We start from the raw sequence: 72089 nt of genomic DNA, 5'->3' as shown, positions 1-72089 counted from the left end.
TACTTTTAGTGGGATTGTTTGGAGGGTAGCAGTACTCCAGCTAAACATTATATTTTTTCAGTTTCTTGGGAAGTTAAATTCTGCTTGGAAATTGAGCTTTCTCTTTCAATAATGTAGATGAAGCATCTTCTTGACATTTCAGACGAGAATTTAAACTTTGAGCAAGAGGAGAAGTTTGGAGTTTAATTTCACGTGGCAATCCAGTAGTCAAAATTGCTGCTTAATTAGATTCTTCAATTACCTTGTGAAAAAAAGGTTTGATACATGAAGTGGATACATTTTGACTAAATTAATTTGAATTATATCTGGGTTTTGCAAGTTACTTTTCAGCATTTGATGTTATTGATTCTCTACAGTTGTGGGGGAGTAAAGTGATGGAGTGGGGTGCTTACTGTGCAGAGAATTCTGAAGAGAAGAAGCAAATAAAAGCACAAGCCAGTTTTCAACTGCTTTAATTGATTTGACTAGTGGTTAGATATAAAAATAAACACTTCCAGGTAAGGTTTTAAAAACAATTTTGCCTGGTTTGACTCTTCCAGTGTGTGTGTGTGTGTACATCCTTTACTTGGGGATTATGGGATAATTTGTACTAACAATTAGACAACTAGGCATTGGGGATTTTATTTTCCTCTTGGACTCCAAAAACATAGTTGTATGCATGACACTTTTGGGTCCTCAGAACTAGGCAGCTCTTGTGTCTTGATTTACTTCTAATTTTCCCCCTTTTAACCCCAATGCCCACTCCACCAGCAGACAGCCACTCTAATAGCCAGTCTTAATTTGTGTAATTATGTCATTTGATATGTACATATCTTTGAAAACTGTATTAATATGTCCACTGCTTTGGTCACCTAACACAATTTTTAAAAATCTATCCAGTTGCTGTATGTACATCTAGTGTATTTGCTTCTAACTACTGTATGGAATTCCAAATAATATGCATCTGCTACATTTTATTTATACATTTCCTATTGATTGGATCTAGGTTGCCTCTAAGTCACTTTTACACATACCACCTCACATGAATATCCTCATATGTGACTATTTATGGTCTGCGAAAATATTTTCTGGGGTATAAGCTCAGGAGTGTGACTGATAGGTCACCAAATAGAGAAAATATATGTATATAATTTGTATGCTTATATACATATGCATGTATATGTGTACAAATACATAGTTTTTTCTAACGTAAGTAATGACAGATTAGTCTCCCAAATGGCTATTCCTGTTTCCATCCCTACTAGCAGCACTCTAGGATTCCCGTTTCCTCCCAGATTTCACCAACACTTGGTATCATCCCATCTAATTTGTACCTCTCCCATCATGGTACAATGGTAAACATTTGTACAAAAAGTAAAACATGATACAATTTGTTTCTCCACCCACTCCCCACCACCCTAATTACTAGCGAGGTTAACATCTCTTCACATACCCATTAACTATTTGGATTTTCCATTTCATGCATCACTTCTGTAGCCATGTTTTTTTTTTCTCTGTGTTTTCATTTTTGTAATTTCTAGGAAGTCTTTGTTTATTCCAGTTTTGGGACTAGCTAATATTTTCTTCCAATGACCTCTCTGTTAACCTTGTGTATAGTGCCCTTCAATGAAGATAAACTCTTCAATTTTACATAGTTATAGCCATCAGTTTGGGTCAGTATTGTTTGTGCTTCTTTGATTCAAGAAGTTGTTCCTCAAGATTAAATTAGAAAATAGTCTTTTAAATTTTATTTTATTAGCTTTTTAGTTTTGCCTTGTACTTTTTCATCTTTAATTCATTTGGAGTTCACCTTTTACATATGATGTAAAGTCACTTTATTTTTCCCTATATAGTAAACCAGCTTAGCCGGCATCATATGTTAAACATCTATTTTTATCCACCAATTTGTGATACTTTGCAATCATACACCAGGTTTCATATGTACAGGAGTCTGTTTACAAACACTCTGTCCAATTATACTGGTCTATTTGTCTATCTTTGTGCAAATACCATGGTGTCTCTCTTACTAAGAGGCAATGGTGTGTCCAAGTCTAAGACTAATCAACCTGCTTTGCTCTTCTTTTTTTAAAATTGTCCTAGCAATTTGGGAACTTTTATTCTTCTACTTACATCTTGTATTAAGTTGGTTAAATTTCTAAAAACCTCCTGCTAGAATCTTATTAACATTTTCAAATCAATAGTAGGAGAAGAAATGTTACATTGTCATGTAACAAACATTTCATCTTTCTAGTTACTCAGATTTTTTTCTTCTTTTTTAATGGAGTGTTAAAATTTTCCATGAAGATTTGTGCATTATACACAAGTTACCTCCTAGGCACCATAGTTTTGTTGTTACTATAAATGGTGTCTTCTTTCTATTAATGTTTTTTGCTAATTATTGGTGGTTGAATTTCTTAAACTGATTTTGTTTGGCAAACTTGCTAAACTCTCTTAATCCTTCTACTATTTTGTCTGCTAATCCCTTTGAGTTTTTCATGTAGATATAAGAAATGGGAGTTGTTTGGTTCTTCCTAACCCCACATCTCTTATTTTGTTTTTTAATATTGTTTGGCTAGGACTTTTGATATTATATCAAACAATGGTGACTATAGCAGCCAACCTTCAAAGTTTCTTTATTAAGTATAATGCTGACTACAAATTTTTAACAGATAGGCTTCACCTAGGGTAAAGAGTTTGTTTCAATTAACAGATCTTTTTAGTAGTTTTTTTTATGAAATTCTTTTTCCATAGCTATTTGAATAATATAGACCTTTACTCCTTTTAGTCTCTTAATACATAGATTTTTTCATGTTAAATCATCTTTGCATTCCCAAGATTATGCTTGATTATGATATTGTTTTTTAATATACAATGTTTGATTCCATTAGCTAATAGTTTTGTTTATAATTTTCTCATCTACGCTCATAAGTGAAATAGACCTACCTTTTTCTTTTCTTGCACTGTTTCCATCTGGATTTGAAATCAAGGTTTTACTGGCTTTACAAAATTACTTAGGCAGCTTTTCCTCTTTTTCTATTTTCTGGAATAACTCATATAAAATTTAACAGTTCTGTAATAGTTTGGTAAAACTCAACTCCAAAGTTGTAAAAATGCTTTGATTATCATAAAAAATTTAATTGCATTGGTCCATTAAACTTTTCTATTTCTTCTTGTGCCAATTATACATTTTATGTTTTTTCTCAAAATTTATATATTTTACCTAGGTTTTATCGTTGTTACTCTCTATTTCATTAGGTTTTTTTTTCTCTTTCTCCACTATTTTTCTCCCTTTTTCTTTCAGTTTATTCTCTTGCCCCTTTTCTAGCTTTCTCAGTTGAATTCTTAGCTCACTTGCTTTCAGACTTTTCTGGTGTTTATAATACATGTATTTAAATCTTTTAAATTTCCTCTATATTCCACATTAACTATACTTTGATGGCCTCCTACTCATCTTGTTGGTGAGGGAAAGATTCCTCTGCCCTAAGTAGTGTGAGATAGCTAAACACAGGATGAGTGACACTGGAGAGATGAGATTGACAGCAGTACGTCAGTCACATGTCATCACAGCCTGGGAGAGCACAGCACACATCATGCTGAGCCACAGAGAGTTACACTAGGGGACAGAGTGAACAAGCAGGGAAGTGGGAGGAAGGCTTTGTAGCAGCAAGAGGGTGAAGTGACCCACAGGAGGGTGTCATTGGTTTGTTTGACTAACTTCATGGGCTGGTAGGGGAGTGAAACCCATTTGGTTAAAGACTAGGTGGAGTCCAGGATCTATCTGCTGGTCTAGCTGACTGATGAACTGGCTAGATGGGGAGTCTTTCCACTGGGTTGTACAGCATATCTGGTGAGAGCAGGAAAGCTCATGGTTAGGCTTTTGAGGTCCTGTCGTTTCAAATGTCAAGGCAGCATATAGTATTGAATATTAATTTCAGGCCTCACACCATAAGTTGTATCCCAGAAATTTTGATATGTGGTGCTGTCTATGTATTTTATGAATTCTGTTATGATTAAATCTTTAACCTAAGAGTTAGTTATAAATGTATGTATGTAGATATATATGCATTTATGTATGTATGTAATATATGTATGTATTGTTATATATATGCATGTATGTATGTATGTAGTTATTTATTACATATATGTTTGGTTTTCACACATAAGTCATTGCTAGAGTGATTGTTTTGCATTTTTTAGCACTTAAATTCATTTCATTATGGGCAGCAAATGTAGTCTGTGTGATGTTGAATTTTTGAAATTTGTTGAGGAATTTGCTTCCTTTGTGGCATAATCAATTTTTGTGAGTGTTCCATTTTTACTTTAAAAGAATATGAATTTCTGTTTGTTTGATGGGTATACAATTCTACAAATATTAGTTCAAGTTTATTATGTTGCTTAACTCTTTTAAATCATTGCTTACTTCAGACTCTTTGTGGGTCAATTACTGAGAATCATCTTAGAAACTCCAGCTTCTTACTATGCAGCCATAAAAAAAGATGAGTTTGTGTCCTTTGTAGGGACATGGATGCAGCTGGAAACCATCATTCTTAGCAAACTATCACAAGAACAGAAAACCAAACACCGCATGTTCTCACTCATAGGTGGGAACTGAACAATGAGATCACTTGGACTCGGGAAGGGGAACATCACACACCGGGACCTATCATGGGGAGCGGGGAGAGGGGAGGGATTGCATTGGGAGTTATACCTGATGTAAATGACGAGTTGTTGGGTGCTGACAAGTTGATGGGTGCAGCACACCAACATGGCACAAGTATACATATGTAACAAACCTGCACGTTATGCACATGTACCCTAGAACTTAAAAGTATAATAATAATAAAAAAAGAGAAACTCCAGCTTCCTCACCCAACTTTCAATGCTTTCCTATTTGCCTGATACATCCTTTCTTTTATTTTTAATTTTTTTGAATCTTTTTATTTTAAATATATCTTTTTAAAAGACACATTGCTCAATTGTGTTCTGTTACCCAGTCTGAATATTTATGTCTTTTGATTTGTGAATATTTCTTGTAATTATTATTCTGTTAGGACATATTTCTACTATATAATTTTATATGTTCTCTTATCATTCTTTCCTCATTTTCTTTCTTCTTTCTTCTCTATTGTATCTGCTATCTCTTGTGCAGGATCTTCCATCCTCTTACTCCAGGCCTTCCTGCAGTGATCTACTTTTCATTGGTATAACCTGACAGCACTGCCTCACCTGCATCTTTCAGCTCTTGTTTCTTGCTTTTTATCCAATATGCTTCCCTTTATCCAACCCTTGGGAAGAAAATTGTGGGAAATATTTTCCACAGTTCCTTAATGCATCCTTGTGTTACGTTTTTCCTCCTTTCCTTCCCTGTTTCATTTACTCTGTTCTCCACTCCAGTTCACTGGGATCGCTTTCCAAAATAAACCATCTATATAAAATCCCTTGTCTCATATTCTGCTTTTAAAGAGATTTCCAGGCTAAGACTCCCAAGTTCCTCAGAAATACAAGATTTTCTTCAGCTGGCTTGAAAGTTATATAGTTTATTTTTCATTAACAATTTATTGAAACTGATGCTTTTGTCATCAATGTGTATATCTAAAACTGCCACTCTCTCCCTTCCAAAAAAATAGGATAGGTGACTTAATATGTCCTCACTATTCTCTGGTCACCTTGTTTCTGACCATTTTAATATCACATAGAATTTTAGTTTGGAATTATATTAATTAGATGTATCCTCTTTCTCTTCCTGATCCTTGAATTTTAGTAGGAAATCAAACTTTACTCCTTAGCATCCTCCAAGAGCGATTTCTCTTTCTGCTGAAAATATTTGTCCAAGGGTGTCTTAAAGATAATCTTATGTTATAGATTGTCTCAGCCATGTATCACTGAGAACATAAAACACTAACTTCAAAGACCTTTTCCTTTAACACTTTGTGTTAACCAGTAATACAAATACTACTCTATCGCCTTCTTCCATCTAGGGTTGCTGTTGAGAAGTTTGATAATAATAGTTAACACTTAACAGAATGCTTAGTATATACAAGGGAGTGTTCTAATAATTTACATATATTAAGTCATTTAATGTCCATGATGGTAATTTCATTCTTCTTCCCTTGTAGTTAGAATCCCCTATTCTGTTGTCCCTGCACCCCCATTTTGAAAGCTTGTAGATTTTTCTTTCCTCCCTGATGGTCTCATATGTTAGTATATTGAGCATAGGTGTGACTTCATTTTTTTATCTATTCTATTTTACCAGTTCCTGAGTCTTTTTACTCTAAGGGTTTTTTTTATATTTAAATCTGAAAAATTATTGTTCCTTTATGCATTCCTCCCTCTTACTATCACTATCTTGTTCACTATCTCCTGAAATATTTCTTTTCCTCTATTTATTCATTCCTTCTTCTCAAGACTCTTACACAAATCCCAGCTTTTTAAAAACTTCTATCCTCTGTATCTCTTACCTTTCCTTTTGCATTTTCCTGCCTACTGCTTCCCGACAGAGTTCCCTAACTGATTCGTTAGTTCACTAATTCATCTTCAGATATAATCAGTTTTTATTTCAATTCTCATATTTTATGCCTAGTGTTTTTCACTGATTCATTCTTATAATGAATTGTGTCTCTTTCTTGTTCCCAATAACCTTCCCTATTTCCTTGAGAAGTTTTATTATGATTAAACCTGTTTGTTCTATCTGATATAATAACAGTGCTTCATTTAGTACAGATTGTTCAGTTTATCTTCCTTCATGGTGCTTGTACCTCAAAGAATTGCTGCGTCGGCTGGTAACATTTCCAAGTGGAAGCAGCAAACACCTAGACCCTATCTGTACCCATCAGAGTATATTTGGCCTTGGGGAGAAAACGCTCTTCAAATAATATCTCTAGTATTATAATTCATATGCTATCACTCACTGCTTGTTCTCCCAGCCACCAATTAGAGAGCCTGATACAAAATCTGACAATAGCCTGGCCAACGAAATTGCTCTTTGTCAAAAGCTACCTCTCTGAATTGTAATCACCTATCCCATGGAGTATTGAAAAGAGAAAGGGAGAAGGAGGAAAGAAGTCTTGAGGGCTGGTCTTGCACGTGTGTTTCTATTGCTCTCCACCCAAGCTAATAAGCTCTTCCCAGGTGGCTCTGATGCAGCACAGGAGGGCCCTTTGCTCTGGGCCGCACTCTCACTTCCAGCCTAACCCCCTCTGTCACCCCAGGAGCTTCTCACAGTTTTCATGTCAGGTTCTCACATTCTTCAACCTTTCCCCCTCCCTTTTGGCATTTTTGGGAGCTGATTAGGGTGAAGTCAGGATCTAGAGCTAGTTCTTGACAGGACCAGTGATGTACTTTCTGGGAACTCCTAAAAATGCACCCCAGTCCTCACTTATAAAATGTGCCTAAGAAAACATGTTTGCCCAGAAACGTGCTCAGGATGAGTGTTTCATCCGGAAAGTTTAGTCCTATAATAGTAGAAGACAGTATTTTACAATGTTAACGTGGCAGTTTTGTGCCAAGATATGTAGCTTTTAGAAGGAGGATAGCTAGGGCAAAACAGCCTGATGGGCCTTGACCAATTTATATACCTCAGACATATTTGTGGGCCTATGGTAACCCTATAAAGAATTTTTCATTCATTCCTTCTTTCTTTCCTTCTTTTCTTCTCTCTCTCCTTGACTCTCTCACTCTCTGCATGTAAAATAATCAGAAGCTGTTTGCTCACAGCACTGTGAATCCACACAGTGGGGTGCAAGCGAAAGCAGCTTTGCAGCAGGAAGTTTGGTGGAAGGGCAAAGAGAAACACTTTCCTACATGGTCAGAGGATTATATCCAAACAAGGATGACTGATTTGACTCCGAAATTAAAATGTTGCAATGCAAATTTTTCCAACAACAAAAGGTGATTCTTACAAGCAAAGCACTCTATGGTTCGGTTCTTCTTTGCTCTTCTAATTATAATGCCCCCTCCAATTTCTATCAGTAGTGTGCCTCTTGCCAGAAGCAAGCCAAATAATTGAGTAAAGACACTCGGATTAGTTACTACAAATTATCTCTAGTCTACAGAAGAAAAAAATTACCAGAAATCTACAGTCAATTTTTATTTTCTTCCTAAGTGAAAATGTACAGGGAACTATTCAGAAAATGTTATTTTATTTGCGTTCTGCATTTATGTAAATCCACAAGAATAAATGGTTTTCAATGACATCATCCTCCCTCCTTTGTAAGTAGATAATAACTGACGGTACACTTTCCAAAAGGAGGATTTCACCAAATAAGGGGCTTTGTGAATGCAAATGCACAAAGCAGCATGCACAATGAATAGAAAAATAAATTTACCCCAAAAGGGAAAGAGTATATCTAAGTAAGTGCTTCTTAGAAATAATACTGTTATTCATTTACTTCAAATTTTCTTGTTCAGATATTCCCAATGTATTCAATAAAGAAAATGGTTTTCAACCTCTGGTCCAACTAATACATTTAAAATGGGAAGAAAGAGGGGCCGATAATGCTGGTTTCTGATAAGACCCCTGCCTGATATCACTCTGCACTCTCAATCTAGATTCTTCCATGGTCAGCAGGGAAAATAGAATCGTCCATCTACAACACATAATGTGACTCTCTCTGTGCTTCAAAATGTACCAAATAGCAGCTCCAGCTCCAGGAGGCAGACAGTAGATCAAGGAATTGTCTGTCAAGATGGAATAAACACTAGGAATTGTTAATGCTAATGGGAGCGATTTTTCCTAGAGTTACCCAGAATTCGAATCCAAAGATTTATGAGCAGTTTGGCAATAACAATATATTGATCGATCTTTCTTTTTTGCCATGATATATACCTATGTCTTCCCCTTCTTCACAAAACAACCTTACCCCACATTTAGTTAACTCAGTTATCCCTTCCAGCTTTTATTCCACTGCATTTTTATTAGAATGCAGCCTCATTTCTAAACTCTAACTGGTGCACTTACATCACTGTCATTTCTATTTTGCCTACAACCTCTTTATTTTCTGCAAACTAGTTTCCTTTCCTCCTCCTTTCCCACACCTTCACCTTCACATACATGGGCAAACTTAAGCCCACAGTACTGAAACAATCAAAGGTCACTAAAGATTCCTCTGTGACAGAACCTAATGGCAAGTACGTCATCCTCTTTTACACTTATCTATCTGTAATATTTGATATTACTGACCACACACTGTACTTCCTGAAATAATACCTGCCATTTAGTAAGAGTTCACTATAGTTAATACTGTGTCATGCACAATATTAAGCACTTTACATGCATTAATCTTTGTATTTTTCAAATGCCCACCTAAGGTAAGGACCATTATTATCTCCATTTAAAAAATAAAGTAGTGGGGTCTAGAGGGGTTAAGTAGTTACTTAAGGTTTCCAAGTAGTAGAGGAAGATTCAATCCTAGCTCCTACTGACTCTAAGCCTCTGCTCTGCTTAGCACACTGATACCACTTCCCACAATGTGCTTTTACCCCTTTACATTTATAACCCCATTTTCCTCCAGATCCTCTTCCCTGACCCCCTTACTTTTAGGCATTTTTCTGGCCCCATCCTTAGCTTTCTACTCTTCTTCCTCTCTACTGTGCTTTAGGCTTTCCCTAGAGTGCTATTAGTCATCTCAAGCTGCCACAACAAAATACTATAGACTAGGTGGTATAACCAACATATGATTATTTTCTCACAGCTCTGAAGTTTGGAAGTCTGAAATCAGGGTGCTAGCAGGGTCGAGGAGAGGCCTTCCTGGCTTGCAAACCACCACCTCACTGTGTCCTCACATGGCCTTTTCCTCAGGGTGTGTGTGTGTGGAGAGAGTGCGCACTCTGGTGTCTCTTTCTCGTCTTAGAAGGCCACCAACCCTGTCGGATTAAGACCCCACCCTTGTGACCCCATTTAACTTTACCTCCTAAATTCTATTTCCAAATACAGTCACATTGAAGGTTAGAACCTCAACATATGAATTTGGGAGAAACACAATTCAATCCATAACAAATCACAACTTAAAACATCTTCTTCTGTCCTCTAATTCATGTTCCCTCTCCTTGGCTCTAATTTCCTACTATGCCTTTCCCTTCGAATCTTCCACCAGCACTTCAAATTTAGCAAGTCCAAAACTCAGTTTTTCATTTTCACTGTCATGGAAACGTTACCACCCTTCGCTCACTTCAGTGTTAAAAACTTGGAACTAAATTGTGAACTACCTCTCTCTTTCAACCTCAGTCTGTTATTACCAAAGAACTGTGAATTTGTCCTTCAAACAAAGTCTCAGATTCATTCTTTTGTTTCTATGCCAGGATCATATCCTTATCCCCTGTATGAGCTACTATTGCTGTATAATAAAACACCCAAAACTCAATCTTAAAACAATGATTTAGTATTAATCATGTGTTTGTGGCTGGCTGGGGGTTAGCTGATCTAGGTTGGGCTTAGCTGGTGCTCATCTGCTCCTCAGTTCTCTTTGCAGGCTAGCCAGGACACATTCTCTTCTTGGTGATCACAGAAGCAAGCTCAATCACACAAGTGCTTCTCAAGTTTTGCTCACATTATGTCCACTAACATTCTAATAGCCAAAGCAAGTCACATGGTCAAGTTCAGAGCCAAGATGTGGAAGGCACAGGGTGAGAGAAAAAGGGAGTGGATATTTGGAACAGTAATTTAACCTATCACATCCTCTTATTCATATATTACAGCACAACAATATTTTAGCTGCTTGTGATGACTGTAATAGCATCCTTGTCCAATGTTTCCTGCATACAATTCCCAGATTAATCTTCCTTAAACACCACTTTTATCATGTCACACGTCTGTTCTAAAATCATGTATGGGTTGCTACTTCTAACTATACTATATCTAAAGTATTTTTTCTGTCTTTTAAAACCCTTCATCATTTGATCTTTCTCCATTTCTTAAACATACATCCTCCATTCTAATCAAGCCAGACTCTTCAGTGTTCCATGGACATTCTTTATCAATTCTCATCTTGGTAGTGTTGTTCAGACAGTTCCTATTGCCCCAGATACTCCCTTCTCTCCCCAGCCTAATTACATCTCCTCCACAAAATTTCCCCGGGTAATTTTTCCTAGCTTATATCCATTTTATGCTAGTGAATCAACATGTTACTTCTCCCAGAGAAGACTTGTTGTTTGTTTATTCATTCAACAAAGTTTGATTTAGTACTTACTAGGTGCCAGCATTGTACTAAATGTTGGAGGTAACACAATGAAAAGGACCCCAGTCTGTGACCACGTGCTAGCTGACAATCTCTTGGGGGAAATTATGGCATGATCATGCTGCATAGGGATGAACATAGAGTACACAGGAATTGTTTAATCCTTAGTGAACTATGAAAAGATATTTGAAGAATAAGCTGTCTATGGCAAAACCTGTGTGATGAAAAAAGCTAATCAGGTGAGAAGGGATTAGTAAGAACCATTCAGGTAGAAGGAACTAAGGCAAGAAAGAAAGAGGCAGCATGTTTGGAGAGCTGCCCATAATTCAGAATGGCTGGAGAATTCAGTGTGAGACAGAGACAGGGAGATAAGGCTGGAGAAGAAAGCCATTTCTAAGGAATCTGAAACTCACATTGAGGGCCGGAGAGTAGTAAATTAGTATGTTTAAGCATGAGCATGACATGATCTGACAGTGTTTTAAAATATCACTTGTAAACAATGGATTGAAGGGAGTCAAGAGGAGAAGCAAGAAGACCAGTTCAGAAGGCTGTTGTAATAGTCCAGGAGAAATATAAGTGTGGATCATACTAGGGTAGTGGAGAAAAGTAGATTTAAGAGGCATTGGAAGTGGCTTTAACATGACTTGGCTATTAAATGAAATAAGGTTATGAGAGAGAAAAGTGTCAGGATTTTGCCAAGTTTCTGGTAGAGGCAAAATGTGGTGCAACTAATTCAGTGAGCCTAAAGGAAGGTGGCGAGAAGTGGAGAGGAGGGCAGGACTGGATGAACAGGTAGATGATGGGAGATGGGGGCGTGTCACACGTTAACACTCATTAAAGAATGAGACTGCTTTCTGATATCACCAAGCAGGCAAGTAAGGAGGATCTTCTGGCACCCCTGAAATCACACTACATTGGTGGCCACCTATCCTGCTCATGAGTGGAAGTAGGTTCAAATCAGGATGGGCCTAGGAGGAGTGCTATGGTCCAGTGTTGTCTGAGATTCAGATCAGCCAGGTTATATATAGTTCTTATAGGTGGGGCACAAAGTCACTGAAGATAAGACTATGGGTCTCTGAACTCCCTTTACTGGATTTAGAATAGTGATGGTTGCAACAATTCCTCATTCCACCACATCCATTGGTGGGATTCCTGAGAGATGCAGCTCATTCCTACTCATTTGATGATGCCAAAATAGTAATGCCTTTACTAAGCGAGAAATAAGAGACAAGTCCAACAAAGTTGCAGCTGGTTTTGCATTTGAACAAATTTTATATTCCTTTTGAGGAAACTGAAATTAAATATTTATTTTTTATATCTCGAGAAATAAAATTTTCTTTGCTGAGAAAACAATCTGAATATATATTGGATCTTGAAAATGAAAGCAGACTTACGGGTTTTTATATTAGTATCAGTGATATGGGAAGTTTGCCCCCAAAGAAAGCAGTTCCCAGAGAAATAAGAGCTACATTCTCAAGCGAGAGAACTGTGTACTTGATGGTTTGCAATGTATTCAATTACTAGGTAGTTCAGTGATCAAGGCCCTTAGCAGTGCAAAAGGCTATTAGATTACCTACCGCTACCCCAACCAGGGTAGAATTCTTCTTTCTAGTATGTTCATAAGGACTCTGTTTGGTCTAGTTTTAAAGGTCTTAAGCTTGGAGGCTTTAATCACCTCCTTTAGAAGACTCTTCCCTAGTATCATAGGAAGTATGTCCTTAGGGGAAATTCACTGACACTTAACCCACATTTTACCTGTTACAATTTCTTATTACTCTAATTAATACCTTCTCTGAGCCTTTCCTTGTGACTCATCCACCACGCATCACCTCTTCCTCTGCGGCGTTTTTGCCATTCAGATTCTTTGCATGTGGACAGTTAACCTGTGTCTCTAGTCAGTCCTAACAGTTAGGAAATGTTTAAGCCTGCAGTACTAATAAATCAGCTCAACGTATAATTAGAGCTTAACTCTGTGAAGAGAAGATGTAACCCATTTGTTAATAATATCACTTAGACCTTTTGAAAACATTCTTGCCTAAAATAACTGAGTTGAATTGGGAACTAGCCTTAATAGTGAAAATAATTTCCTTCTATGACATTGTGAGCCCAGTTCCTTCACCAAAAGTGCAGAGGTAAGAATGCTCTGTAGTTTTCTGTCAGATATTCCAGAGGCAAGTAGACTACTAGCTTCCACAAAGTTAATTAAAATTCAGATTTATAGTTGGGAATGTGGTGTGAGTCTGTAGACCTAGCTACTCAGGAGGCTAAGGTGGGAGGATCTCTTGAGCTCAGGAGTTTGAGGCTGCAGTGAGCTGTGATTGCACCACTGCACTCAGTCTGAGTGACAGAGTGAGACCCTGTCTCAAAAAAAAAAAAAAAAAATCAGATTTAACTAAAATCACCAATATGCTAGATGCTTTCATTTAATCTGCCGCATTATAGTCATTTTATAGATGGCTACACCAAAGCAAAGAGAAGTTAGAAACATGCTCAGCACCACGCAGCAGAAAGTGACAGATGCAGTATATGCACCTGGGTCTTCTGACTTCTAATCCTGAGCTCTTGAAATGTCACTCACCTGACTGGAGACAGTAAGATGGTTACTTTTGGGGCTTGAGTATCTTTACCACACCACAAGACCCTAGGAGAATATCTGTTTTGTATTTTCTTTTGTACTGTAAAGAATATGGGCATGATGTTCCTGCTAATTCCTCTCACTGGACAAGCAATTTTGTGGGCATTTTGATTGGGAAAATTGTTGGGCATCCACCTAAAAGCCTTGATTTGGTTCATTTTGGCTTCTTTTTGTTTTCTAATTTTTAACAAATCTTTAAATGGGGCCTTTTTATCCTTAGTTAATAATGTAAAAAATATTGTATTCACATAGATCCATTTCCAGGACTCTCAGTATTTAAGATTGGACTGAATGACCAGTGTCAACATTTACAATGGTGTCTTGAAATTGATGGCCTTTTGGGGCATTGTTTTAAGATTGGAGGTTAAGGGGAAGTTGAGGGAGCCAAGTCAGGATTCTAGGGTGGATGCCTGATGATTTCCCATCAAATTGGTCACAAAATTTATTGTTTCATAAAATAAATGAGCAGAAACAAGGCCTTTTCAAATGGATGGAGCTTATGTTGAGAAACAAATTTTTCATTAAAAAAAAAGAACATGGGTATGAGAACAAGTGTGCTCATGGATGTAAAAAAGCCATGGGATTCCTGACTCTTATGAATGGGAAGTAGCCCATGCCTCCCCACTCAGTTTACTTCATATTGCCCTTTGAATGCTGTTGTACATGTGGCCTTTTCCTCCTCTGGTCTTATCACAAACATCTAACTGGGTATCCCATTTATGTACTAGCCTGGGACAAGAAGATATGAATTAAGACAAGGTAGGAATGAGCTCTGAGTTTTTTCTACATCGTCATTTCTGGGTTCAGCCTTTCATGGGGTCAAGAAGAGGGAGAACACAACCACTTATTCATGCAGGGCAGAAGAGAATAATTCTTCTCTACCCATCCCACATGACTTCCAGATAATTATCTATCGTTCTCAGATTCCAGGTAGAGAGAAGATCTGTTCACATCAGTCTTCCTCACATTAATGCAGGAGGAAAAGAAAGGTAGGGGGCCAGGCGCTGTAGCTCATGCCTGTAATCCCAGCACTTTGGGAGGCCAAGGTGGGTGGATCACCTGATGTCAGGAGTTCAAGACCAGCCTGACCAAGGTGGCGAAACCCCGTCTCTACTAAAAATAAAAAAATTAGCCGGACATGGTGGCAAACGCCTGTAGTCCCGGCTGTGGAGGTTGCAGTGAGCCAAGATTGTGCCACTGCACTCCAGTGTGAGCGATAGAGTGAGACTCAGTCTCAAAAAAAAGAAAAAGAGAGAGAGAGAGGACCCGAGAGCTCTCTTGGAGCTCATTTTGGGTCTGAGGTGGAGGCTCAGAATCGGGATGGTGCTGCTACCTCCCCCTTAGCTTTGTCAGTAAAGCGCTTAGCACCAGATCTAGGGGTGCACAAGTCTAATGCACGAAGCTGTGTGCCCCATGACAAGTGGGGAGGGAATGGAGCAGGTCCAACCAGGGCAAATCAGTTTTTGCTGCCTGGGTACCTGTAACCAAATGGGCTACAGGGTCTGCCTCTATTCAGCTAGATATTTTCTTATGGAACAACACCTCCCCTGAAAAATCATATTATGAATAATTTTGTATTCAAATGTAAATTAGTTTAAGAAATAATGGCGTTATATAGGGACTAGTTTCTAAGGTAAAAAGTACAATTACAGTAGTGACCTCTTATTCGCAGTTTTTGCTTTTCATGGCTTCGATTACCTGCAGTCAATCTCATGCCAAACATATTAAATGGAATATCCCAGAAATAAGCAATTCTTATGCTTTAAATTACACATTGTTTTGAGTAGTTTGATGAAATCTCTGTCCCTCCTGCTCCATCCCATCTGGATTTATCCACGCTGTCTACACTACCTACATGTCAGTCGCTTAGTAACAATCCTGGTGATGAGATTGACTGTGGTGGTATCACAGCGCTTGTGCTTAGTTTACTTTTGTTACAGTCTGTTGTTAAAATTGTTCTATCTTACTATTATTGTTGTTAATCTCTTACTCTGCCTAATTTATAAATTAAACTTTATCATAGACATGTATACACAGGAGAAGTCATAGTAATCTAGGGTTCAGTACTATTTGTGGTTTCAGGCATCTACTGGGGGTCTTGGAACATATTCCCATGGATAAGAGGGGACTACTGTAGTCAAAATTGGCCATTAAGATATTAATACCTTCAGGGACCCCACACTGGAGATCAACAGTTCCAACACAGACTTTTCCTTCATCTTTGAATCCTATTTCAATTTCTTCAGTAGCCAGATGGAGTTGGCATACATCTAGGGACCTTGTTATGTGAAAAATTCATACCTTTAAAAACTAGAATCACACTAGGTGTGCCAAGACTCCAGAATTATGAGAGGTATAAAAGAAATGAGTCACCCTAAGGGAAGAATGTGTTCATGGTTCCATCTCATGTTTACTCTAAGGCTCACACTCAGTGAAGAGAATGACAGATGCAACTCCTCTTTCTCCATCCATTTCGCTTGGTATATTTACTTTTGTCCTGAGTATGTAAAGTTGCCTTATTTTCAGTTGCCTTTTTATCAGTTATATATACACATGATGCAACTGCTCTACATATAAGTTCACATTATCGTGGATCATCAAGATACCACATTAGGGTAATCCCAACAACGTGACAATGTTAACAATGAATATTCAAATACTGTGATTGAAGCCTTATCATTTCATTTTTTTACTATTCTTAAGGAACTGAGAAACTGTAAGTAGAACATGAGAGATCTAGAATTATGATTAAAAGTACTACTGGAAATCATGGTTCTCAGGACTATGGTGCTGGGATTCTGTTGACATCTGGGTAGCAACTATGTTAGTCCACTCCCATAAGATTTCCATAGCATTAGTCTGAAGCTGTTTTACATTTGCTGAAATTTACATGATTAATTAAAATTGATGGTCAGTTTTAATACTAATATGCATCCTTATAATGTCCAGATCCTGAAGTGTTTATTTATAAGTTTAGAGATTTGGAAAAGGGGAAGTGAGGATGAGAAAGAAGGGAGAGAAATGGAACAAAGATTTATTGAATGTCTCGTATGTATCTGAGATGCTTGGTTGAAACAGTCTATGTATTCTTTTCCTATAAGGTTTGTATTATTATGCCTATTTTATAGACTAGGTGCTCCCAGAAATTTTTTCCAAGGGTGATTCAGATAGAAAGTGGGGCTAAGCTCAAAACCAAACACAAGTATCTCTAACTACACAGCCTGCCACTGAAAGTAAAGGAAGGCAGCTATGCTTTGCTTCTTCATAGGGATGTTGAAAAAAAAAATAACTAGAGTGATATTGCAACATGTTTTGCAAAGTAAAATATGCTAAGGAAGAGCTTATAGTATTAACCTTCTCCATGGGACTTGTACAGATGATGAACTTTAAGACTCACGAAACCAGTTTTCCTGGTGTGCAATTCCTTCTCCTGCCACAGTCTAAATATGCAATGTCATCTCCTATGTATTGTAACCTGTGCAATTGATAGCTAGTTCTAATGCTGCTAGTGCTTGGCTAAATGATATTTAAAATTAAACTTAATAAATCTTTTAATGAAGAGATCATTCTATCTAATTAAATAAAATTTCAAAAGAGCATATAACTGACAAACTACTGCAATCAGATGATCAAGGTCAACATCAAAAGTAATAAGTCACGTTGACAGTACCCTTAATATAATGTGATGAAAATGGCACTTTACCTCAGTAGTCCTACTCCCCAAACACATAAACCCGGTATGATTATAAGAAAAACATCAGAAAAATATCAATAGAGGGACATTCTGCAAAATCCAAGTATTCCTCAAAACCATCAAAGTGATCAAAAACCAAGAGAATCTGAGAAATTGCCATAGTCAAGGGAAGCCTAAGGAGACATAATGACTAAATGTGATGTGCTATGCTGGATGGGAAGCTGGAACAGAAAAAGGTAAAAATGTTAGGTAAAAATTAAGAAAATTTGAATAAAGTATTAACTTTAATAATAGTGTATATCATAATACTGCTTCATTAATTGTGGAAGACTAGGTATGTAGTATATGGAAGTCTCCACACTATCTTCATAATTTTTATAAAAATCTAAAACTGCTCTAAGTAAGAAAGTTTAAGAATAAAACAAAAGAGTACATAGATAGGATATTACTTCAAAAAAATTCTAAAATATGTATTCTCTTTTCTGTGTCCTCATGTTTCTTCAAAGATATGAAGGACAGAGCAAGACAGCATTTTTAAAAGTTCACATGAGGCCAGGCGTGGTGGCTCATGTCTGTAATCCCAGCACTTTAGGAGGCCGAGGCAGGTGGATCACCTGAGGTTAGGAGTTTGAGACCAGCCCAGTAAACAGGGTGAAACCCCGTCTGTACTAAAAATACAAAAATTAGCTGGGCATGGTGACAGGCGCCTATAATCCTAGCTACTCAAGAGGCTGAGGCACAAGAATTGGTTGAACCCGGGAGGCGGAGGTTGCAGTGAGCCAAAATTATGTCACTTACTGCACTCCAGCCTGGGCGACAGAGTGAGACTTTGTCTCAGAAAGAAAAAAAAAAAAAAAAGAAAGAAAGAAAAGAAAAAATCACACGAAATGTGTTTATCAGGGAAAAGTGTAGCAAATTAGCCTTGTCCCATCTTGCCCTCATAAATAAAGATTAAGAAACTCCGGGCTGTTTATCTTTAGCATTGTTATTGATTAATTATTGTATTTTTAAAGTCGGATTACATCTGTAAAACAGATAAAACCCTACCTTGTGGGAGGCTTATAAAGTTTAATGAAATGAAACAGATAAATAGTACATAAAAAGGATTACTTTTGGGCTAACATTCTAATAACAGAGCTTTTTAAAATAATCAATTTTAAGTCATTTCAAATGCTGAGCAGATTTGACTTTCCTGTCAATACAGAGGCCTATAATGATTGTATTCCTTTGTTGGATTTTCCTTCACACAAATGAGCACACACTTAAACTTCACTTAAATGCCAGGACATGCTGACACAAGTTGGGGGCAGAATTGCATAGACAGCCCACACCCTGGCTCTTGGCTAGTTTATGTAATCCAGGACACACTGTGACCCACCTGTGCAAGTCACTGTTTCATGAATCAGCCCCCTCCATGCAAGGGAAAATGTGCTTGGCAACCTGGCCATACTATTCTAAGGTGAGAGAAGTGATTACCTGGGAAGAAGACGTAAAGGCCACCACACGTACAGACGTGCTTTGCCCAGGACATGGGGAGTTTCAGTTTGTTTGGAATTAGCCCCAGAATTCAGAATTAAGCTAACTACAGATTGCTTTTCTAATATCCTAAAAATGCCTGCTTTTTTAAGAACCTAGGTGGTGGCTTTCCTATTTGTGCATGCTTTGTCTCTGCTCACCATCCCTGAGCCCTTAGCATTAACACAGCATTGCTTGCTCTCTTCAGGTGATGTGAGGTAGAGTTTAGTCAGTCAGAGGTGTATGTGCAGAAGCTACCCCACATACAATCAGAAGGAGGCACAAGACAGTGAGGGTGACTGCAGGTTCTGAAAGGAGAGCTGGTGGGGTCTCTGCCAGAAACTAGGCAGGCTGGGTGCAGTATGGTCATCATGTCTGTAATGTTGTTTTTCTTTTGGTTTCTGCTATTGGTGCTTAATTCAAGAGAACCTCACCCAATGAGAGCAACAAGACACAGGCAGGCTATTCTTCTATGGAACCTGCTGGGTCCAGTCTCTGGCCCAAGGTAATTTATAAGGGCTTTTGTTCTTCCTTCATGTAGGCCCCAGGAACTCATGGTGATGAAGACTTAGGATTCGTAATTACTAATAAGAATTTTACGAAACATAGTATCACTGGGCTCTGTGGCCTAATTTCTAATACTATGTGACTTGAAAGTTGTAAGACAAATTCCATAGTCTGCATTTCTTTTCTCTTCAAGACTGCCCCTACACCATATATCTCTAAAGATTTCTTTATCTCTTCATCTCCAAGACTTGATTTGAGTGGAGAATGTACCCTCTAATTTCTTGCTAACTATATTGACATGCACACCATTTCTGCTTTAGCAGTTTAGACTAAGTAGTATAAGAATGCTGACACCAGAAAAGGATATAAGCAGCATGGGGAGAATTGTAAAAGCCTACTAAATTATGTAAAATAAAACTCCTTAGTCCCTAGCCTAACAAGGGATGACATCCTTTGGCTTTTTCATAAGAGTGAAGTTCAGAATAAATAAACAGATGAGATATTGAGTTCCTATTTGTGAATAATATTTGTGTTTCAGGAACTTTCAGGTATGTGTTACCAAATTTGGTGGGCATTTTCACAATACACAAGTCAGTCACCATAAACATATTGTTGGAATAATTATATCCCTATCCAGAATTATCTGAGTATCAAGGAGTTCTTCAATCAATATACTGAAAAAGGAGGATCTGATTTCACATTTTCATTCTATCATTTGACTCATCAGAATAACCAGAATTTCATTGAATATAAATGTGAGTCTGCAACACATTTACAAGGTCCTGTGGCTTGGTTTCTAATGTCATTATCACTTTACTCAGCAATGTTGCTTGGACTCAACCCTAGTCCAGGATTTCCTTCCTCACTCAGTCCTCAGATCCAGAAGCTCATCTAACTGAATTTAGGCCTACGTTCCATAAAGTCACCGGAAAGGTTTATTAATTTACAATGCAAAGTATTTACACAGAGAGAGTTAATTTTTTTTTCTCTAGATATCTACTTCAGAAATGAGCTAAGGACAGCAGTGGGTTAAATGACAATGGAGCCAGGAAATAAAGGAAAGAGAATATTGTTAGGTTGAGACAGCTTGCTGAAATTTCCTTTTATAAAATTATGGCACCGCAGAGTTATACCTAACCAGGAACCGAAATATTCCTGTCACAACTCTAGGCACTACTAGTTTTGGGAAATACCAAAAAAAACTTACTTTATCCTTCTCATTTTTCTGGATGCCATATGCACTGATACCTTTCAGATTCTACATTTACACCTCCCATTGCAACCCTCTCACAATATTTGGACAGCATCTGCATTGTGTTTTACATTCCATTTATTTGACTTCCTACGAAAAGGAAGCATCCGTGTATATAATGTACTAATTGCTATCAGTCCCAATTAAGTAGAACTTGCCTCTTTTCCCCCATTTTTGTTTATTTTCTAGCATTCATCTGATTTTGGTCTGCTCTCTATATTCAATTACTATAACAGTATATGGAAATAACTCACCACATTTCAAATTTGTATTTATAACATTAGTTGAATGAGTGTTATAGGCATAAACAACAGTAAAATAGTATTACAAAAATCATAAAGGAACATTATACAGGATAAGCATTCCTTTGCTTCTCATCCTATATGTGTGAATGAAAGAATTAATATAGGATGACATAATAACGGTAAGACTCTTGGTACTTGGTATTATATAACACTGAATGATGGGGTGCAATTGAACAAGCCTACTTTGTGGTCAATCATTACTAGCTTGGGGGGTTTTAATTCCGAGGACATTCATTTTGTTCTAATTACAGTGCTCACAAAGCTTTGACACCAGAGCAGGCAAGCACCTGGAGAGGAAAAAAATATTATAATTAATATTAATAAAAATATTATAATTAATGCACACTATAAAATATTCTTAAGTTATAAAAGGAACCTGTGGTCAACAAATAGTGCTGAGATAAGTGGATAGCCACATGAAAAAGAATGGAGTTGGATTCATATCTCACACCACACAGAAAGATTAATTCAAAACAGATCACAGACTTAGATGTAAGATTATGATATCACAGAAGAAAGCATAGGAGTAAATCATCATGACCTTGGATTAGTCAGTGGTTTCTAGATATGACCCAAGAGCACAAGTCATAAAAGAAAAATTAGATAAATTGGACTTCATAAACATTAAAAGCATTTTGCCTCAATGGACACCATCAAGACAGCAAAAAGGCAACCCACAGAATATGAGAAATGATTTGTAAATCATACATCTGGTAAAGAACTTGTATGAAGAATATATAAAGAACTCTTATAACTCAACAATAAAAAGATAACCCAGTTTAAAAATGAAGCTAGGTGTGGTAGTTCACACCTGTAATCCCAGCACTTTGGGAGGCCAAAGTGGGAGGATCCCTTGAGGCCAGGAGCTTGAGACCATTCTGGGAAATACAGCAAGACCCAGTCTCTACAAAAAATTTTAAAATTAGCATATGATGGCACATCCTTGTAGTCCCAGCCACTCAGCTGAGGCTGGAGGATGGCTTGAGCCCATATCAAGACTGCAGTGAGCCGTGATTGTGCCACTGCACTCCAGCCTGGGTGACTGAGTGAGATCTTGTCTCTTGAAAATAAAAAAGAGCAAAGACTTTCAATAGACATCTTTTCAAACAAGATATACAAATGTTCAATAAGCACATAAAATGATGCACAATTAGAAATTAGAAAAATGCAAATCAAAACCACAGTAAAATACTACTTCACACCCACTAGGATAGCTATGATACAAAGATGAGCAATGGCAAATATTGCTAAGCTTGTGGAAAAACTGGAACTCTCATACATTTCTGATGGGGATATACAATGAAGCAGCACTTTGATAATGGTTTGGCAGTTCCTCAAAAAGTTAAACATAGTTACCATAAAAGCCAGCATTTCCACTCCTACTGGACCCTATCATACATATAACCTATATTTGTTCATACAAATTCATAATAGCCAAAAAATGTACACTACCCAAAATGTGCACCAACTGATAAGATATGCCCATGCAAGTGTACATTATTCAGTCAGAAAACGAAGTATTGACATACACTACAGTATGGACGAACCTTGAACACATGATGCTAGGAAAAGAAGTCAGACACAAAAAGTCACATGTTATATGACTCCATCTACATCAAATGTCCAAAATAGGCAAATCCATAGAGAAAGAAAATAGATTAGTTGTTTCCTGGATTGGGGGAGACAGGAATCAGGAGTGATTGCTAATGGGTATTGAGTTTCTTTTTGGAGTTACGGAAATGTTCTGGAATTAATGATGGTAGTTGCAGAACTGTGAAGATAGTAAAAAAACACTGAGTTGTACACCTTAAAATGGTGAATTTTATAGCATATGAAGTAAATATAAGAACTACAGTTATGATTCAGAAAGGCTGAGGACTTTATTAAGATTGGAGAGGGGCAGGGTAGTGCACTGATTAGGCCAACAGTTCTCAAAATGTGGTACTCGAGTCAGCAGCATCAACATCACCTGTTTTCTGTTCCTGTGTTGGTGTGCTGAGAATGATGGTTTCCAGCTTCATCCATGTCTCTGCAAAGAACATGAACTCATTCTTTTTTATAGCTGCATAGTATTCCATGGTGTATATGTGCCACATTTTCTTTATCCAGTTTATCATCACTGGTCATTAGCGAAATGCAAATCAAAACCACAGTGAGATATTGTCTCACACCAGTTAGAATGGCGATCATTTAAAAGTCAGGAAACAATAGATGCTGAAGAGGATGTGGAGAAATACGAATGTTTTTACACTGTTGGTGGGAGTGTAAATTAGTTCAACCATTGTGGAAGACAGTGTGGCGATTCCTCAAGGATCTAGAACTACAAATACCATTTGACCCAGCAATCGCATTACTGGGTACATATCCAAAGGATTATAAATCATTCTACTATAAAGACACATGCAGACGTATGCTTACTGCAGCACTATTCACAATAGCAAAGACTTAGAGCCAACCCAGTACTCTCTTGCCATTCTAAAGTTCCTGAACATTCAGAGATGTAGTCTCTGCCTAAGGATTTCCAAAGAGTAGATCACCAGATGGGGACAGGTCATGAAGCATCATGTCCCATGATCCTAGCCATGTCCCATCCTAACAGGTGATGCTGGCTTGCAGACGAGTCTCCCATTGCAGGAGCAGACAAGTCTACCCACCTCCCCAGCTACATATTGTTATAACAGAACTGGTAAACTGCCTGAAGAGAATCTTCATAGAGGAATGTATTAGATTTCAGGCTCTTCTGTGTTGCTCACTGTTGTATCCATAGGGTCTAGAAAATGTGCCTGGCACATAGCAGGTATTTAACACACTTTTTTTTCAAATCATGAATAAACATTAACAGTGTTTTTCTAACTTAGCCTTTAGTTTTTGAATATTTTCAAATATCCAAAAACATCAAAAAATTCCTTTAATATTGTTATTCCTTCTCACAAGCAGATCCATTTTTGTCTTCTATCTTTAAGCTCCTAATTAACTTTAAATATTTATCAAGCCCTTAGTAAAGATCAGGTTTCATAGACTATGAACCCACAATACAATTGCTGATATTTAGGGGTTTATTTTCTGTGACAGAGTACATATTTCATATATGTGCAAACATCATACAAAGATCATAAGTATAATTTTTAAAAATATTTTATTGCTGGTCTAAGAAAAAAATGAAAGCAAACATCCAGAGTTAGAAGATTTACGATTTTCCCTGCATTCTCAGTAGCAGTACCTACAGGACATATTTTTACGTTAAAGGCCCATGCTGCTGGAAGATGCTGACATTCTTATAACTCACCACCTGAACAATCTGAAGGAGCACAAAGAAACACCACTGATGTATGGGTGAATGGTTTCCCAAGGAGGCTGGCACCTCAATTGCATTAATTTCTTCACTGAGGTCCTAAGATTCTCACAGCAAGGTGTGAGTAGTTTGCTCAGAATAAAAGCCAAGGCCTTAGTAAAGGCCTACAAGGTCTCTCTGACTTCATCCCATCAGAGGGGAGTGGGTGTGGGAAAGAATATTCCTTCATATTCCTCAAACACACCAGGTTTGCTCCACCATTCCTGCTGTGCTCTGTAAGTTCTCACTGCCTGGGATGTTCTTTCCCCAGTACCCACTTGGCTAACTACTCTCACTGCCTTTGTCTTGCTCAAATGTCTCTCCTTCTCCAGGAGTTCTACCCTGATAGCATTATTGAACGCAGCCATCTGCCCCCATTGTGCCATAGTCCCACCCCTACCCCCCATATATTTTAGCCTACTATCTACTCCTCTTAGCACTTGCCACCTATTGAAGATATGGCATATCATGTTATTTACTGTTCCTCACACTAGAACGTAAACTCCACAAGGGCAGACCTCTTCACTGTTTGGTTCATTGAGGTACCCTACCCTAGAATAGTAGCTGGTAGATCGTAGGCACTCCATAATAACTCCTTGAAGAATGAATACAGGAATTAATTCACTCATAGACCAAGCTCTTTAATATATCACTTTTCCCTTTCAGTTTTAGTCTGCTCTGATATTAATATCTGCTGGGAGGTTTTGCGTGTCTGAGAAGTTGAACTCTCCCAACCTGTTGGTTGGGCTTACTCAGTGAAGGATCTCGTCTTTGGAATTTATTCTTCTGGGCAGGCTGCCAGAAACTGAATTTGTTGTCTTTGGGGTATGATGCAAGATTTAGGGTTTTTTTGTTATTCTGAGGGGTGTGTTTCAATTTTGGCTGACTTTATTGTTTTGTCTGGGACTTTATTCTTTTATTGAGTTTTATTTGTCTGGGTTGATCAAGCAATTTAGCAACTATTCTTCACGGAGATATGGAATACTAGAAATTAGAGCTGAAAAACACCTCATGGTAGGTCCAGACCATCCCCCTGCCATTAAGTATTTTTGCTCACCACAATACACTGTCCATAGCTTTGTTCAATGAAGTTTTAAATGTCCTTAGAGATTCTTTTGGGCACCCACTCAACTAACCTAATACTTCTGACAATTAACAAGAATTCCCAATGTTTTGTCTAAACTTTCCCTTTCTTATTTTCATTTTATTTCTCCTATTTACAGTTCAAGGTCAACCTTTTTTCTTTTGGAATTTTATACCTTTCAGAGAGGTGTGGACTTACCTTTCCGCTCTATTAGTTCTTTAACCAGACTATGTGTTCCTACCTTAATCTTTCTTCATTCTCTTTGTTTAATTTTGGTTTTGGTTATTGAATTTCTTCCAACTCATCACCCTGGTTTGCAGTATGTATAGTTTCACTGTTCACCCATTGAACAACTATCACAATGCTTTTCCTTCAGAAACCTTAAGACAAAGCACTGCTATCTGCCATATATAATTATAAATATATCCAATTTGATGCCATAATCAACCTAGGGTGTTTTTATTTTACTCATCAGAATATTTAAAAAGTTCTGTACAATGCTGTTGACTTAACTTGATTTTAAATTCTGATGTTAATTGTGTAACATCAAGACACCTCACGTAAGCCCTTTGTACTTTTGTTTTTATATCTGCAAAAGGAGAGAACAACATCAGCTTCAGCCTCCTTTGCTGTAATCTTATGAAAATAAATATGTTATCCTAGGGCTAGAAAGAGATCTTTCAGAGAGAAAAACACCTCACTTCCCAGCTTTCAGACAGAATCACACAGGATAAATAATTCTCAATATATGAAGTTCAAATGACACTCTTTTCTGCTTACAGTAATTTATGCTAAATCAATCCATCTCCATTTGTATTAAAGGACAAATTTTTTAAATTCAAAAATGCCATGGGCTGATTTTTATAAAATACTAAATCACAGGGTTGGATGAAGTGGCAGTGTCAAACTGCTCTAAGAGTTTCTAAGTGTTTATGCTCACTTTCTGTAGTTGTCTTTTATAGGCACTGGTCCAGGGACCCCATTTTGACTAGCTCTGTGCTAGACAATTATATTCCTCACCTTCCGATTCAGATACTTTTCAAGATAACTCTTTCTCTTCTAACGATTAACATTATACTTGATTTTACTTTTCAGTTTTTGTACTTCAATTCAAAATCAACTTTAAAAAATAGAATAGCAAATCAATTAATCATTCCTCTCAAAACATTTGATTACATATTTCTCATTTATTTATCATTACCTTTTTTCTTTTTTTTTTTTTTTTTTTTTTGTTGAGACGGAGTTTCGCTCTGTTGCCCAGGCTGGAGTGCAGTGGCCGGATCTCAGCTCACTGCAAGCTCCGCCTCCCGGGTTTACGCCATTCTCCTGCCTCAGCCTCCCGAGTAGCTGGGACTACAGGCGCCCGCCACCTCGCCCGGCTAGTTTTCTGTATTTTTTTTTAGTAGAGACGGGGTTTCACCGTGTTAGCCAGGGTGGTCTTGATCTCCTGACCTCGTGATCCGCCCGTCTCGGCCTCCCAAAGTGCTGGGATTACAGGCTTGAGCCACCGCGCCCGGCCTCATTACCTTTTTTCAAAGTGTGGCAATCCTTAATTCATATCATAAAATCAAATCTGAATGAAAAATATTTTTAAGAAAGAAGAAAAAAATAATTCCATGGAGCTTACACCAGACCCCTGAGTTACAGAATGATCTCTTAGTCACAGCGATGCTAGCAGCTCCACTTCTCAAACTGTCAGTAGTCTCTGACAGCCTACCGTCAGGGATAGGCTGACAGTAAGCAAACACATTCCAATCAAAAGGAAGGCAAAATCACCCAGTGCTAATTCTACCCCACCTGGCAGTCTGCCATCAACTTTTACTCTTTAGATTTAAGACACAGATCATGTATTAGAAATAACTGGAGTAGCTATTACATAAGCTGGTTATGGGATGCCGTGTGCTTTCAACTAGTGTCTTTTATAGTTTGGGTACAAGAAAAATTTTGAGTTTTAGCACTCTTTTCTGGAATAAGCTTCTCTTATTTTTAGTGGGTTTTAATTATGTTGAGAAGGAACTAAATAACAATATATTGACATTTTATTTTTCCAGGGAATTAAAAAAAATAAAGTTAATTGGAAAACATGAAATGTGAAGGAATATTAAATACAGTAAACTGAACAAATGTAATCCATAAGTTACATGTTGAGCTTTTTATGATCTAAACATTTCTTCCAGAAAAAGAAAAATTGAAATTCAAAGACTAACGAGCTTGTTTCAAAAAATAGTAAAAATAAGTTCCAACTGGTGTAAGAACATGAATAAAGTCCCAACTCATGGTCAAAGTACAACATGGTACCAGGGTATATAATAGCACAGGATGAGTGAGGTATTAGCAGAGAAGAAACTTTAAATGCAGAACATTTTATACTACTTCAAAGGATTTTTATACAACTAGGAAAACATATATATATACATACACACACACACATATGTATAAATAGCAGAGAAAGTGTATTAAAACAATATATCAGATGAAGTTTTTCTTTAGATAATTTTCTAAGAGCAAGCACATGGCCAATGTGAATTAATCATTAATGAATTTAATAAAGTGAACAGATTATTGGCTCCTAAAGCTAGTTATTTTGTTTTTCAAATGTTTCAAATGTGCCAGATGTTTCATAAAAATAGTTTTTATTTAAAATGATTTATGAAGCTAGAATGCCCAACTTTTATTTCTGTGTTAAAATCTAGGTGTTAAAAACCGTTAACAGACAAACAGAATTTACAGTTCAGTTAGCAGTTACTGAATGTGAAAAGAGTTCTTAAAATGCTCCTCTTCAGAGCCATTCTCGTTCCCATAGAAACCAATGTGAGATCCTGGAAAACAAGGTAAGTTCTAAAATAATCACCATTATAAATACCCATTATATAAATGTAAATACAGGCAATTGAAATGATTTAGATGATTTTGAAATTGCATATCATTTCCCAAATCATAATGATTCCTTCAGAGTGGTTCTTGTCTGTCATATAAATACAGCATTTACAAAATTTTTAAAATTCTTATGATTTACCTGTGAGACCATAATCGCCTTTTCAAAAAAGTCTTGGGCATGCAAATACTGACTTTTGAACAGGTAGTTTGGTCCAAGATGGGGTATTTTTGGGCTAGGCTCTTATGTTGTGGTAGATTAAGTACTTCTCATTATTAGCATTTAGATTTTAAATAACTGTATCTTTATTCATTACTAATTGTCCTACAATGAGATCTAAATAATTTAGAGAGTTATTTTACAATTATAATTTTTCACATTTTCATTTGTCCAAGCATTTTGTTATGACAAAAGAGCCAAAAAAGCTCCTTCTGTTTGGGATTATAATTCTTCCGAAAGTCCAGAATCAATCACTGGGTACAGAGTACTGATAATACTAATAAAGATGTGAGTGTGAGTTGTTCCCAGGTATACGTACACCTTCCAAGAAGAGCTAAGCCCCTCCCCCATAAACCAAGCCATTAAACATATCACACACAAAAATCAACTCAAAGTGGATTAAAGGCTAAAATATAAGACCAGACACTGTAAAACTCCTAAAAGAAAATGGGGGAAAGCTTCCTGATATTGGTCTAAAAATGATTTTTTGAATATCCCAAAAGGAAAAATAGACAAGTGGGACTACATCAAACTCAAAAGCTTCTGGACAGCCAAGGAAACAGAATGAAAGGGCAACCGATGGAATGGGAAAAATATTTGTGAATTATTTATCTGATAAGTGGTTAATACCAAACACACATAAGGAACTTCTATAACACAACAGCAAACAAAACAAAGCAAAACAACAACTCAAATATCCCAATTAAATAAGGCAAATGGTTGGAATAAACATTTATCCAAAGAAGACATACAAATGACCAAAAGGTATATGAAAAGATTCTCTACATCACTATTCATCAGGAAAATGTAAATCAAAACAACAATGAGATATTATGTCATACCTGTTAGCATGGCTATTACAAAAAAATAAGGTAAGTGTTAGTGAGGCTGTGGAGAAACTGGAACCCTTGTGTGATGTTGATGGAAGTCTAGAAATGGTGCAGCCTCTATGGAAAACAGTATGGAGCTTCCTTAGAAAATTAAAAGCAGAGCAACCATATGATCAAATTATTCCACTTCTGGGTATATATCCAAAGGAATTGAAATCAGGCTCTCAAAGAGATATCTGTACTTCCATGAATATGTAGTATTATTGTAGTATTATTTGCAGTAGCCAATATATAGAAACAATCTGAATGCCCATCAACTAATGAATGGATTAAGAAAATGTGGTGTATACACACAATGGAATATTATTCAGCCTCAAAAAAGGAAATCCTGCTATATGCAACAACATGAATGAATCTGGAGGACATTATGCTAAGTGAAATAAGCCAGTCACAGAGAAGCAAATTATGTATGATCTCACTTAAATGCAGGATCCAAAATAGTCCAAGTAATAGAAACAGAGAATGGAACGGTAGTTGCCAGGGACTAGGGGATGGGGAATTGGGGATTTTCTGTTTAATGGCTATAAAGCTACAGTTATACAAAATGAATAAGTTTTGGAGATCTGTTGTACCATACAGTGCCTATAATTAACAATACTGTATTGTGCACTTAAAAATGGAAGAGGGTAGATCTTATGTTAAGTCTTCTTACCAAATGATAATAATAAACCCAAACATATATCACAATGGGGTTTAGAGCTGGCTGCACTTCTGTCTACATTCATGTGTCAGAAAAAAAAATGATTCTGGGGGTTCTGGTGTTAACTGTCTGCCTCTCTGCACATCGGGATGGTTTGTTTTCAATCATTTAAGAAAGTCCTTAGAATATAATAGCTCCACCACTTCTTAGCGCTATGACCTTGGCAACATTACCAACCTCTCTGAGTCTCAGTTTCTCAAGTATAAAGTGGATTTAAATTGTACTCAGTAGGTGTACTAGTCTGTTCTCATGCTGCTAATAAAGACATACCTGATACTGAGTAATTTATAAAGGAAAGAGGTTTAATTGACTCACAGTTCCACCTGGCTGGGGAGGCCTCACAATAATGGCTGAAGGCAAATAAGGAGGAAAGTAACATCTTAAATGGCAGCAGGCAAGAGAGCAGGTGCAGGGGAACTCCCCTTTATAAAACTATCAGATCTTGTGAGATATAGTCACTATCACAAGAACAGCATAGGAAAGATCTGCACCCATGATTTAATTACCTCCCACTGGGTCCCTCCTGCAACATATGGGAATTACAGCAGCTACAATTCAAGATGAGATTTGGGTAGGGACACAGTCAAACCGTATCATTCTGCCCCTGGCCCTTCCCAAATCTCATGTCCTCCCATTTCAAAACAAATCACGCCTTCCAACAGTCCCCCAAAGTCTTAACTCATTTCAGCATTAACTCAAAAGTCCACAGTCTAAAGTCTTATCTGAGAAAAGGCAAGTCCCTTCTGCCTATGAGCCTGTAAAATCAAAAGCAAGTTAGTTACTTCCTAGCTACAATGGAGGTACAGGCATTGGGTAAATATACTCATTCTAAATGGGAGAAATTGGCCAAAATGAAGCAGCTACAGGCCCCATGCAAGTCCAAAATCCTGCGAGGCAGTCAAATCTTAAAGCTCCAAAATGATCTCCTTTGACTCCTTGTCTCACATCCAGTTCACGCTGATGCAAGAGGTGAGTTCCAGTGGTCTTGGGCAGCTCTGCCTCTGTAGTTTTGCAGGGTACAGCCTCTCTCCTGGCTGCTTTCAAAGGGTGGTGTTGAGTGTCTGTGGCTTTTCCAGGCATATGGTGCAAGCTGTCAGTTGATCTACCATTCTGGGGTCTGGAGGACCCCAGTTCTCACTAGGCAGTGCCGCAGTGAGAACTCTGTGTGGGGGTTCCAACCCCACATTTCCCTTCTTCACCAGCAGATGTTCTCCATGAGGGCTTCACTCCTGTAGCAAACTTTGGCCTGAACATCCAGGCATTTTCATACATCCTCTGAAACCTAGGTGGAGATTCCCAAACCTCAGTTCTTGACTTCTGTGCATCTGCAGGCCCAACACCATGTGGAAGCTGCCAAGGCTTGGGGCTTGCACCCTATGAAGCCATGGCCTGAGCTGTACCTTGGTGATGCAGGGCACCAAGTTCTGAGGCTGCATACAGCAGGGGGTCTCTGGACTCACCCCATGAAATCATTTTTCCCTCCTAGGCCTCTGGGTCTGTGATGGGTGTGGCTGCCATGAAGGTCTCTGACATATCCTAGAGAGATTTGCCCATGTCTTGGCAATTAACATTTGGCTCCTTTTTACTTATGCAAATTTCTGCAGCCAGCTTGAATATCTCCCCAGAAAATGGTTTTTTCTTTTCTACTGCATCATCAGGTGGCAAATATTCCATACTTTTATGCTCTGTCACCTCTTGAATGCTTTGCTCAGAAATTTCTTCTGCCAGATAACCCTAAATCATCTCTCCCAAGTTCAAAGTACCACAGTTCTCTAAGGCAGGGGCAAAATACGACCAGTCTCTCTGCATAGCAAGAGAGACCTTTACTCCAGTTTCCAGCAAGTTCCTCATCTCCATCTGAGACCACCTCCACCTGGACTTTATTGTTCATTTCACTATCAGCATTTTGGTCAAAGCCATTCAACAAGTCTCTAGGAAGTTCCGAACTTTCACATCTTCCTGTCTTCTGAGCCCTCCAAGTCTCTAGGAAGTTCCAAACTTTCCCACATTTTTCTATCTTCTTCTGAGCCCTTCAAACTGTTCCAACCTCTGCCTGTTACCCAGTTCCAAAGTCGCTTCCACATTTTCAGGTATCTTTATGGCAGCGCCCTACTACCCTGTACCAACTGACTGTATTAGTTTGTTCTCACGCTGCTAATAAAGACATACCTGAGACTGGGTAATTTATAAAGGAAAGAGGTTTAATTGACTCACAGTTCCACATGGCCAGGGAGGCCTCACAATCATGGCTGAAGGTGAATGAGGGGCAAAGTCATGTCGTACATGGTGGCAGACAAGCGAGCTTGTATAGGGAAACTCTCCTTGATAAAACCATCAGATTTTGTGAGACTTACTCACATCAGGAGAACAGCATGGGAAAGACTGGCCCCCAAGACTCAATTACCTCCCACTGAGTCCCTCCCACAACATGTGGGAATTATGGGAGCTACAATTCAAGATGAGATTTGGGTGAGGACAGAGGCAAATCATATCAATAGGGCTGTTGTGAGGAGGATTAAATAAGTAAATACACAAAATGGGTTTAGCCCAGTGCCTGATACAAAGTAAACATTAAATATATATTATTAGAGGGACTGACTTCCTCATAAAGTATTAAAAAGATATCAAGGAAACAAAACACACACTTAGAGACTTTTAGGGGTAACAAGGAGAATCTGAGATATTTTAAAATATATCCTTACTTAATAATAGCTAACATGTATTGATCACTTATTTTGTGCCAGGCATTGAATTATGCACATTATATACATAATCTCCTTTAATCTTAACTGTAACTGCAAATAACCAAAATATATTACAGATAAATTAAGTAATTTGTCTAAATTAGAAGGAATTGAGCCTGGATTTATAATACAAACTGGTCTGCAAATATGTATTCTTAATATCATTTTCTAAAATTATTCCATGTGCCATGACTATTGAAATGCGAAGTTGCTCATTGTGCCATGTGCCATGACATTTAAAATGAGAAGTTAATGTCTATGGCTGTACCACCCTGAACATTCCCCATCTCATCTGAAATAAGAAGTTATTTAAGTTTCAGCATTCAGGATTTCATGAACCAGTACAGTGGAAGAACCGGTACAATGGAAGAAAGGGCAGGGATGGTGGAACTTGAGGTAAGATTGTAGATTTTTAAATCAACAACCTCTCTTTAAATTGAATATAGTTTTAGGGGGAAAAAATCACCATACTGCTGTTGATTTTTTTCTTTTGCTAAGGATTGATACAAACTTCATCATATATCAAATGAACTAAATAACAGGTCTGGGAACTAGAATTTGGGTTTTCTGACTCCTTGGCAAAATCTTTTTTTTTACATTCTTTAAAAAATTATTTTAATTGACAAATAAAAATTGCATATATTTATGGAGCACATGTTTTAAAATACAAATACATTGTATAATGACTAAATCACACAATTAAGAGATGCATTACCTGACATAATTTTTTTGGTAGTGAGATATCACTATTTTCAGTAATCTATATAAATCAAATAGTATAAGAGATACATTTAAAAAAAATTACATCTAATTGTAGTTCTCGGCCAAGTTTGTTCTACATTTAATTACTCCATTTTCTGTATTCCCAAACACTCTGTTCATTTCTCACATAATATTAAGATGGAGATTGAAGTGGATTACTGCGTTTCATTGTGATTTATCTGTTTACATGTCTCTGAGTAGAATATGAGCTTCTTGAAGAAAGGGACCTTGTCCATACATGTTTGATGCACAGCTCGTGGTAAGCGATATGACCTAACATTGTTAAATAAAGGAATGGGATTTATAGATATAATCTGGAACATGTATCAAAATTTACAATAATACCCAATTTGTGTATGTATATTCTATAATATTCATCCATATACATCCATATATTATATATAGAGTTCCATGAAGTTCACTACTGTATTCAGAATGACATTCAAATGCTATTCAAACAATTCTAAATGATATATTTTGAGCACCATAAAATGTTACACAAATCCATATTTAAATAGTATTATTGTATAATAACCTGTAAACTAGAGTTACTACACACACACACACCCCCCACACAAATTCTATTTTAAAAGCTATTTACCACAAAGTAATTCTAAGACCTTATTCACACTGCCTAATGGAAAAGTCTGGAGATTGGAGCCAGGCAAAAAAATCTGCATTTTGGTTGTCTAGCACTACCTGAGTAACTTCGGTTGCTTCTTTCTGAACGTGAATTTTCTGTGATGTGGAGACATTTAATACCATCCTTAGGGAACTGGCTTAAGGACTGGAGGTAATAATGTATGTGAAGGGCTGATGAATGCTTGTAGTCATACTGTAGTCTCTCTAGAGTTCCTTCCTCGGTTGCAAACTAAGTAAAGGGTTTTTTGCTTGTTTCACACATTATGAGTCTTTTATAGTCAGGAAAACTACACGGATCTCAAATTTGGCAATTCAGAGAGTCCGATTAACATGGTAGAGACAAAAAATATATATATATATATATATATATATTTTATATATATATAAAAACTCGGAAAAAGCGCTAAACCCGCAGGGAGCGCTGGGCCGACCTCCAGTATCCCAGCATTCCTCGCGCTGCTCCCGTAGTTCCTTCCCCGAGTCTCTATGGTAGCGTCAGCCTCGGAGGCGGCAGTGACGGTGGCGTTTCCTTGAGGAAGAGTGAGGGTTCCAACTTTCCTGCTGATTTGGGAGGTGTTGGGCGCGGAGAGCTGAGATGTCAGAGAAAAAGCAACCCGTAGACTTAGGTCTCTTAGAGGAAGACGACGAGTTTGAAGAGTTCCCGGCCGAAGGTAACCGCTGTGCCCCGGTTTCTGTGCCGCGCGGACGGTGACTCAGGCCTCCGTGTGGAGGTGGTTTGGTCGGTCGGGCCCAGCTGGGGGCACCGGCGGGAAGTTTGGACTCCCAGGGCCGGCACTCGAGGCGCTAACGCTCATCCATCAGTGGCGCCCCAGCTTCGGGTTTGGGGTGTCGCGCTGGGACTCACTGGCGAGGCCCAATGGGCTCAGCTTCCGTACTGGGTGGAGCCACCGTGCGTCTGGACCCAGAGCCCCGCGTCTGGGATGGTTGGTGCCTTTACTGTTCATCTGGGTTATTCACTACTTAAACTTTAGTTCAAGTCTACATAACTTCCTTTTCTTTTTCTTTTTCTTTTCTTTTTGTTTTAGCAGTCTTTCTTTGCCTTTAAAGCTTTCCAGAATTGAATTGTCTGTAGTTACGCCAATGCTGCTTAACTTTTAGGATGTTACAAATGAAGCCTGATTAAGTAGGATAGAAGGGTAAGATATTGGGTGCTTAATACACATTATTGCCTTACTCCTGCTCCTCACCATTTTTGTCATTTAACTGTGACCTAACTTAATACTTTATAAGACCCTACAACTTGACGGTTATGGTGGCTCACGCCTTTAATCCCAGCAGTTTGGGAGGCCGAGGTAGGAGGATCACATAAGGTCTGGAGTTCAAGACCAGCCTGGGCAACATAGCGAGACCCTGTCCCTCCAAAAATAAAATATGTATTTTAAAAATATATATATCCGTCTCAAAATATATATATATATTTTTTTCAATTAAAAATACACTTTTTTTTTTAGTTTCAAAACTAAAGACCTTCAGTTTTTTCATTGTAGGTAATAGCAAATTGCTAACATTTATTGAGTGGCTGCTGTTTTCAGGAACTTGTCTAAGTGCTTTACTTGTAATAGCATATTCCACTTTCATAAATATAGGAAGTAGGTGCTAGACCATTCTTTAGATAAACTGAAGCTCGGAGTGAAACTTTCCTGATGTCTCATAACTAGTTAGAAACAGTAGAACTGGATTTGGGACACCTGTTCTGATTGACACCAAAGTTCTTAACTTTAGCTGTACTGCTTCTGTTTGTGAGATTGCTGTTGCCAGTTAGGTTTTCAAAATCGGCTGCTTTATTGACTCATGGTTGATGAGTAGGACTTGTAAATATTTACCTTATAAGAAAAGGAGATAACTTTCTGAAGGTGGTAGAAAGAGAATTGTGGTTAATGGGGTACACATCCTGTTGCATCAAGCAATTACTTCTTCACTAAAATTGTCCCAAGTTGTATACTCTATCATGATCCTATTGTACATAAAACCACATAGCTGGAACATTTGTTCTATTTATAATGTACTGTTACTTTGTTTAGTGGAAGAGAACATTAGTGTACATGCTACAGAAACTCGTAAACTAACCCAAAGCACATTTCTTTTCAGTTCTGGAATTCATTATGTATTGTAGACATTCTTAGTTTTTTGTTTTGTTAATGGATTTATCTGTTCAGTCATGTTTTCTTTAGCTCACTTTCAAGTTGCTTCATCATCTGCCAACGTAGAGCTGTGTCGTAGAAAGCTGGCCTATTGAAGGTACGATCTTACTCAAACTTCATACTTCAAATAACATTCTTCATTATCATATACAGGGTGAAATGTTAGGCACTTTATTTACATTATATAATCTAATTATCACTATCACCCTGAGAATATGGAGGCTCAGAGACAAAAAGAAAAACAAACAAACAAACAACACTTGCCATTATGTCCAAGCCAGAATCTGAAAGGTCTATCTCTCTGATCCAAACTTTATCCGCAGCATTTAGCAGAGTGCCTAATACATAGTAGGTGGTCAATAAATGCTTGTTGAATGAATGATGAATGAACCCGCATTTAAAATGAGTAGTTAGTTGATAATTGACTGCTTAAAAACGATCTAGAGATAACTATGTACCTGATGGTACACTTGATTTTTTTCAGCAACTTTCATCAGCTTTTGCGAGTGTAGTTTGTGCTTGTTCTAAGTTTATGCTGTGAGCAGCAATTTTTCAAAGTGTCAGTAGTTATATAGTAAAACAAAACAAAAAGGTAAAAGGAAAAGCAAAGAAAATATTCTAAGGACAAAGGACTCACAACAGACTGGTTTATTAACATTAAGTAATTGACCATTTATGGGTCTCCTTACATAATGTTTGTTGTCTTCAGATATAAATGTGTAGAATTCATTCAGGAAACTTTCCATTTTAGAATGAGAAACATTTTTAATGTCTTTATTTTGTTCAAGTTTCTCTTCTCTGGTTTATGATTTGGAGAGGTTTTTCTTAAGTTAGTGAGAAAATCAGCCCACAAGGTGAAACCACTCAATATTTACTCAAGAAAATTGTTCTGATAAATAACAAAACCTAAAGAAGAACAAACTTAGGAAAATATCATCAAATAATTATTTCTTTTCTGAGAATCTACATTTCTGACATGTTTTGGTCTAGTCAAGGTTTAGAGTCTCTTGCTATTCAAAATGTGATCCATGAAACAGCAGACTTGGCATTGCCTGGGAGCCTGTTACAATTGTAGCATCTCATCGTTCCTCAAACCTAGACCTACTTAATGAGTGTGGGCTTTACCAAGATTCCTAAGAGATATGTTTGCACATTAAAGTTTGAAAAGTATTACTTTGAACAGTGACCTATTTTCAATATTTTGGTATCTGAGTTTTCACTTCAATTATTAATGCCCTAATTTACTTTCAAGTTCTTTCCGTACTTTGGAAAATTATTTTTCTTGTAAGTATGCCGTTGACAAATTCACTAACAGATACAAATTAAAATTGCTGTTGTTAAGGCAGCCTGTGAACATCTCTGCAGTGTATATAACAGATCGTACTTTCAAAGGCTTTGTTGAGTCTCAGTGCTCCGAGAGGTTGCCACATGAAAGTCATTACTCATAGTTCGACTAATAGATTTTCTTTTGGGAGTGGGTCTTCCTTTTGGAAGTGGCGTTGCTACATCCATCTTGTATAAGAATTTGTTTGGTAGGATGTCCATTTAATCATTTTAAGGAAAGGGAATTTTTATTGTTTCTTCTTTCTCTCTTTTTTGTTTTTTTTGGTTGTTTGAGATGGAGTTTCACTCTCGTTGCCCAGGCTAGAGTGCAGTGGCGTGATCTTGGCTCCCTGCAACCTCCCCTCCCTGGTTCAAGCGATTCTCCTGCCTCAGCCTCCCAAGTAGCTGGGATTACAGGCGTGTGCCACCACACCCGGCTAATTTTGTATTTTTAGTAGAGATGGGGTTTCTCCATGTTGGTCAGGCCGGTCTTGAACTCCTGACCTCAGGTGATCTGCCCGCCTCTGCCTCCCAAAGCGCTGGGATTACAGGCATGAGCCACCATGTCCAGCATAGTTTCTTCTCAATAGCCCTTCAGTGTAAAGTGCAACACCTGGAAGGAGTCTCTGATGGTACAAATGCTGCTTTTATTTTTTTCCCCCTTTCTGTAGCCTGTGAATTGGTGTTACATTGGCAGTTCCTCACAATTTTTCTAATTGGTGGGTGTGTAATCTACTGGTCATTAAGCAGGAGCTGTTAAAAAAATCATGTTTAGGATCTTTGTAATATACAGCCTCCAACTTCTTGACTACTTAAACTGATTTAGAACCACCTTTATTAGGAAGACATTCAAGGTCCTGGGCGTGATTGATTTTGATATGATTTGGGGAGCTTTGAAATGGTTGGAATTTTAGGACCAGAGGGCGACTTAAAAGCCTAGAGAAGATTTGGTGGTAATAGAGTCAAAAACTGAAGTAGTCTATAATTTATTTAAAACTTTGACTACTTTTTCATATCAAATTACTGAAAGAATTTTAAAATATTTTTATTAGTTTCTCTGACAATTAGATGCGGATTCTAGTAAAAGAGGGAAGAGAACAAGTGCTCCTTTAGATTCTTTTATTCTCTTCCTGTGCCAGAATTGAAAGTTTTTTTGTTTTTTGTTTTGGAGAGAGAAGCTGTTTTAGAATATTTAGAATGAAATTGAGTTTGCTTGCAGCAGCAATAGCATTTACAAGAGTGATATTATACTAAGTATTCTGTACTTTTTCTGTATTAGGTGAAATTGCTATATAGTCTGAAGAAATCAGGAGCAGAATACCACCCACCTCTCTGCCCTCTGGCCCCTTCAGAAATTTCTGGATAATACAGTGTTATGATGGGAATCTGTCTGTTGAGGCAGACAACAGACTAGTAATCCCCTAATGCTGCCAGCATTCTGGAAAAAATGAGGCACTATCACCTGTGCCTTAAAAAGTATGACATCTTGCAGTGGTTCTTAACCAAGGGAGTGTTTTTGGATGTCACATTGACTTGACAGGTAAGAGTATAGGAAAAATGCCAGCATTTAGTGGGTAGAGGTCAAGGATTTTATATTCATGCCTGCATGAGGAAGAACTGCCCTGTGAAAAATGCTATTGAGAAATATTTATGTGAACATCGTATACCAACAGGACTAAACATTGAATAGGAGGATTCCTTAGAATCTTAAATGTAGAAGATAGATGTGACCAGTATTGATAGTGTCACACACCATGCTAGTAGTCAATTTACCTAGTGCCAAAAAGGGCTTTTGCTGTTTTTGCATTATTAAATGTAATATAGTGGACATGACCATCAAACATGTAAATTAGTTACATGGTGGTAGCAAGAAATGGAGAACTCGTTACTAAAAAATTTTTAAGAAAAAATACGTAATCTGTATAATGATTCACAGAGTACCTGTTGAATGTCCATTTTTGATAATTGTGTGCAAGAAGAAAGTTTTTGAACCCCAGGATAGAATAAGCATGATGAATCTAGGATTAGGCCTAGATTCAAATCTACCGTTCATAAACTTTCAGCTTGTCACCTCATGCTAGTTACTTAACTTCCTCTTTAAAATATTTTCATAGTATATTATATAGGATAATTGTATAAGTAAATGCTTATGGTAAAAATTTAAACTTATGAGTGTATAAATTAAAAAGTAAAAACAGTTTCCCTCTACCATTCTCCAAAAAAGTTATTTATGCCTCAGTGATAGCCAATGTTAAATGTTCTTTTCTTTAGTATCCTTCCAGAATGTATTTATAAATTGTACTTGTGTGTATATATCTTTTAAATACACACACAGAAGACAATACTATATATACTATTTCCTCCTACTTGATTTTTATTATTTAATGTATCTCTAGTACATTTTTGCATCAATATAAAAATCTACCTTATGCCCTCATTGTGTGCATCTTAGATAGTCTAACTAGTCCCTTCTTGATAGATATTAGGGGTTTTTTGGGTTCTTTTATATATATGTATGTGTGTGTGTGTGTATTTTTTTTTTTTTTAAAGAGACATGGTCTTGCTCTGGTGCTCTGTCACCCAGGCTGGGGTGCAGTGGTGGTGTCACAGAGTATTACAGCCTTGAACTCCTAGGATTGAGTGATCCTCTGTCTCAGCCTCCCTAGTAGCTGGGAGTACAGGCATGTACCACCTCACCTAATTTTTTTTTTTTCAAATTGTTTTTTAGAGATGTGGTCTCACTGTGTGCCCAGCCTGGTACTGAACTCATGGCCTCAGCAATCTTCCCACCAGTCTTCCCAGGTGCTGGGATTACAGGTGAACCACCACACCTGGCCTTTGAAAATAAAAGGAATATGCTGCAGTGAACAACCTTACAGCTTTAGGGTTTTTGTTGCTTGGGTGTTGGTTTTTTTTTTTTCTGTTATAGATAATGAATATGTTTACATCTTTTTGTGTGTGTGCTAATCTATAAGATAAACTCCTAGAGAGGAAATTGCCAAATTGAATTGGCAGACTCGTTTTTATTTCTTTTTATAATACAATTTTTATTTCGAAATAATCTCAAACTTACAGAATAGTTGAAAGTACGGTACAAACATTTTTCTCTAAACCATTTGAGAATAAGTTGCCAACCTGATGACCATCACTTCTGAGTATTTTAATGTGTGTTTCCTACAAGGACATAGTCACAAGACAACTATCAAAATCAGGAAATTAACACACTGATGCATTACTATAGGTTGAGCATCCCAAATCTGAAATCCTCCAGAATCTCAAACTTTGTGAGTACCAAAATGAAATTTCAGTTTGGGGGATTTGGGATGCCCAATTGTAAATATATATATGCAAATATTTCAAAATGCAAAAAAATATAAAATTTGAAACACTTGTGATCTGAAGCATTTTGAATAAGGGATACTCAGCCTGTATGATCTGATCCACAGATCCCTTTCAACTTTCTCCCATTGTCTCAATAATGTCTTACTGTAGAGTCATGGATTACATTATCTTGTCATGTCTCTCTAGTCTTCCTTAGTCTAGAACATTTCCTCAATTTGTCTTTAACTTTCATGATTTTGACACTTTAGAAGACTATAGGCCAGATATTTGGTAGAATGTTCCTCAACTGTGCCTATTTCCTCATGATAGAAGTTCTACATTATAGTCCTGGTGCTCTGTTCTTATGACATCTTTTTAGGTGGAACATTATTCTCATTTGTTCCATTACTGGGGATGTTCACTTCGATCACTCTATTAAGGTGGTGCTTGTTAGGACTTTCCATTGTTAGGTTACTAATTTTTCCTTCTAATAGGCAGTTTTGGGGGAGGGACTTTGAAAGTTTGTAAATACAGTATTCCAGTGATCATCAAACTTGTAACTTGTTCATTTTTTAAAAAATATATAGCAGTGTGGACTAGTGGATTGTGACTTAGTAGGTTATAATTTGTAACTATTATTTTGATTCTCAGATTGTCCCATATTTGAACATGCGGAACCCCTTCAAGCTGTCTTCTGTGTCCTTTTTCCACGTCTCCATTATTCTTTGTGCAATTCCTAGCATTCTAGCACAAAGTGTATTCCAAACTAATTTTATACCTGAAGTCAGCCATTTCTCCAATGTGGTTTCTTTTTAGTGGAGAATGGTATTTAGAAGGCAAGGTCTTCACTCTGCTTATGTTTATTGCGTTTGGGATGTCCCTGCTTCCAGACCCTCTAAGTGGAAGGAGCTAGGGATGTACAGGAGTGTGTGTGTGTATATGTATAAAACCATGGGTTCACACAGATGTCTCCAGTTGCAGTTCAACACCACTGGATTGATTCTAGTTTTTTCCCTTTCTACATCTGTTATTCCCTTCAATAGTGAGAAACCTGGCTTCCATTATCTTCAATGTATTGTCTATTTGCTCATCCCCCTTCCTAACCAATCTTTGCTGCTCCCAGCAGATGCCCTTCTCGCCCCACTTGGGCTCCACATTTTATGCCAGGCCACCCTCCCCTCCTCTAGTGTGGGTGACTTCTTCGTTCTGGCCAGGCTCTGACACACCAACCACACCATGCTGCCCCTCTCCACGAATTCCCTCCTTGCTCTGCTTGGGCTTAGACACCTCATCTTAGACCTGGTGTGTCTTAAATTTTGACAGATACTCTCAAATTGCCTTTGAGAAGGGTTATGCCAATTTGTTTCCATCTACAGTTCACCTTTTCCCTCATAAGCTTGCTACACTAGATAGTAAACATTTTAGTCATTACTGACCTCATGAATGAAAAGTAAAATTGTATCATTTTGATTTGGATTGGTTTTTTTAAGTAAGATTAACCATTATGTTTTTCTCTGAGCTGTTACCATCTTAATACTCACTTTCATTATCTGTAATATATGGCTAATAATATTTATTAGAGTCATGAAAGGATTACATTATTGTAATGGTTGGCCTGGGCTGCCATAACAAAATATCATAGACTGGGTGGCTTAAACATCAGAGATTTATTTTCTCACCCATTCTGGAGGCTGTGGAGTCCAAGATTAAAGTGTAGGTCGATACAGTTCTTGGTGAGGCCACTCTTCTTGCCTTGCACAAGGCTGCCTTTGTGCCGTGTTCTCTTGTGGTGGAGTGAAAGAGTGCATGCTCTCTGGTATCTCTTAAGGCATTAATCCCATCATGGGAGCCCCACCCTCAAGACCTCATTCAGTCCTGATTACCTCCCGAATACCGTCATATTGAGGATGAGGGCTTCATCGTAATAATTTTTTGGGGGGGATGGAGGGGCAGGGGTATTTAGTCCAGAATAATGATGCATATGTAAACAGAGTCTGGCACAAAGTTGGTATTCAGTAAACATTAGTCTCCTTTCTTCTCTTCCCCTCTAGTGTACTTAGGAGTTTGGATTTTGGATGATGTTTAATATTTATTTAGAATTTGAGCTATGTCTGAATATATTCAAAATTAAGATTGTTAAATTTGTGAGTTATTTGGTAATTGACTTATTTTGCAGTACTAGAAACTTGTAAATTAAAAAAAAATTACCATTAAATGTTTTTCCACAAGTACTTAAACAATAATGTGGTTATTCATAGAAAGACACATAAAATAGTAACGTACATCATTTAGGGGTACACACAGATTGGAATGAAAAACCCCCAAATCAAGATGCTGGTGCTTGGGAAGGGATAGTGAGAGGTGTGAACCAGGAAATTAAACACTGAAAAACTCTTTGAAAAACTGTTTGGTTAGCTATTTCATTGGTTCTATGGAATGAGCAAGCAGTAAGCAATTGTGGTTTAAGTAGTGTTTAATGTTACTACTTGGTTGTTAAACATTACTCATTGAAAGATGTGATGAACTGTGAAAACATTGAGAGGAAAATAAAAGTTTCAAAAACTGTGTACAGTTGATCCTTTAACAACATGGTTTGAAGTGTGAGGGTCCATTTATACAATGATTTTTTTCAACTAAATGGGAAAAGGAAATAAGATATTTGCGGGAAATGAAACCCACGTGTAGAGGGCTGACTACCACTTGGCTGACCATGTTACCTGAGTATGCATAGATTTGAGTATACTTGGGCTGTCCTGGAACAAGTACCCAAGTATACCGAGGGACGACTGTACTCTTCTTCATAAGTATTTAAAATTTACCAAATATCCTTAATCCTTTGTCTGGTTGTGTACTCTGTTGTACATGTAATGTTTGGTGGAAACTGTTTTCTTTATATTCTAGGACATATTTCTCTACTCACCTCCCTCATCCCACAAGTTGCCTTTCCATAATTACCATGTAATAAAGAATTTATTCATTTGACATGTATTTGTTGAGTGTTTCCTATAAATCTGGTAGTGAAAAGTACAGAGAGAATGATATTAGCTGCCATTTATCAGTACTGAGTGCTTTACATACACAGTGTCATTGAGTCTTCATAGCTCTTTGAGGTATAAGTTTTATACCTAGGGATCAGCAAAATTTAATTTACCCAAGGTCACAGTTAATTAGAGGCTGTCCTGAGGCAAATTTGACTTCTCTAGATATTTGTCTTTGAACTTAGTAAGTAGTAGTTGTCAAGAGAGAGAAGGAGCAGTGGTTTTAACACCAAGCTAGAGTGCTTTAGTATTTGGAGGGGCTTATCCTGGGGTGGGACTCCAAGCCCTTTTCTCCCGACACCCAATTAAAGCAGAGCAACACTGCCTTTGTTTCTCTTACCTGTTGGGCTTCTGGGTAAGATGTAATTTGGTTTCTTTCAACTGGTAGTAAAGTGCAGTAGTAGTTCAAAAGAAACAGATTACTTCCAGTTACGTACAGTGTGAGGTAGCAGCCTTTGAATGGGGCTTTCAAATAGGGAAGGGTTTTTTTTTGTTTGTTTCTGTTTTTGTTTTGGGTGGGGGACGGAGATTTACTCTTGTTGCCCAGGCTGGAGTGCAATGGCGCGATCTCGGCTCACCGCATCCTCTGCCTCCCAGGTTCAAGCGATTCTCCTGCCTCAGCCTGAGTAGCTGGGATTACAGGCATGTGTCACCATGCGTGGCTAATTTTGTATTTTTAGTAGAGATGGGTTTCACCGTGTTGCCCAGGCTGATCTTGAACTACTGACCTCAGGTGATCTGCCCACCTCAGCCTCCCAAAATGCTGGGATTACAGGTCTGAGCCACTGCAGCTGACCAGGGGTTTTCAAAAGAAGGGAAAGGGTGTAGATGCTTTGAAGTAAAAAATAAATGTGTGTGTATATTGTATTTGCTTGTGAAATAGTAGTTGCAAATGCAGGTAGTTTGCTGCCTAAGCATGGAAAGCTTTAAGCCTCTGACCAGTTTGGACTTAAAACCCTTAACTAGATGAGAAGTGGTTTTTAAAATGTTTCATTTGTTTGTTTTGCTTATGACAGTGATACGTGTAAGTTTCCTTTAGACAATATGCTGAAACATTAACCCAGCAGAATTAATTTGAAAAGATAGAAAGACTAGAGTCAGGGAGGTTAATTAGCAAATTGTTGAAATAACTCAGGTGAGGACTAAGGGCGAGATAAATTATTCTTAGAAATGAAGTGAAGAGAATGATGCCACAATAGTAAGGGAGGTAGAAGTGATGAAGCATTAGCAACTCGTTTGATATGGGGTGTTGAGAATAAGAAGAAATCTGGGGTTGTGATTTTGCCCATGCATGTCTAAGAATATGTATGGTAGAGTTGAGATTGGATACCCTTGACTCAGTAATGTCAAGGGTAGATCAGAATGAGGGTACTGAGATGAGGTGAATCTAGGGCATGAGGGCTTGGAAAAGATGAGAGTAATGGCTTTTGTGAATTTTATGGAATTAAAAATAAAACCACAAATCTACCAGGTTCAAGAAGCCAAAGAAAAAACAAATTGTTAAAAATTTATGCTGGAGAGGATGTGGAGAAATAGGAACGCTTTTACACTGTTGGTGGGAGTGTAAATTAGTTCAACCATTGTGGAAGACAGTGTGGTGATTCCTCAAGGGTCTAGAACTAGAAATAACCATTTGACCTAGCAATCCCATTACTGGGTTATACCCAAAGGATTATAAATGATTCTACTATAAAGACGCATACACATGTGTGTTTATTGAAGCACTATTCACAATAACAAAGACTTGGAACCAACCCAAATGGCCATCAATGATAGACTGGTTAAAGGAAATGTGGCATGTATACACTGTGGAATACTATGTAGCCATAAAAAAGGATGAGTTCATGTCCTTTGCAGGGACATGGATGAAGCTGGAAACTGTCATTCTCAGCAAACTAACACAGGAACAGAAAACCAAACACCACATGTTCTCACTCATAAGTGGAAGTTGAACAATGAGAACACATGGACACAGGAAGGGGAACATCACACACTTGGGCCTGTCAGGGGATGGGGGTCAAGGGGAGGGATGGCATTAGGAGAAGTACCTAATCCATGTGGGACTTAAAACCTAGATGATGGGTTGATAGGTGCAGCAAACCACTGTGGCACATGTATACCTATGTAACAAACCTGCACGTTCTGCACATATATTCCAGAACTTAAAGTATTAAAAAAAAAAAAATCATAAATCAACAAAGAGAACCAACAAAGTGGAACCATTTTGTCAGACTTACATCTTTTTAAATTCTTGATGAAAATAATTGGGTTTGGATTTCCTTTTTAAAAAATGTAAGAATAGTTATGAATGATTATGAAGTTATTTTGATCCTTTGTTTCAGACTCTTTGCCACAAATAACTGAAAGCTCACCAACAGCCTGGTGATAAAAACATTGTTTATGACTTTCTTTTTGTTTGAAGTTCTTCACTAACATTTTTGGTCCTTGTTAGAGAAAATATAGTAGTAAAGTGGTGCAGTGCTAGGTATTGATTTCTCAGTCACTGACTAGACATTAGATCTGCGGGGTATACGAGTGTTTGCATTATGATAACCTACAGAAGTGAAATTTTGAAAAAAAATAATTTGTTTCATACTCCCTCAGCAGCAGCACTTGTAAATTTATCTCAGAATCACTAGATATGGTGTGGCTTCATTATCATACTCATGAGTATAATGATGCTGTTTGTAAGTACTGCTGTTCTTTTACACACACCTATGATGGTGAACGTTCAATTTAGTATTTTTCTTTTCATGTAATGTTCTGTATATACTTGCATGTTTTGTATTTGAAGAAACTTGGTTGGAGATTAGGTTGTTTGTATTCAGAATACCTTTATTGTTATGGAATAAGAATTTGATGCTCTTGAAATTGGTGTAGAATAGAACATTTGCAACCCTATTTAGTATGAGTGGAATTTCCTTTTTACTTTTCTCAAAAATGCTGTATTTCATGCCTTTCAGAAATTTTGAAATGTATGTTGCAGAGTAGGGGAAAGTAAGTATTAAAAGAATTTTCTAAGTAGAGAGAAAATTCTTTTTGTACTTAAATGTCAAGGTGATACTTAGGTGAAGTGTGTGTGAGATCTTGGATAGCTCAGATTTTTTAAATTTAAAGCTAGTCAGAGATGTAATTCTCAACTAGCCAAAGTGAAGAAAGCCCAATTTGGGACAACGTCTAAAATAAGAATTGCTAGAAACTTACGTATTAGGCATCTGTTACTGGTTATTTCCAATTCTGACTTTTTAAAATGTAGATTTTTTTTTTTTTTTTTAACCAATACACAGCTGGAGGCATACACATTGAAGTAAATACAGCTGTGGTTATTTACATAATTAATCACAATTCTGGCAATGCATTTAGTGTTTAAGGTAAAGTGTATGCTTTATAAGGCCATCCGCATATTGAAGGATGGCATTAGACATGAGGTATCATATCAGGTATCATGGGTATGTCATTGTTTGGTTATATTTTGTCCTTTTAAAAATTATTTCTGGAGTTAACCCTTTAAAACTAAGTGATTACAATTGCTTGATTGTCAGTGTAGTGTTAGAGTTGAAAATTAAAGCACAATTCAGAGATCCAAGAAAATGTCAGCTAAACCCAGAGATTACAATAATTACAGCTTTTTCATGTTATACATTGAGTAGAGTTTGTATTTATTGTAACTTACATATATTGTAACATATATGTATACTGTAGAGAATTTGTAAGTGTTGGAAATACTATTTTGGGGCATTGTACATACTATCACGTAAGCTTTTTGTGTAATATAGTTAAGTACATAATCCAGGTTAATAAACTCTTTAAAATATCTATCTAAAATAGATTATAGATTCTGGTTTGTCAGTGTTAGCACTGTTTTTCTTAATAGTGCTTGTATTAATTTTAACTGCTTAATAAGTTGTAATAGAAAAGAGGCTATTTCTCAGATTCCTCATCTATGATAATTGTACATAGACATCAGTGCTTCTTACTGCTTAGGATAACGGTATTAAGGCTACAGAGTTTATCTAGATTTATCAGATAATTAACGAAGAATTTGGCCAGCTCTTTCATCCTTGTTCACTCAGTAGTGTCATAACTATGAAGTACTATATAGTAATGTCAAAGAAATATAGAGCTATTGTTATGAATCTTTTTTATATGTTCTACCTAAAATGTTGCTCACAGTATTCTTTTTCCCCCTCTTCATGAGCCAGTTCCTTTTTCCTGGGACTTTATCTCTACTTTTTCCTTTCCTTTCCCTGCCATTAAAATAGCATGAGATGGTTATTAGAGGAGGGAGAGATGCTTTATGTTTGTTGTAAATGATCATCAGAGTTTAACTTTATAAACTAAAAAAATTGGCCGGCTGTGGTGGCTCACGCCTGTAATCCCAGCACTTTGGGAGGCCGAGGCGGGCAGATCACGAGGTCAGGAGAACGAGACCATCCTGGCTAACATGGCGAAACCCCATCTCTACTAAAAATGTAAAAATATTAGCCAGGTGTGGTGGCGGACACCTGTAGTCCCAGCTACTTGGGAGGCTGAGGCAGGAGAATGGCATGAACCCAGGAGGTGGTGCTTGCAGTGAACCAAGATCGGGCCACTGCACTCCAGCCTGGGTGATAGTGCGAGACTCTGTCTGCAAAAAAAAAAAAAAATTGTACCATTCTTAAATATTTTTTCCCCTCTGTAAGTTAAAAGAAGTACAGTCAACTTGAAGACATCACTTAATAGCTGTTGAAATTAACATTTTGAATCAAATCATAATTAGATGAAAACAATTTGTTTCTTAAAAGATAGTTGCTTTAAAAGATAAGACTCTACAGTATTTTTCAAAGACTTACAAGGTTAGCAGAAAAGTGTCAAATATTATTTTATATTTCTGGCTTGAATCTTTTGACACATGATTATTTCCTTTTTAGGGACCAGTGCAGATGGAAGCAACCTACTTAACAGTTTAGGAAGCTGGTTAGTTGGAAGTGGTTCAAGCTGAGTAGAAAAATCTGCTTGTTGTCTTAGAACCTTGAAACAGTGTGTTGTGATTTTGAGTTATATCACCTCCTTTACTTAAGAATGTAGTATCTAGTCTTTATTTAAATTATTTTTTTGTAACGTAAAACTCCATTAGATATCTTTATAAAGACTCCTTAAAATAACTATAAAATAGATAATTTCTATTTCCAGGCTCAACCCACATAGCATATTTAGAGCTTGAGATTTGAGGTTAGAGAATAGTGGTAATACATATGTACTTTCTCACCATTCTAAACAAAAGCTGAAATCTCAGTCTCAACCTCCTCTCTACCACTACCAAAGGGAGGAAGAAAATCTAGAAAACTAAAAACTACAATATTCTTCTTTATGCATATTTGTGTTTATTCTTCCTTTAAAAATATATTAGGCAGATACTAGTGGTGGCTTACAGTTTGGTCTACTTTTAAATATTTGTATATAAGTTATCCTTGTGTTTTGCAGTTTTGAATTTCACTCTGGTATCTTCCTGCCACTCAACTTGCTTTAGGGTTGTTTTGTGTTGTGTTTTGAAAGATTGTGAAGTAGACCTTCTAAAAATGAGTACAAAGAAAAATCAGTAAAGTAAATATCCTCCTGAAATTGTAAGTTTTCATGGCAGGTAGGATTTTTTGTATTAACTTCTATTTCAGATTATCTGCAAACTGAAGAATTGAGAGAACTAGACAGCATAAACTCAGATTTAAGGAAGACACCATTTTCCATAGATACAGTTTTAGCTGTTTTTGAATTGTGAGTGTTCAGTAGCAAGCTTTTCAAAGTTTTTGTAATTGTGGAAATAATGTATGAGAAATATTTAGACAGCATCTGTTTCTATTTTTAGACTGGGCTGGCTTAGATGAAGATGAAGATGCACATGTCTGGGAGGATAATTGGGATGATGACAATGTAGAGGATGATTTCTCTAATCAGTTACGGTAAGTTTTAAGCCAGATTTTTATTGTAGTTCAGTATTAATTATAAGCATGGAATATGTAATTTACATAGATAATTAACCTCTTAAAAGCTACTTAATCTTTGAAATAGGTTTTTGAACTGTGTAAAGTAAGACATGTTGTCTTCATCTCCTGTGATTCCAAACATGCACACTTTGAGTAATTGCCTACGAATTTTATTCTTTCTGGTCTTTTTATAAAGGTAGTAAAATAGAAGCATATTTGCCATTTCTTATCCTTGGGAATTTAATTCTGTCAATGTTAATTTTCTACCAATATCAAATAACTCAGCAGAAATTAGAATCATAGAGTGCTGGGACCTAATAGACTGGTGATTCTCAAACTGGAATGGAGATTGGGATTGTGAGAATGTACTGTGTCATATTCATGTATAAATCTACTTGACTTCATTTATTTATTGAGGTAAAATTCATATAACATAAAATTAAGCATTTAAAAGTGTACAGTTCAGTGGCTTCTAGTACATCCTCAATATTGTGCAACCATCATCTCTATTTAGTTCCAGTATTTTCAGCATCCCAAAAGGAAACAGTACTTACTAAGCAATCATTCCACACTCTTTCTTCCCTTAATCCCTGGCTGCTGCTGATCTGCTTTCTATCTCTAAGGATTGGCCTATTCTGGATGCTTCATATAAATGAAACCATATAATATTGTGACCTTGCGTGGGTATCTTTTTTCACTTTGCATAATGTTTTCAAGGTTCATTCGTGTTGTACCACGCATCAGTACTTCATTCCTTTCTATGACTGAATAATATTCCATGTACATGTTCCATATTGTATATTGTATTCCAATATATACTACTGTATGGATTTGCCACGTTACATATGTATTCATCAGTTGATGGACATTCACTGTTTCCACCTTTTAGCTATTGTGAATATGCTGCTATGAACATACATGTACATATATTTGACTACCTGTTTTCAATTCTTTTGAAAAAAAACTATATATATATAAACAGAAGTGGAATTGTTGGGTCATTTGTTAGTTCTATATTTAACTTTTTGAGGAACTGCCAAACTGTTTTCTACAGCAGTTGAACAATTTATGTCCTTACTAGCAGGGTGCGAAGGTTTCAGTCTCTCCACGTCCTTGCCAAAACTTATTTTTCTTTTTTTGTTTTAAATTATAGCCATATTTTAATCTATTTTTTCTTTTGTTATTTGTGCTTTTGGTGTCATGTTTAATAATTCATTGGCAAATTCAAAGTAGTGAAGATTTATCTCTGTTTTCTTCTAAGAGTTTTAATAGTTTTTGCTCTTACATGTCAGTCTTTGCTTTGGGTTAATTTTTGTATATGTTATGAAATAGGGCTTCAGCTCATTTTTCTGCATATAGATGTCTAGTCCTTCCAGCACCATTTGTTGAAGAGACTTTTTTCCCTCCTAATTTTATTTTGATTCAGCCTGTATTTATCTGTCTTGGCTATAAGAATAAATAGACTGTCATATACTTTGCTCAAGTAAAGATATAGAAGATGTATGTATTCCAGTCTTCTCATTTACTAGTCTAATAAGCTTGTACAAACAGAAAGTGAAATAGTTTATAATACATTTTTAAACTTTGATTTCTAATAGTGATGCAGTAGCACCAGCTCCTACACTGCATTGTTTTTATTGGCTCTATATTTTAAAGATACTAAGAATTTTGCTGGAGACTGATAATAATTTTACCCGTTTACTTTATTCTCCTTTTTAGAAATAGTACAATTTACCTTTCACTGTTATACTGATACTTCTACAATTTTTCATTTCCGTTTCTCAAATATTGCTGACTGATTTTTGACATCTTTTGGTTCTTCCAGTACCCTGAGATGTAATTATCCAGAGCCTTGAGATTTTAAACTGCTTTAATGCAGTTATCTTACCCGTCTTAATAAGTTTTCAATTTTGTCTTAATAATGTTGTTTTTCCTTTTATAGTTTTATGGACAAGATAAAAATGATAGCTGTTGAACAATAATCCTGCCTTTTTAAAAAAATCTGTTAATGTTACATCATCTGTTCCAAGCATTGGACCTGCTCTTTTTCATTCTTTATGATCAATATATGGCTCTTAAAAGCCCCTTCTCTTCTTTTTACAGATTTCAGTTTATTTCGAGGATCAGATTAATTCTATGTGTACAAGCTCATGCACTTTCTTTTTACATTTGTCTTTGTTTTATTTCCTTCAAAAAATGAGCCATGTTAGAGAACACCCTACTAGCTTTTGAAAAATGTGCATTCCCTTTTGTTCCTCCTTAGCATTGTTATGCTGTTAGACTATTTTCAGGTCTTCCAAATGCTGTTGATCCCTACTCTGTGTTCTTAATCACATGTCAGAGTTTTTTTCCTGGTATGTTTTTGACATTTTTAAATTGAAGCTAAATAAATTTTCTTCCTTTGACATTCAAAATAGTCAAATTCCTTTGAAGTTTTGTTTCTTTTGTGTCTTTCATTAGTACTTTCCTCTTAAAACTAATTGATACATTATTGAATACTGTAATTTTTACCAAGAAACTTTTGGTAGTAAATGTATTGATAATTAGATTTCACATCATTACATGTTGCCTTTTTCTTGGTTTTGAAATAGAACATTATATTTTTGTGGCTTACTGTTTTTATAATACGCCCCCACAGTGCTGTTATGTACTCTGTTGTGTTTCTGCCTTTAGGTTTGTGGATTTCTGTAGGTATATCAATCTATTTTTGTTGTTTTTGGTGGTGGTTTTTTGCCTGAGGTATATAAATCTTGATGTCTCCATTAGTGAATAAGATTTTTCTTTTTATTTCCCCATTTGAGTCATGAGTTTTTTCCTCACTAAGATTGTTGCTACATTGCCAGTGGTGTCAAATAGAACTGACTTTAGTGATGGAAATGTTCGAGAAGCTGCTGTATACAAGCAATCCAGTTACATTTGGCTATTGAGCACATGAAATATGGCTAGTGCAGCTAAGGGACTGAATTTTTTGTTTTATTTAATTAAAATAGCCACGTATGCCATATTGAATAACACAGCCTCCGACAATCCTTGCTTTAAAAAATTTATCTTGATTAAAAAACTCACACAAAGTTATTCTTCCTAATCTTTTCTGTAAAGTACATGGAAACCCTTAACATAGTATCAATAAGCCATGGTAACGAATGGGGTTTACTGTTTTCTGATGTTATTTCATCCTAATCCTATTTAACAGTGGAGAGGCATCTCAGACTCGAGTGTGAATCAGACTGCCAGGGTTCCAACCCAAGATCTGCCTCCTCTTTAGCCATATGAACCTTGGGCAAGTCACTTAGCCTTTCTGTGACCTACTTTTCTCACACATAAAATTCAGATGATAATTAGTGCTTTACTGCTAGAGTTATTATAAGATTTAAGTGATTTAATATGTGTAAAGTGCTTAGACGATGGTGTATGTTAAATAAAAACTATCCATGTAGCAGGCCACCCACTTTCCACGTTCTGCTTTCTCTTTCCGTGTAATTACCTTTAACAGATAGAAGTAGAAAGAGTAAGGCCAGTTTGTGCTTCCAGGTAACTCGAAGTCATTCTGTTTTTGCGGCTTCTGATATCATTTGTTTCTTTATATATTAGGAGAAATAGGTAGTAGTACGATTTTCTCAACCCTATTTCATGTCTTACATAAAAACTCTTTAAGAAGCCAGTATAGGCCAGGCGCGGTGGCTCACGCCTGTAATCCCAGCACTTTGGGAGGCCAAGGCGGGTGGATCACAAGGTCAGGAGATTGAGACCATCCTGGCCAACAGGGTGAAATCCCATCTCTACTAAAAATACAAAAAAAATTAGCTGGGCATGGTGGCGGGTGCCTGTAGTCCCAGCTACTCGGGAGGCTGAGGCAGGAGAATGGTGTGAACCTCAGAGGCGGAGCTTGCAGTGAGCTGAGATCGCGCCACTGCACTCCAGCCTGGGCGACAGAGCGAGACTCTGTCTCAAAAAAAAAAAAAAAAAAAAGCCAGTATAGTTCCTGATTTACCAATCTGATACAGCCATTGTCATAAAGCTGAGTAGTTTCTTGGATAGTAAGAGGACTTTTCAAACCTACTAGTGGCCATTAGTCTTTTTTCTTATTTTCTTGCACAAAGACTGCTGCTGTTTTTGTTTCAGATGGTGTATGTTCACTGTGTGTGTTGTATGATATTACAGTTGTGCTGGGGTTTTCTGTTTTTGTCTTTGTTGATTTTTCCATTCAGCAGCCTCATGATTATTAGTGTTTTTGTTTTGTGCTTGGTGGCCTCAATTTTTTTCTTTTGGTTTTTTAAATTCTAGCAAAGAATCTTTCATCTTCTCTAAGAATTTAGCTGATAGAGAAGCATTTCATCATCTCGTTTGTGTTCGTAAACAATTTATACAGCCACTTGGTGACCAGCCACCTCCCATTAGGAAGGCCAATAGACACAAACCTGAAGGACAGATTTGGTATACTTGTTACTTAAATTGTAGGCTGAACTTTGGGGTTTTTTTGTTCATTTGTTTGTTTTTCTTGCTGCTGTTAAAGTGAATATTCTACAGAGTAAAGTGTAAAATTTTAGCATGAGATAAAATTCAAAGACAGTTACCACATTCCCCAAAGACTGGCAACAAGAGTTTTTGTATGAAACATTTGAATTTTCTGTGATCATCAGAAATAGAATCTTTTAGCTTTTCCTTTCAGCCTTGATTCTTATTTTAATGTATACTACATTACATTTGTATAACTTTCTCTCGTTTAGCTCTCAAAACAATGGAGATAAGTTGTTATAAATGAAGGGCAGATACTATAATCTCCAGTTTCCTGAGGGGTGGAGGAAGGGCCCAAAGGAAGCAATTTGTTAGCAAAGGAAGGGCCAGAGTCAGAGACTTGCACTGAGCTCTTGACTCCTAATCCAGTGTGTATACCACCAGTCCATACTATACCCTAGCAGAAGACAAGGATGATTCATTTGAACAATCTGTGGCCTTGATACTATAATCTCCAGTTTCCTGAGGGGTGGAGGAAGGGCCCAAAGGAAGCAATTTGTTAGCAAAGGAAGGGCCAGAATCAGAGACTTGCACTGAGCTCTTGACTCCTAATCCAGTGTGTATACCACCAGCCCATACTATACCCTAGCAGAAGACAAGGATGATTCATTTGAGCAGTCTATGGCTTTGATATAATTTATGGAAATTAGCTCACTGTTTATATTCTAAATAACTAAAAATTTTAGGAAAGCAAAGGAGTTTTGAGAAATGAATACTAAATACTATACATTATTCCTGTCGTGTGTTTGCATTGGAATAGTGTGGTGGTGTCTAAGCCAAATTTACTTGAGAACAAATGTCTGTCTTATTGGATGTAATGATGTAAAGCATATTAATCATACTTTAAATTTACTCAGTGTTTTATCATGGATTAGCCATCTAATAATTTTGTCATAAACTTTTATCTGAATTGTGGCAAATAAGTTGTGGTGATATTTGGAATGGTAGTTTAAATAGTTTGAAGTTGATGACATAGCTAAACTTTTTTGTACAAATATTTTATTTAAGGCAGATCAACAATTGCAGATGATGTTCTCAATATATGACTAATCTTTAGATTGGACAAATTATTTGAAATTTTAAAAAAAGTATCTTTATGTTTGTATGTTCATGCTAGTATAAACTTTTGGGATTTTCATTCATACTTAAAATCAGGAAAGTAAAGTCTTATTTAATATCCCATGACTTATTTTTTGTATTTATTTTACATATATGGTTAATGCAGAAAATTTTCACACACTTTCAAATTTGATTACTAATATATATGTATATATTTTGGTTAGAGCAATAGATATATGTCAATATGGAAAGCAATCTGTTTATTCTTTCTGCATATACAACAGTAATACAATAATACCTGTAATGATCGTTATAAAATCCGGTTTGATAGTGATGTGTACTTTCCCTGAGGTTAATTAGTCTCAAAACTTATGTTTAAATATATATTAGGAACAGAACATTCATATGGCATTTGGAAAGTATTTGAAGGATAGCAGTAACTCCTTCACATTTCTTCTACAAATAGAGTTATAAGACAATTAAGGAAGATAAAATATAAGTTAACTAATGGAAAAAGCAAAATTTTAAGTATTATATTGACTCATATCCAATTTTCTTACATAGTTTTTTCTTCAGAGACAAAAATAAAACTATTCAGTGGTATTGTAAACTGATGTCTCAGGCATAGCTCGTTTATTTGTTTATTTACTGTATTATTTCTGAAGGAATGTTATTAAAGAATGCCTGGTGATGTTCTTTCTGTTTTATCGTAGAGCTGAACTAGAGAAACATGGTTATAAGATGGAGACTTCATAGCATCCAGAAGAAGTGTTGAAGTACCCTAAACCTGACCTGCTTAATAAGTTCTAGGATAGAGAACCCAGGATGGGACACTAAAAAAAGTGTTTATTTCATTATCTGCTTGGATTTATTTGTGTTTTTGTAACACAAAGAATAAATGTTTTGATATAATCTTGTTTGGTTCAGAAGTCTTAATCTTTGCCCCTAATCAATTTTCTTCTCATGCTTTTCCAAAACCTTATTATATATAGATGGTAAAATTGCATATTATGAAACTTTTTTTTTTTTAATGTTAACTGAGTGAGGCTCAGGTTAAATGATCTGGAGTAGATTTCTCCTGATTCCCAATTCAGTACTTTTCTTAAACAACATCAATTAATTGTTACTTCTGTTTTATAAGGAATTTCTTTTACATCATGTTGAACCTTAATCTCTTCAGTATTTTGATAGCTTAGGCAACATTTGCTGACATTTATAAGGTGACCTTTCAAAACCTGTGTTTTAAAAATATTAATCATTTTAAATTGCTGTAATTTACTTAGTTCCTGAGCCATTAATAATATTATTAATGGTTGTTAGCGTATTTTTGGTACTTAAAGTCCAAAGTAGTTTAATCACAGTTCTAAGAATGGTATCTTCTATTAAAATTGAGGAAGTGGGCTGAAAATACTTTATCAACAAGTGCATATTTTCAGGTACTACATAGCAGGCTTATTTAGTACAACTGAGTTTTCACAGCGTGATAGCTGTTGCCACATCTGCTTTTGTGAATGGGAGATTTAATTTGATTTGTAAAGGATTCTTTGTGATGACTTAAATGTACGGGATATTTTTTAGGAATATTTTCAAATGTAAATGTTGTTACTAAGAACTACAATCAATCTGTAGTAATTTCAAATGTAAAATTTATGTAACATTGCAGTGCAGATACCAAAATAGGGGTTGGTGGCCTGGAATACAAGTTATACTTCAAAATGATTTTGAACATAAGACAAGCATAAACCTACCTTGCCTGCCTAACAGAACTGCTAGATAATCAAATGGAATAAGGAACACCAAAGAACTTTGGAAAGTATAAAAGTTTTGAATGGATGAGTGGTATTTTTATAAATATGATGAAGGACAAGCAGCCATGTTAATGTTGTAACATGCTAAGAAGTATTTTGATGTGCATTTTCTCAGTATTTTGGTCTGTGGTTACAGGATATGGTCACCCTAACAATGTCAGATTACTGACACTACTAAGTGATGGCCTGAATGATGTCCACTTGATGTGATGATTTTAAATTGTTGAGGTATAATTTTGAAACCTCGGAGGAGTTGAGCAGAGGCTTTAATGGGTTATTTGTAGTTATCCAGTGTTTTGTCCTTAATTAAATATCAAAATTTAGGTAGTTGTTGTTAAGGATTGGGTACCTGAAAATTGGTATTTGGCATCAGGATGATAAAATACATCCGAAGTAGGAAAGGAGATTAGTCAGGCAGATGAAAAAAATTATTATTTGAAATTTTACGATTTATAGATTTCTCTCATTTGACCTTCACAGTGACCCACCCTGTGAAGCGGGGAGGAGAGGCCTATTTATTGTAAACATTTTGTCAAACAGAAAACAGTCTCACAGTAAGGAAGTAAAAGGGCCCAGGATTGCAATGGCTAATAGGAGGCACATAAAGAGCTAGAATCTAGGTTTCTGGACTTTTGGGTTTCTTGCATGATATTTTGGAAAGTGCAGGAGTTCTGATGTTACTTCAAGGTTTGACTCATAATTAGACCACTTATTAGTTGTGTGTTAAGTTTCAGAACAGCCTGTTAACAGTTTTCCTGTTCTATAAAATGGAAAGAATCCCTGCAGGGTTGAGCTGAAGATTAGCATGTGATAATCAGGTAATCAAATTTATTTATTTATTTATTTATTTATTTCTGAGCCATGCTACCACTTATATGGAAGTTGCCTTACCTCCCCTTAGTAACTGATGCTTATATGTATCAGACATTGTTCTCAGCTATTTATATGTGTTAATCTTCACAACAACCCTGAGATAGGTAACGTTATGGTGTACATTTCATATATGAAGAAAAGCACCAAGATTCTGAATAATTTGACCATAGTCACTCAGGAAGTGGTTCCAAACAAAACAAAAAAACCGTCTTCAATGGAAGGGTCTCTTCTACACAACTTAGGGTTTCTCTTTCAACAGCACTTAATATAGTCTCACATAAATGCTCCTTAAATTTTAGTTGAGTAGATACACAGAACAAATGAAGGTTATTGCAAATTTGCTTTATGGTAGAAGTTTTTGTTGATACAGACATAAATGTTTCTGTTAGTGATGACTCCCTTTTTTCCCCTGTAGTTTTTCATAATTATTTTCCAAAATTCAGTTGTGTTTGAAATCAAATTGTAGATGTAGTAATGGTCAGTATTTTTCATTAGGCCTTGGCATAGAATTGCTGTAGGGGATGCCATGTCCATTCTATTCCCACTAAAAGTTTAATTTAGAGGACTATCATAATGAGCCAACTCCCTTTTGAAAGATTGAATGTTATATTATTAATACTTTCTACACCATGTTGTTGTCTGCACTGTATATTTTTAAACATATCCTTCCTGTTCCACACTTCTCATTTTGAGAGAGGTAACACATCCCACCCACTTGGCAGAGAGCTTACACCACCACCCTCTTTCCACCCATACACATGATGCTGGGGACTGGATTTTCCAGCTACCTTAATGGCTCCTATTGCACTCTGCCTTTAAGTCTCCTGAGTTTACTTCTTGCTGTATCCATATGTTCTCTTGAGTAATCTCACAAGTGTCAGCTGTTTTAAACAAATTCCACATGTATGATTTCACATCTCTTCTGTTTTGGCCTGTCCCTGAAACTCTAATCTCATATATTCAGCTAACAACTTGATTACCTCTCCATGTCTGAGTATGTTAAAATTAACTTGTTTGGAAGCCTTCATTATCCTTTTCAAACCTGATCTTTCCTCCAGTCTTCCCCACCTCAGTAAATACACCCACATCCAACCCAATTGTTTAAGCCAAAAATACAGAAACTTACTGAATCTTTTCCCAATACCCAATCCATTGGTGAGTCCTATCTACTCTACCTCAAATGTATATTTCATGTAGTTAGTACACTGCTTGCCTTTTCCATTCTTCCCTTCCCCTTTCCTGTTGAATACTCATCTCCCCTGCCCCACCAACCCTTAGATATCCGTCCTTCTTTCACATGGGCCATGTGACTCAAGGCAAGCCAACACCATTCCCAGCTCAGGGTGAGGTCTGCTTCATCTTAAGCCAATCTTAGTAATCCTGTGCCCTGTGCAAGTGATTGGATACAAGGATGGACAGCTTTAAATAAATTTGGGGCAATGAATCCAAAGGAGGGCTAGGAGCATCTGACCTGCTTCATAAAATAGCACATAAAGCCAGCCTTTCCCTCCAAATATAAATAAGGGAGCATCTTGACTCAATTGCTAGTGACAGTCATATAATAGCTATTCCAATTTGAGGGTGAAGATTAGAAAGTCTGGAAGAGGATTCTTTAATGATGTCGTTGAGCTTGCTCTAGGACTAGGCTTCCTGTGAAACCAGCCTACACATGTCCTTTTTTTTTTCTTTTTTTTTTTTAATTATACTTTAAGTTCTGAGGTACATGTGCAGAATGTGCAGGTTGGTTACATAGGTATACATATGCCATGGTGGTTTGCTGCACCCATCAACCTATCATCTACATTAGGTATTTTTCCTAATACTATCCCTCCGCTGGTCCCCAACCCCCTGACAGGCTCCAGTGTGTGATTCCCCTCCCTGTGTCCATGCATTCTCATTGTTCAGCTCCCACTTACGAGTGAAAACATGCGATGTTTGCTTTTCTGTTCTTGTGTTAGTTTGCTGAGAATGATGGTTTCAAGCTTCATCCATGTCCCTGCAGAGGACATGAACTGATCTTTTTTATGGCTGCATAATATTCCATGGTGTATATGTGCCACATTTTCTTTATCCAGTATATTATTGATGGCCATTTGGGTTGGTTCCAAGTCTTTGCTATTGTGAACAGTGCCACAATAAACATACGTGTGCATGTGTCTTTATAGTAGAATCATTTATAATCCTTTGGGTATATACCCAGTAATGAGATCACTGGTTCAAATGGTATTTCTAGTTCTGTATCCTTGAGGAATCGCCACACTGTCTTCCACAATGGTTGAACTAATTTACACTCCCACCAACAGTGTAAAAGCGTTCCTATTTCTCCACATCCTCTCCAGCATCTGTTGTTTCCTGACTTTTTAATGATTGCCATTGTAACTGGCGTGAGGTGGTATCTCATTGTGGTTTTGATTTGCATTTCTCTAATGACCAGTGATGAGCACTTTTTCATGTTTGTTGGCCACAGAAGTGTCTTCTTTTGAGAAGTGTTCATTTCCTTTGTCCACTTTTTGATGGGGCTGTTCTTTTCTTGTAAATTTGTTTAAGTTCTTTGTAGAGTCTGGATATTTATCTATCCAAGGATAGACAAAAGATACAATTTCTCCTTTGTCAAATGGATAGACTGCAAAATTTTTCTCCCATTCTGTAGGTTGCCTGTTCACGCTGATGATAGTTTCTTTTGCTGTGCAGAAGCTCTTTAGTTTAATTAGATCCCATTTGTCAATTCTGGCTTTTGTTGCCATTGCTTTGGTGTTTTAGTCATGAAGCCTTTGCTCATGCCTATGCCCTGAATGTTATTGCCTAGGTTTTCTTCTAGGGTTTTTATGGTTTTAGGTCTCAAAACAGTAAGAGCTATTTGTGACATACTCACAACCAATATCATACTGAATTGGCAAAAACTGGAAAACTAGTACAAAACAAGGATGCCCTCTGTAACCACTCCTTTTCAACATAGTATTGGAAGTTCTGGCCAGAGCAATCAGGCAAGAGAAAGAAATAAAGGGCATTCAAATAGGAAGAGAGGAAGTCAAATTTTCTCTGTTTGCAGATGACATGATTGTATATTGAGAAAACCCCATCATCTCAGCCCAAAATCTCCTTAAGCTAATGAACAATTTAAGCAAAGTATCAGGATACATAATCAACGTGCAAAAATCACAAGCATTCCTATACACCAAGAACAGATAAAAAGAGAGCCAAATCATGAGTGAACTCCCATTCATAATTGCTACAAAGAGAATAAAATACCCAGGACTGCAATTTACAAGGGATGTGAAGGACCTCTTCAAGGAGAACTACAAACCACTGCTCAAGGAAATAAGAGAGGACACAAACAAATGGAGAAACATTCCATCCTCATAGATTGGAAGAATCAATATTGTGAAAATGGCCATACTGCGCAAAGTACTTTGTCGATTCAATGCTGTTTTCATCAAACTACCTTTGGCTTTCTTCATAGAATTGGAAAAAACTACTTTAAATTTCATATGGAACCAAAAAAGAGCCTGCATAGCCAAGACAATCCTAAGCAAACAGAACAAAGCTGGAGGCATCACACTACCTGACTTCAAACTATACTACAAGGCTACAGTAACCAAAACAGCATGGTACTGGTACCAGAACAGATATATAAACCAATGGAACAGCACAGAGGCCTCAGAAATAACACCACATATCTGCAACCATTTGATCTTTGACAAGCCTGACAAAAACAAGCAATGGGGAAATGATTCCCTATTTAATAAACAGTGTTGTGAAAACTGGCTAGCCATACACAGAAAACTGAAACTGGGATCCCTTACACCTTATACAAAAATTAACTCAAGATGGATTAAAGACTTAAACATAAGACCTAAAACCAAACGTCCTTATTTAAGACATCTTAGGTTGGTTGTTTTGTTACTTGTACCCAGAAATAGCTGAACTGATAAATTGAGTATCTACTCACACTACTAGTGTTAGTACTACCACTATTGCTTATTAGGATTTACTACAATTATTACCTAGCTGGTCTCCCTGCTGCTGCTCTTTCTGCCCTCTAATCTAAAAAAACACCACATTGTTAAAATTTAGATCATGTCACCGTTTTCCTTAAATACTGTCAGTACTTAAAGCAGCACAAAATCTAAACTACTTGTAAAGCCCAATGTAGTCTGGCTCCTGCCAATCTTATTGACACACACCATTTGATTTTCAGTATTGCCATATTTTGATCACTTCTGAAGAGTAAATCAAAGATAAATCACCCAAGCAGAAAGTGATTAAACTACATGCAGTCGCTTGAACATGCAAAGGCCAGGTGCTTTTGCACCAGTTGTTCCCTGGGATGCTTGCCCTCCTCATCCACTTAAGTCAGGCCTTCCTGATCATTTAAGCTAAGGTATCTACTTGGTTGTTCTACAACACGACCTCCTAAAAATTGCTCTCCAATACTGCCTGATTTTTTTGTTCACTGCTGTTGCATTGCAATGGCCAACTCCTTGTGTGTCAGAAACTAATGACAAACAGTAGCCAGAATATTGATTTCATTTTGCTCTCCACATATTTGCCTAGAGGGTTGATGGGTTGTCAAAAAGGTGGATACAAGGATAAATTCCATTTTATATTAGCTATAGCTTTAATTCACTGGTCAGGTAGAATTCGCTATAATGTTATCTGATTCCTCTTTAGCTGTCATGAAATTGAAGAAAACTTATACTCCTACCCTCTTTGTTACCCTTGTAAGATGACTTTCTTAGACTAGGTGACTATTAGAGAAAGTCTTGTCACTTTTCATCGATGAGGATAATATTTAGAATTACAGGAAGAACCATTAGCTAACATTCCAGTGGTGCACAAAACATTTAAAACTCTAGATTATCATCTTCACCTGGGCCAGCACACCCCTGTTTACAATGTAACGTTGTGTGTTTCTCCTCTTAGTTACTGTTTTTGTTGTTGGTTGTGTTTATTAATGGTTTTCTGTTATAGACAGTATTCCTTAAAAGTAGAACTCCCATTGTATTCATGTTTATATCCCCTTGTGTTACTGTGGGTTGTCTCAGGAGCAACTTAGAATAGAAATAAGGATTCAAATGTGAGTATTTTATTACAGAAGTGCTAAGGGAATGGGGAAGTGAGTCAGGAAAGAGAAAGAAGCTAAAAAAGAGTATATATCTAGCAAGTTACACCATAGGCAATTCAACTTCAGTTCCACCTGGGAACTCTAGGAGGCTATATACAACATATCTTAAGAGTTATTCTGTCCTAGGGGAGGCAAGCCAGAGTATTTATCAACTCGTCAGCCATTGGTTGAGAGTTACTTGGGAAAATCCCTCAGTATCTTCTGGTATGACCCATGTGTAGGCAGGGTAGGCTCTGGCTACCATAGAAAGTATTCAGACAGAATTACAGTCGCTGGCAGCTGAAAGTGGAGCTTTCCTGCCTGGAAGTGGTAAATGATGAAGAAATAAGGGCAGGGCACCAATCGCATCTGCTACATCACTTGGTGTGTCTTAAATATTTGCTATAAAGTGAATCTTGAAACCATTGAATCAAGAGATCAGAAGGATGATTGGCAGAATCAGCATAGATTAAGAAACAGTAGAGACCTTTTATAACAGTGAGAGGTGGGCTTTGCCTTCCTTCTTGATTGTGAGTCACAAATCTATGTAATAAGTCATTTCATATCTAATTGGTTGTGCCTAGACAATTTAAACCTTATATCCTGCCAAAAGAGGTCAATCGGATCACTAACGACTAAGAAATACACTTTTTTTTGTTGCTGCCTATGGTGAAATGTCTTTCAGAAAAACCATTGCTTTTTGCTTTGACTCAAAATATGGCATCATTAAAGCTCAATAACTATTCAACAAATCGATCACCAAGATTAATCTCTTATTTAAGGTATAAATGATGTGCTTTTGTCTATGTTAGGGTTCCTAAATAAAGATTTAACAAAGATGTTTTAATTTTTCAAAGCTCGTACTCAAAAACAAAGACTCATGGTTGGTATTTTATGTATAGAAATCCATGGTCCAAGTTAATAGGATGTGTCTTAATGATTTCGATGATGATATTTCAAAGTAGTGGAATGGACAGGACAGTGATTTTATGAGAAAAGCAATTGCTTCTTTTTGCTAAAGCTAAGAAGGCCACTACAGTGAGCCACAGAGATGACAATTTGTGTTTATGTCTTTTATATCTTTCAGCAATTACTTCTTTGGTGATTAAAAAAGGCATGTGCAAAATTATTTTGGTTTCAGAGACATATACATCATTCCTCTTAAGTAAGACAGTTGAAAAAAATAAAGCTACTGATTTATATATTGAAGAAGTTTCTTCATGTTTTATAATTTAACTTGTTAAATAAGTCTTGTTTTGGAAGCTAAGTTTTCACCATTTGATACAAGTCTATATAATACTAGTTCATAATGTAGGGTCTAGACCAAGACTGTTTTATCAAACAGTGCTGCTAGATTTTATTTTGCTTTGCAAATTAAAATTATTGTTGTAGACTAATAAACTGACTCTGAAAGAGAGCATATGTGCTTTTATTTTTCCACGGAAAGCTTTTTTCTTAATTTTTCTCATCCAAATTAAATTCGATATCTCATTTTAAAACTATTTCAAGGTACAGAAGAATTTAGGGATAGTCAATCAGGAATTAAATAAGTGGTGTCAAATGATGTTCCCAGGAAACTGTGGGAAAGGGTGTGATTGTGAGGCTGTAGGCACCCCTCTTTCGTTTCAGTCAGAGTAGTTTGACTTTTATTTGTTTTAGACATTGGAATTCAACATATGATTTCATTTGAAAACTTGATTCTGCTGCCTTTTAAAGTTTGATAACAGTGATCTAGATGTTCTACAATATTGGCAATTTCTCCTAAATACTACCAAGTAAGTTAGGTTTTACTTTCTGTCCAGATTCAGGGTACAACCACTTCATACTGTGAAAATTATAAACATTTTTCCTAAGTTTTCTGAGTCCGTGTCATCTATGTATTTGTGACCATGATGTTAGACTTACAGAATTGGATGGATGCTTAAAAGGCATCTACCTCTACCACTTCATTTTACAGATGAAGAAATAACCTCAAAGCCATTGTGACCCGTCCCCAAGGTCACACTGAGCAGAATCAAGAAATGAATCAAATTGGGTACTCTTCTCACTGGACTGAACTTTCTCTTTTAGAGGTTCTTTTTCACTAATTTTGAATATGGAATATTTGCTAGATATTAGGAAATATAAATGGCATAAAGAAAGTATGAGAACAAATAACATTGCAAAAGAAATTTATTCATTCAACAAATATTTATTGAGTAGCTACCAAGCATCAGGCACTGTATTCAGTGAAACTAGTCTGTTAGTTCACATATGAAAAACGTACGTGTGCTTTATGTGATGTTTGTTAATGCAAGTTAAGTAGATTGCTCCTGGACTTTAGGGTGAAAACTTCTTTTTTAATACCATAGTGCACATTGGTTTTATCTTGGCTACTGGGAACACATTGTCCTTTATGTTGCTAATAACATCTAGATTTTTTATGGGTAATTAATATCATCACCTCCTTTCCCTACTCCCCTTCCCCACTCTCCTTCATTTTTCTGCCGTCTTGGTGAGGCCGACTGAGGACTTTCTTTCTTAAGCAGAGATAATAATGATGAGGAAAACTGTCAATTCATTCAGCCTAGACCACTGAATAGTTTCTGCGCTGAGACCTTCTCCCCACCAGAGCACCTTTGAGCCTATCTCCAGGCATGGCTCTTCAGTCTCATCATGGATTCTAATACCTCTCTCACTTCCTTTCAATAAATCCCCTTTCTGCTGAAGTTAATCAAAGTTATCTTGTGTTGCTTGCAACCAATTAACCCTAAATGGTATCTATAGCTCTTTGTGAGAGATTCTGTAATTATTTATCAGATGTGACAACACAAACTGCTAGAGAAGAACAAGATCTGTGAAATTAAGGCCTTTGTCTCAGAGTCCAAAACCTGAGTCACTGTACCAAGAAAAGATGATGCTAACCACCAACTGAACCTTTTAGCTCTTTGTTACCTTAACAAGCTTCATGTCGGGAGACCTGTTACACAATAAAGATAATTCCCTTCTCTCGATTATCTTCTCCCCATTTAGAGACGACTCCTGAGAAGCTGTCCTAGGCCTCTTAAGGCTGTGAAGCACTGTCATCCTTTTCCCAGTCTTCATTTTGATCTGCTAAAGTACCATTGCGCTGGCCCTCTGCTGAGTGCTGTTGACCTTGTTCGCTGATTGCTTTTAGTGATTCCCTTTGGTGATTGATGGAACTGACTGGACAGTAATGAAAACAGGGCTGATTTGCTTTATCTTAGCAGGATTAAAGCCTGAAAACAAATCTAATTTTCTTTTATGGGGAATGGAAGTAGGAACAAAAGATTTTGATCAGTGTCTTAAAGTAACATGAAAGGAAGACTGGAGGATTTAATATGGTAAAAGGAAACTCTGTAAAGGAAAGGAAGCAGAACTGTTAGATTCCTAATGGAAGGAGTGGTGACTCTCTAATTTCCTTCTTAACAATAAATGCTGTTCACATGCTAGGCATGGTATATACTAGCCCATAGAGCCTCTGTATAAATTTGTGATGTAACATGAGAGAAAAAGATATGGGAAATGTAAAACAATCGTGGGAAAATTGAAGAGGTTGGAATAGAGCATTGCACAGCAAAATTTGTCATCTTTACCGTTCCATGATATCTCTCAATAAAATTGGCAGAAATGTAACTTGTAGGTAATTAATGGAAAGTTCTTGAGTCCTTTACTTGTTTTTCTGCCATTGTTAATGAATGTAAAGGGTTAACTATTAAAAACTGTAGCGTAGCACTGAGTATTATACATATATTTTACATTTATACATATATTTTACATTTAAATTTCAACTCTTTTAAAAATTGTGGGCAAATAATAGGTAGCAGACTGGTCAGCCTTATCATAGGAGGATGAATTGTTGCAGGAACATTCCTTCTTCTTTCACATTTTCCCTGCAGGAATAAAGAGGTTGTTCAATCATTTAGCCTATATATAGGTAGAGAGAAAGGCAGCAGAAGAGCCCAGTGCAATGTTATTGCATTACTATAATCATAAAACTGTCAATGACTTAATCTCTAGGTCTTTATTTCACACCTAGAAAATGGGGATGTATGGGTCAAGGGCAGGGCCACTGTCAGCCTAAACAATGCCTCTATGTAAATTGGAAAATTTCATCCCTTCCTGCAGGAGAATTTAGCCTCATGAATTTGGCAAATGGAGCTCAGGCTAGATTTCAGCCTCTGGTTTCTTTCGCTGGATTCTCTTGTACAGAGTACAACCTACATAGTTGTATGCAACAGTCCTGGTGTGAGTTCTTGGTTGCCTGCAACAGAATCCAACCCTAAATACGTTATGCCAAATGAGAATTTACTGGGAGGATATTAGAGTTCACAGATCAGGAGGAACCTGAGAAAGTAACAGAAGCTAGGACATCTCTGGCATCAGGACCTTAAAGTTGATTGAGGCTTTAACTCAGTAGCTGGACCCCAGGTGCTGCTGCAAAGGATTGGGCATCTGTCCACGTCCTGTTCGATCACTCACTTAGGATTTACAGTCCCAAGAGTGATATTTGACTGCCTGGCCCCCTGGCTATAACAGGGAGCTGGTGGAGGAAGGAGCAGGCTCCCCAGCTTCTGAAGTAGGAAATGACAGTGAGAGCTGGCACTTAATGTCCTCCCACTAAGACCACACACCATTTGAGTTATCCCCAAGGAGAGACTGGGGTGTTTTTAGGAAGCTATGTATGTGTGGAGAGAATTGGGTGCTGGATAACTATAAAATGGTAAATGTCTGTTATATACTTAGCTGTTAATGTCACCTAAACGTATTAGCTGCCATACAAAACTGCTCCAAAGATAGAGACATCAAGTGTTAGAACTAACGGCATTTCAGTGACCAGTTTCCTGACCCAGTGTTTTAGTGCGTGTCCTTTTCTCTATACATAGAAGTGATGGCAGAAACTGATGGCCTGAAAAGGAAAGAGAATATCAAGTGACAGTTCATAGTGAAATACTCAAGATGCAATTCTATGAATTCATTATTCCTCTTGATTCTCCATAGTTTGCCCCATACTGTGTGCAGAAGACAGTTTTCTCCAGAGAAAGGAGGAGTCCTCAAATTTTATAATCTTTCCAAGATAGAAATGCAACTATATTTTCCACCTTTTCCTTTTTTGCCTTTTATTTATTTTGCGGGGGTGGAGTGGGGTTCAGGATGATGGCCATGTCCATGAATAACAGAGAAGTGGTCCTCACAATCAGTGATGCTGCCTATGGGGTGGACTGAGGTACTGTGTCCCCAGGCTCCTAAAATATCCAAACCCTTCCATGTCACCCACTCGTGCTCCTTCTTCCTCCATGGAGGACCCTGGTGCTTGTGCACAGCTTTCCAGGATGGAAGGGAGCATAACAGGGATTCCATCTGTTGGCTCTTGCTCAAGAGTCTGCTGTTTTTCTCTTAGATGTGATTTTTTAATGCCCATGAATATCCTCTGTGCACAAAATTTCTGGCCCAGCACAGGGTTCAGTGGAATTTGTCCTTCCCTTGATTCCTCATTCCTATTATGAAAACACACATTTCCTGCCATTGTATGCATTGTGTGTACACTTTTTTTTTTTTTTATTTTGAGACAGGGTCCTACTCTGTTGCCCAGGCTGGAGTACAGTGGCTCAATCATGGCTCACGGCTGTCTTGACCTCGTAAGCCCAAACCATCCTCCCGTATCAGCTTCCCAAGTATCTGGAACCATGGGCATGCACCACCACACTCAGTGAATTTTTTTTTCTCTTTTTTTTTCTTTTTTTTTTTTTTTTGAGACGGAGTTTCGCTCTGTCGCCCAGGCTGGAGTGCAGTGGCCGGATTTCAGCTCACTGCAAGCTCCGCCTCCCGGGTTTACGCCATTCTCCTGCCTCAGCCTCCCGAGTAGCTGGGACTACAAGCGCCCGCCACCTCGCCTGGCTAGTTTTTTGTGTTTTTTAGTAGAGACGGGGTTTCACCAGGTTAGCCAGGATGGTCTCGATCTCCTGACCTTGTGATCCGCCCGTCTCGGCCTCCCAAAGTGCTGGGATTACAGGCTTGAGCCACCGCGCCCGGCCTTTTTTTTTTTTTTTTTTTAAGAAAAAAAGTCTCCTTATATTGCCTAGTCTGGTCTCTAACTCTTGGCTCAACTGATCCCCCTCTTGCCTAGGCCTCTTAAAGCACTGGGATAACAGGCATGAGCCACCACACCCAGCCTATATACTTCTTTTGATGGACCAATGTTCATTCATTAAAATATATGTATAAACACTGTCCTATAAGCCCTAGTAATAGCTAAGCCCTGGTTGATTTATCTATTTTCTTGGCAAGTAAAGCCTAGATGATCATAATTATAGATCTCTGGTGGATCTTAACAGTCTAGTGGTGGAGACAAGGAAGAGAGAAGTGGACAAATGTGTAAATATGTAATTACAAATTATGAGGAAAATAATTTTAAAGAAAGAACTGGACTCTGTAACAGAGAATAGCAAGAGTGGGACCTACCTAGAAAGAATGACCATTAGGCTTATCTGAGGAACATGTAAGTAATGAACTAAAAATTTGGCTGGCGGGAGTCAGGGAGAGGGGAGATAGAGTGGGGATGGGACTGGGGCATGAGAAGTGTACATTTTTCAGGATGGGCTAGGCTTATGCTGTGGTCAAGCAGCCCACAGATCACAGAGGCTTGATACTTAAAAGTTTGTCTCTTGCTTAGACAAAGTCTGTTTTCCAGGGCAACTGTACTCTTGATGATAAAGGTCTTATGAAACCCCATATGGCTGCTATATTCTCCATCAAAAGGGAAGGATGTGCAGTGCTTTCCTCTGCTGTTAACAGATCATCAACCTGTATGTGTTCATGGTCCCACCTAACTGCAAAGAGCTGGGATGCACAGGAGTGGAGAGCTATTGTTGAGCACTAGTCATGTGGATATGTGAACGGAGTCAGTGAGGAGGGAATGGGGTGGTGCGACAGCATTTCAGGCAGAGAGAGCAGCCTGGGTGAAGAAGTAGCCTGGGCGAAGGTCCAGCCTAGGCGAGGCAGGATTATGGTTAGCACACTGCAGTATTGTTGGGTAGTAAGAGATTATGACACTTCCTGTAGCTACATAACAGGGGCTTACTTGAAGGATGACCCTATTTATTGTTTCAGTCACCAGAGTTCAGCAGAAAGTCATGTCTTTCATATAAAAAGGAGGTCAGGCACAGTGGCTCATGCCTGTAATCCCAGCACATTGGGAGGCTAAGGCAGGTGGATTACCTGAGGTCATGAGTTTGAGACCAGCCTGGCCAACATGGTGAAACCCTGTTTCTACTAAAAATATAAAAATTAGCCAGACATGGTGGTGCATGCCTGTAATCCCAGCTACTCGGGAGGCTGAGGCAGGAAAATTGCTTGAACCCGGGAGGCGGAGGTTGCAGTGAGTCGAGATTGTGCCACTGCACCCCAGCCTGGGTGACAGAGCGAGACTCTGTCTCAAAAAAAAAAGAATAAAAATAAAAAATAAAAATAAAAATTAGAAGAAATGACTTCCATGTTTTATTAGTTTATTAACTGCCTCCTAAAAGATAACTATTAATAATAATTTTATATACTATGTGTGATAAATATAACATATGCATTTTTTCACTTAATTCTAAGTAGTATCATTTTCCCCATTTTACAGATGATAAAACAGAGAAAAACAGACTAAGTGATTTACTTAAGGTCACACCTCTGGTAAGTGATACCCAGGCAATCTGACTCAGGTGTTTTTTGGCCACTATACTACTCTCATACAGCTGAAAAATGTTTTCTTGGTGTTGGCCAGGAAGGACCCTGGTGACCAGGTGCCTGACCCTGTAGAAAAGGAAGTGTTATTGCATCTTGCAGGGGCGGGACAGAGGACAGGGAAAAGGTATGCATATAGTGTGCTAATGAGGTTATATTTCCTTTTAGAGTTAGTGTTTATCCTAATAATCAGATTTGGGATGGTGAGAAGCCACTATTTTGTTAGCTTAACTGGAGAGTGTCCTTCCAGTGGTGTTATTGTTGTTCTTTCATACTAAGTGTTTCTGGACACTTCAGCCTGTTGCAGTTGGAGAACCAAAGGTACCCCTTCTCCAGTGCCCAAGTCATAGAGACGCCATCCAGGAAATGATGGTACTCAAAATCAAAGCATGAAAAACTAGAGTGAGGAAAAATTCAGCAGATGTGAAGCTGGAGGTGTTGGACGACTGCCTTTTCCTACCTACAATGTCTTCCCTCAAGGCTAATACTTAGGTGGACCTGCATTTATTGTAATAATGGAGGCTATTTCCAAAAAACTTTTGGGTAGCTGCCTGCAACCTTCTACAGTTCGGTGGCCAACAGTGACCTTGGGGCAGAAGAGGCACAAGTTTTGGTTTCCTGCACACCACTGTTCTTTCCTTGTAAAAGAAAAGGGATAGAAGTGCAAAGTGCTACACAGAAGTCCTGGGAAGAATCACTGGGTGTGCAGGATGTTCAGTAAATAATTTTCAGGGGATTATACCTGAGAGGCCATTGAGCTTCTGTTTGTCTTACCAAGAGTTACTACAGACTTTCACCCAATGAGGGCACTGACCTAAGAGCAAGCATAGGCCATGTCATCAGCCAGGGAGTACTGTAGTTGGTTTTCTAAAATTAAACCTATTTTTATAAGA

General features: G+C 37.3%; 2 long non-coding RNA genes across 2 annotated transcripts; both read left to right on the top strand.

Moving 5' to 3' along the window:
• Positions 1-34771: 34771 nt before the first annotated feature.
• LOC117072558 lies at positions 34772-56595 on the top strand. Its single transcript, XR_004432854.1, has 3 exons — positions 34772-34976; positions 49992-50085; positions 56397-56595. It is a non-coding gene; the product is annotated as an uncharacterized LOC117072558 (long non-coding RNA).
• On the top strand, positions 34988-40242 carry LOC117072559. The gene is made up of 3 exons (XR_004432855.1): positions 34988-35249; positions 36483-36564; positions 39070-40242. It is a non-coding gene; the product is annotated as an uncharacterized LOC117072559 (long non-coding RNA).
• Positions 56596-72089: the final 15494 nt, after the last annotated feature.

This window comes from Trachypithecus francoisi, unplaced genomic scaffold (genome assembly GCF_009764315.1).
Source record: "Trachypithecus francoisi isolate TF-2019V2 unplaced genomic scaffold, Tfra_2.0 Lachesis_group4, whole genome shotgun sequence".
NCBI classification, from domain to species: Eukaryota; Metazoa; Chordata; class Mammalia; order Primates; family Cercopithecidae; genus Trachypithecus; species Trachypithecus francoisi.
Note: the sequence above shows the minus strand (reverse complement) of the source record. Positions and strands in the feature narration are given on the sequence as shown.